At 32.8% G+C, this 72,089-nt stretch overlaps 1 protein-coding gene across 1 annotated transcript; it reads right to left on the bottom strand.

Moving 5' to 3' along the window:
- Positions 1-42,912: 42,912 nt before the first annotated feature.
- On the bottom strand, positions 42,913-69,254 carry LOC127840781 (uncharacterized). Its single transcript, XM_052369192.1, has 5 exons — positions 69,161-69,254; positions 64,879-64,992; positions 62,289-62,390; positions 44,564-44,653; positions 42,913-43,154 (listed from the first exon to the last, which is right to left on the bottom strand). Exons 1-5 carry the CDS (start codon positions 69,252-69,254, stop codon positions 43,036-43,038), a joined length of 519 nt encoding a protein of 172 aa, XP_052225152.1. The 3' UTR covers positions 42,913-43,035.
- Positions 69,255-72,089: the final 2,835 nt, after the last annotated feature.

Raw genomic sequence — 72,089 nt, 5'->3', positions numbered from 1 at the left:
TGGGGTAAAGCATACTTAAAGTGTAATTTCTTGGTTAGGAAAGGTAAAACTTCCTAAAATTAATTAAGAGTGTAGAAAAAATGTTGTTTGAAATAAATATGAACAATATATGAATTTCATCACACTAAAAGTGACATAAAACGTAATTAAAGTTTCCTGTCACTGAACGATGTGTTGTTGTTTTTTGCCATTTTATCCAGATTAGTGCAAATATTATTGGAGATCAAAGGCACACTCCGCTTTCTATGACACTTTTTCATGCTTTATCTACTAGTACAATCTATTGGAGTGAGTTTATTAAAGTTATTGTCAAAATAAATGTATATCCCATTAAAAATACACTATATATTTTAGATATAGGGTACATCCATAGAAAACGCCCGACCGAGCGAGTCAATGGTAGGTGTATTCAACCAAGTATTAACAATTGACGGACTGGTAAAAAGTTTTAAAATTGTGCAATTAGTTGTGATATATAATTTACTATGTGGAAATAATATTGTGTATCTGGAAAAGTACCCATTAGGCTCCCACTACCTTACGATCAACGTATAAAAGCGTATAATGAGTGAACTGCTTTTTAACGTAAACACTTACCAAGCAATTAGACTTCTAGACATGTAAGCTGCCTAAGCACAAAACGAGATTTTGCAATCTGTTCTCGTGCGTTCATTGAATGATATACAATATCGCAATATCAAAGCTTTATGACGAAAACCATGAACAAAATTGTGTAAAAAAAAATTAACCCATAGTTTGTATGTAACATTATGTAAATAATGAATATCGTTCGCAAGAAAAATATAGTTAGCAATTAATCGATGTGTTTACCATATAAAAAGATAAGCATATGGGTCGTGCTCTGTGATAAGGGGGTTTAATTCATGTGCGTAATGTGTTGTCCTAGAGGAGCCTTTGCATTCCAAATTTTCCCGCCTAAAGTAGTTTTTTTTTGCTAAGAAAAGACATTATTGAAACGAAAAATATCATAAAAGCGGAAAGTGTCATCCCTGATAAGCATGTGCGGACTACACTGGCTAATCTGGGACGACACAGTACGAACATGCATTAAACATTTGTTTCATAGAGCACGGCCCATTTCTAGTAATTAATTGCATAAAATATTAAGTAGAATATCCCTAGTCAACCGCATTGTCTTTTATGTTTAATGAAATAAATATGAACCATTTGATATATCTTTTTTTACTAGTTACGTGTTTTAAGTAAAAGAAAAATGATTCAAAATGAAGACGTTTCTCCTTGTTGTCTATCGTAATTTATTTTGCCTTGATATGTTAAAAAAATACTTTTTTCATATTTCAAATGAGACCAGAAGGGTTTTAATAACGTAAACTGGTTAAAGGTTTTGATGTGACGTCATAACACGAATAAACATGTGTAAACATAGCAAAATACCTTATTGAGAAATATCATCAAACGGGGCACGGATGTCCGAACAATAAAATCAAAAGCAAATTTAAAACTTCTGAAACAAGTTGTGCTCAGCTTGTTTTATTAATTTCAAGTACAGTTGTTGCTATATTTCTTTCAGAAGTTTTTCATTAGCGGTGAGCGTTTAAATGTGCCCAAAAGCAATACATAATGAACGCATTATCCGAAAAAATATTATACATTATTGCTAAATGAAAAAACATATTGTTATTTGTATGCTTAAGCTGTGTAGTGCTGTGTATTATTCTGCATTACCATCATCGATTTAAAAAATACAGTTCAAATAGAATTCCGAGTTGATGAATTTACAATAGACAATTACAAAAGGTATTTCAAAAAAACTGCTATATTTTGATTGTAATCGGTTGCATTTCAGAGAGACTGATAAAGTTTCAGTGTATTTAGTTGCATATGTTTGCGAAAGAAAAAAGCTAACAGATCAAATGAAAATGAAAAAACATCGTAAAATTGTATCATGTTTACTAGCTCATCTACGTGGGATTTGCTACATAAATACGCTTATTTACATAACCTCGAAGAAAACATCACGAAGACAACATCGAATAAAACTATGCAATCTTGATCATCGACCTATTAGACTCCCTTACTATAGAAGGACGAGTCAAATTAATCACATTTGTGACCTTGTTTTATTCTTTATCATTGATGACTTGTCGGATTCATTATAATGTATCGTCTTTCCGTTAGATCAATGTTTACTCGGTTTCCATCCTCTTGTTGACACTGCAAAGACAAGTGCGTCATGGTCTGAAGCAGACGACATAACTTGCATTCGTCAACTGCTGAGTCATATAATATTTACCAAAATACGTTAAATTAAACATAAGAATGTGAATATAATATTTTATAATATAGAATAAAGAGACTTCTATCCGGCTTTCAGCTCATTCTTAGATCAGTATAGTAAGCCGTATAGCATAAGCATGACAAGTAAATAAACATCTAGAAGTAAAATCAAATTCGTAAACAATCTCACATACAATAGAATAACAACGGCTGAACGCATGCCTTGGACGATAGTCTACAGAACATTGATATAAGAGTCAATAAAATTACTAAAATAAATATCTACTATTTGCGTCGAGGGAATACAAAAGTGACAATTAGTTGTATAGTAAAACGAACGCCATATATAGCAATCATTAGTATACTTGATAACGATCATAATGGGCAATTAGCGCTTTGTGGTTCATAAAATACATTGGTCAATTGCGCGTCCAAGTATTGATTATAGACAAGCATTGGTTTTTTAATTACATTAATAAGGTACTCCTGGGAAAATTCAAAGAATAATTCTCAGTTTGACGCAACTTGTGAAGCAAGTGAATCGATCACGTATCCCGCTGCGAAACGGCCTCCGATATAATACCATGTGCCTTCTATCGTCGAGCTACAAATTAAGAACATTTTTAGCTTACTTGTGTATGAAATCCTGGTTTCTACTTCAAATTTAAAATTTGTGTATACAAATAAAAGGGAATGATAATAAGAAAAGGTGAAAATACTGTAATTATTTACTGCCTGTTTATTTCGGTCTTATCAAAATTTATATGTGAAATAAACGCAAAGCACAATCATGTTAGACACTATCAAAATTTAAATACAAGTATAGTAAGAACAGTGCAATAGATAAAACGTTCATGTTTAACAAACAGGAAGACAAGTGAAGAAAACCTCTAACATAAAAAGTTTTTAAAACAAGTTAATATTTAAAAACCGTATAAATACTCAAAATGAACGAATAATGCGCAAAATATTTGTTAAAATAAAGTTAACACAAACAAAATCAGTTTTCCTCATATGAAAAGCCAAAGTGTCAACGCTAGATGTGATCTCGTAACACAGATTTAACGATATACGAAATGTTCGGTTTTCGTTCTTGTTTTACAATGTATTCCATGTAAATTTCCCGCAACGATATCCGAACATTTACGAGCGAACGCGAAATTGGTTTCGGAAAGCTCTTAAGAACTACGTCGTGCTTGCGAATCTCCCCGAAGATAATCTCACGTTCACTAGTAAATATTCGGATATCGTCTTGGGAAACTCACATGCCTTTTCGAGTGAGGAGGGGGTAGTTAGCCTGCTCCTTTTGTGAAAACCACAACAAGTACAAACCATGTTTCTCTTGCAATGCTTCGACCGAACAAAACATGTTTTACTAGAATATACACCGCTAAAAACGACATTACCAAATAATTACCTGATATTTTCCACTAAATCATAGACACGCATAAAACATACATTACAAATATCACAAAGGCATATGATTTCTTGCTGTTCTTGATGCTGTTGTGTTTCGTTGCGTAATTATGATTCGCATGATTTTGTACACAGAAATTATGATGTTCACTCATTTGTATTATTGGTGGACGCTTGTATTGAAACTAATGTACACAAAGCAATATATTAATCGCACAAAGGTCTTCAGTAAATATCAAATAATTCGGGCGTAAGCATGTGATTTAACCATTTTCTCGTTATTGCATTTCCTTCTTATTTACTGTTATTCTTATCATTGTATCGATAAATCACTGTAAGTATTACATCGGAAACGATAATATCCTTAGATTTAGAGGTGTACATGCGTATGATGCTTTATTATTTATAAAATTGGTTTAATGACATGGAAAGGAGTTTTTCATTCCTAATAGACACTTTGATATAATTTTGTTAACTAAGATTTGTGGTTATGGTTTCTTTTTTTATTTATATTTAGCCTTTAAAAGAAAAAAGGTTCACCTCTTTAGGATGCAATAACAAAAATTAGTTTGATGCTTCCCTTAATAAAAGCACTATCCTGATTGTATGTGTCTTTCACATACGTGAAATATACTAGTATATGTGTTGATGTTTACTATATTAACACATAAACCAACATCCCAATTGACATGAATCAACTGATTTATTAAAAACATTCTGAATATTGATCACATAAAGGTCTTAACCCTACATCTTACAATCAGGACATATCAATTGATTCATGAAGAAACATTTGCCACCATTTCGTTGAGGTCATATATTGTAGTTGCAATTACACTTGTTGTTGCGGAAAGCAATCAGCTTTCGTGACACATCTGAACTGAAGTTGACCCAAGGCTTGCAGAAATAAATGTGGTGTACAGTTTTATTTGACCATGTCAAGTTTTATATTATGTCTTGATGCGCACACGCAAATCGAAGGAAATGTTGTATGCGAATGCGTTTTTCTAAACACCTGGCCCGATTTCAATTTGGACATTGAACCTGGTTTTGAATTACTCTAAGAGCTTAGGCAACAAAAATGAAACATTTTTAGGAAAACAATCAACCATTTTGACGTTGAATTTAATTTATTTAGATTTACAATTGCATAAAATAAATACATAATTGAAGAGCATTTTTGTTATGATTTACTAAACGCTTGCCATTATCAATAGTGTTTATGTTTTCTCGTTGTATAAGCTTATAACCTATTGTTGTTTCTGTAGCTCTGTATCGTAATACTACAAATATATAAGCTATAAATAATCTAGAAATCCCGTTTTATGCCAATCACTTTCGTCATGGTTATTCAAGTCCGTTGATGTTAACAAACGCCATGGTAGGCGAAACACATAATGAAAACCTACACATGTTCGTATTTTTAATTCATTTAACTAAGTGCGAAACTGCCAGGTATTATCATCTGTAAATACGTCAATTACTGGACGTAAATGTGCAAAAGAAGGATCGATATTTGACCAAGTTTACCAATCAAATACACAATAAGTAATGCTATTCATGCATAATTGAATACACCGTTCTAAATTCACACAACGACTTTGATTAGTAAATATGATTGTTCAAGCAGTATTGTGTTTACATTATTTCTGCATGCTTTTGTTTACTTAAACATGTTTGAATTTGTATTTTTAATAGGCCTCACATGATAGTCTTCGCACAGTAAAATATATAGTAAAATAAATCAACCCATTTCGGTACATGATGTAATTAGAAAATTAAGCGTTAGCATAAATGGTAACCATTCATACACAAATAAATAACTAATATGGAGAAATTTTAAAATGACTACAATGTCGATACATTTACGTTTATAAGCTATCCAAGCATTGTCGGTGCTGAATTATATATTATATAAATGTATGATGGTGGCGGATTTTTTTACACGAAATGAGCTGGCGTGTCAAATAATGTTCACATTAAACAAGAATTACGCATTATTCTGTAAATAACATTAATGTTTGAATAGTGTATTCAAATAATACGAATTAGATCTTACGCTATAGACGAAGTAATAGAAAGGTAGCATGTATGGCTATTTCGATTGAATCTGCTTCAATACAACATTTCGAAAACCTATGATTGCCGCATCCGATCAGTTCTTCATTAATTCGTGTCCCCGCCGTTAACGGTATTATACCTCAAGTCTGATACTGTGCATTGAAGCACGTTGATATTGCTCATATAATTGGAAAATGTTTTCCAATCTTAACATGCGATTTGGTCACAAAACACTGTGATTTTGCTGAAACTAAATTTGGTTTATTTTCATAACTATGATTTAAAACAAGGTAAAAGACGTTACCTTCCATATACGTATAAATAGGACCAGTGTGTGCTGTCTATATGATGGTGAGGATTACAACTGGCAAAAATACCGCTCCGAAATCCATGAGTGTATAGGGGGGGCACTATATCAATAGGTTTTCTAAACGCCGCACATAACGGCCAATGATGTAATAGTGGCCATTACTGTAGACCTGTATCCAATAGTTTACAGAGGGGGTAATCACGTGATAGTCAAGATGGCGACGTTCATACTGAGACAGTTATTTTTCGACGTTTTATATCCTTTATTACTTCTATGTATTTTTAAAATGACGCTCACTTTCCAGCCATATCAGTACAATGGTGTTTAGCGTTTATTTCGTATTTAAATTCGCTTTATATCTCGACTTTACTCCCCGCAAATTTTCTTAGGTCATCCCGCTAAGAAATTTCGCACCTAGTTAAGTCGAGATATAGAGCGAATATTACTTTAAAATAAAAGCCAGTAGCTTTCTTCCTAATATTGCTGGAAAGTGAGCGAAATAAAAAAAAATACAAGTAATAAAGAGTATAAAACGACGAAAAATACCTGCTTCGGCACGGACGTCGCCATCTTGTTTGTCACGTGATTACCCCCTCTGAGTTTATAAGGAATATGTTTTACATAGACTCAAGAATTTTGTCTAAATAATAAGGCTTTGCGGTGAGCCCAGCATTTGTCAATGGACCTTTATAATTTTTCGAAGACCAATTTTCTAAATCAAGATAACTATGTTCCATATTATATGGAATGAAAATTAAAGTTTAGAGTTTTATTTTAGTACAATACTTCCTATCCAAGCTTGAAACTAAAGAGTTCCCACTGCCAATAAAGCAAGTGTATTCGTCTTGAAAATATATGTGTGTTTTTCAACTATGTAAGGCGATACTAATATTTTATTCATAATGTTATTTTGTCAGATTTTCGGAATTGCTGATTTGCACAACGTAATAACGTTTACAAAATTCATAACTCATTTCACGACTTTCTGACAGAAGACAAGATTCCTTCGTGATATGTCCTGTCCAATATATGATGAAGTTTATATGCTGCCTTTGCATCTTAGCGTGATAGACACAACTAATAAATTATTCCTTCAGACTGTCATCTTTTGTATTTAAAGAATTGGTGTACTTTTATTTGCGTTACCGTAAATTACTTGTTAAAGTAAAGAAACAATGCATATACAATATAATCAGTTTTCAAGCACAACACGTATGCCCTTAACACATACAAGGAAATATATGCAAAACTCAATCACGTAGCTTTTTATATAATATTAATGTATACACAAAGGATTACTTTAAAATAAAATTGACTATGTAACATACAATTTACTACCGCAACCGAGATGGAACCGTTTTAGTATTAGACTAATTGTCTTGTTTCACAAATAATTAAATATATATATCAACACAGAAATGAATACAACTACGATTATTCCAACGACTTCATATTGTCTAGCCAAATATGACGATGCTTATATATTTGAAGTAATTTATAAAAAGTTATAAGACATAAACAATGTAAAAATATATGCCATAGCCACTATTTATATTGTATCTTTTAAGTATGTCTGTTCCTCTAATAAAAACATGTTGTGTGTGTGTACGACAGGAAAGTCGGTAACATGACAATGTTCATTTTCTTCAATTAAAGTTGGTGTTTTTTTTTGCTATACCCAAGGGGTTTGTTTATATCATGTTTCTTTAAATAGTGTGTTCATGAAGAACACTTTGTCATCTTTAAATCCTTTCTGACGATTGCTAGCATGAGGTGTTTATACGGTTATAATACTGAACATACGATAACAATGGCATTGTGTTTTAGTGCGTTTGCTCTTATTTCTTTGGGCAATACAATGTTTTCGATCATTATGAATGTAAATTACTATTTTCGTTGGACTAATATAGCAACACGTGATTTTAAAGAGTGATATTAACAGCTTAGTTAACATTGTTACGTTATATCGAGGTAGAATTTGTTTTATAACACATATTAGGAATAATGAAACTACATAAATATTATTTGGAGTGAAGTTGTTGTTAACATTATCTTATCTGTCAGTGAGCTGTTAAGAATCGTAATTAAAAAACAACATAATTTTACAATCGTTGCATCATGTGACCCATTTTCTAGTTATTTAGAATCCATGTTTCCTAGTAATCAAATTAGTATGATGAACATGAGAATTGTATGATCTATATAAAAGACGGATGTATGTTCCACCTTAAGTTCAACAACAGTTATTGTATCATACTTGATTGCCGATCCTACTCCTACAATAGGTATTATGCTACCGCGATGAAATACTGTTCGATACTGAATAGGAATGCTTAATATGGTTTAAATCACATCCGCTTCAAGCATGTCTTATGTTAAAAAGTTAAACGTGCACATAAATTTACATGTTTCAGTACAATAAATCATCGTTAAATGATTGTATAGAACGAAATGAAATAATGTCATCTCATTATCATGTGTAGTTAAATTTACAAGATAGTTTAATTTTAGCTTGAACAACTTAATATTCTTTATCTTATATATGTATTAAAAGCTAGATGCGTTGTATTAAAATCAGGATTTGAAGACAAATGTCCAGAAAACTTAATTATTCGTTTTTATGTAAATATAAATTTAAACAATATGCTCGTTAATTTACCCATTTTGAAAATGTTTTCTTCTCGAGCGACAATCATCCGTCCTAGAGGTGTAACATATTTTAATATAAGCATGAGTATCAAAGAGACACAAGGGCACCTGTTGTTTGTTTTGTAAATAAACATTATAAACTGTTCGCGTTTATTAACATATAGCTGTTTATATATCTGATTAAACTGATCAATTTGTGTGCAAAGCGACAGGAAACAACACTAAATGAATTTGGTTGTTTTTAAATTGACTTCCACGACAACTTCTAATTTATACATATGTTTTTCAAAGCAACATGGTGGTTTCATTAATGCGGCATGTTGTTGCCAATCCGTTTTCATAATCGGTCACAAATGATATTCATAACTCATGGAATTGAATGCTCAAAACACTGACACAAATGAGTTTGAAATGACATGTAATCCTGCTCCTATTATTAGACTTGATTATAAATCAACAAAAAATTCATTATAGGGCATTGGTTAAAGAGATTTATTGATTAAGAACAATGCAAAGTATAATAAATATCATATTGGGAACATTTTGATGTACAAAATACTAGACGGGGAAATCACGTGATAGTCAATATGGCGACGCCCATGCCACGGCAGGTATCTTTCACTGTTTAAAACCCTCAATTACTTGTATATATATTTTAAATTTCTAACCATATTAGCAAGACAGTTACTCGCGGTTATTTCGTATTAATGATCACTCTATATTTTACCCACTGCGAAATTTCTTAGCGGGATAACCTTATTAAAGCCCTACTTTAGGAAAATTTGCTGGGAAGTAAAGTCGAGATATTTTTCGATCCAAAATGTCTTTGCGGATCGCAAAATTACAGCTCCCGCTAAAGGATTTAAATCGGTATCAGGGCCAGCGGAACTTAATAATAACCCCATACATATCTACGGACCAAACGCGCGTCTAAAGCGATCGTAATAAAGTGTACCTGAAACATGAAATATGAATATCAAAACCGTGATGTGTAATGTTGCACTCATCCTTTTGGTGTAATGTCGTCGTCAGTATCGGAAATATAATAGATTTATTTGAGGATAGGTACGCATCATCAATATCTGCTGGTTTTGTAAAAAGCTGCCGATAACATTGATTTTCTTTTTTTAGTTCTACTAGTCATTACATCTAGAACCAATACTAGTTGTTTGAATATTTACATTGAATTCATTAAATAAAGTATCTTGACGGAAATGGAGAGCAAATCACAAGCATAGACAATACACAAAAGTATTTTTTTATCACATTGAGCTGGTAATGAATGCAATTCTATAACTAGTAGCTAAATAAAGAACATATTTATTAAGATTTAGTTGTTTATATGATACTTTATAAAGATTATTGTTTTTCACAAACAGAGAATCATTATAGACGCATAATTGTTTTCGCTCGTTTTGAACGCAGAACAATATTCGATTGGGATATTCCCAGTGCCGTATATGATAGCTATTATAATATTATGCTGTCATTTGATTTCACCACGATAGACGTAAATAATATATTTGCATATCAAGGTGTCAGTTTTTTTGTCTGTTTTTTTCTGTAACTGATTGGAACCGTTAGATATACATCACTGCAAGCGATATATTAATAAAAAGAAAGAATGCTTGAAAAATATTATATGTTTTAGAAATAATTGAGTATTTCCTTTTGGCAGATTCAAAAAATTTAATTAATCTGAACATTGAACTTAAATACAATGTGTGTTTTTTATGGGTTATTATTTTTAATGCAATATGAACATAATTAATTAAAAAGTGACATAATAACTAACAAGTGTAATGCCAAAAACATTGTCAAGTTTGAGAAAAAGAATGAACATGAAAATGTTCAGGAATTTTACAGGGAATCTCAGAGCAACCTAACCCTAACCCTAACCCGGATAAATAATCGCAATGCATTTTGTACATTACCTCATAAACGTGTTTCATATTTTATTGTCTACATGTATTCCGACAACATGTTCATAACGAGTATATGTTTACATTAAAAACGCATGTTGCAAATTTCATCGTAGAAGGCTTGTAAATATACACAAAGTTTAATTTAACAGTATCCGCTTGCTCTTAAATCTTGTATTATTTGAACGAATGCCCTAAATATTGAAAACATTATGCACAAAGTTTGGTATAAAGCTTTTCTAAGCTTTTTTAGTGATGCTTTCAAATAAGAAAACGCGATGTATTTGTATGGACTGCAGCAAATCATTGTTCATTTTCTCCATATTAAAGTGGGTGTATTCTATAACGGATGGCAATGTTAATATGTCACTTTCTATACATCCCTTAATTTTGATAAATAAATCACCTGGGAATACTTTCAGACGATTGATATCCTGAGATATTAACACAGTTAAAAATAGCATGATGTTTTATTGCCTTTCATATGTTTATTTCGATGGAAAATAAAATCGTTTTCACGATTATGAATATAGATAGCATTTCGTGTGTGGAATATATCAGAAAACCTATTTACACAATGATATGAACGTTTGTCAAGAATAGACATCTACTGGAATACAAGAGCAATTAAACCGCAGAAAGCATCATCAGAAAAGAAAATCTTTAACATGCTTCAAATCAGAGTTACAACAATTTGAGGCACGCTGTAATGAAATAAATACAATAATCAATTTTATTACATATTTACAATTTACTGTCCAAGCTTTTAATACCTAAAATTATTAAGCACAAAGTGCAGGTCTTCGTCGTGTATCTAAACAAGAAGTCTTAATTATTTTTGTAAAATGCTATTCTACTCAGCTACGTTCAATATTCTTGAACTTGCAGTATTCTCAGAAGGCTTTAACTTGGAAATACCAACAACGTCGTTGTACTCAAAGCTACTTAATGACAATCGTTGTTTTCAGAACCGAATCCAACATTTTATTGAACAAGTACATATTTGATAAATATGGTGTAATTTCGGCTTCTTCATCATTAACAAGTCATTTGATTCTAATAGTGGTTTAGTAAATTCAGCCAGAACGAGAAACAAAATATTATCACAACAGATTATTTTTCCTACGGCCCACAACCAACGTTATGATTCTTTTCGAAAGAAATGGCGATGTAGATACCAACTTTGAACTTAGTTTACTGTACCAAGTACATGTGCACAACATTGAATGCATGTATGCAAGACTTTGCCACTTGTAGTATGAATCGAACCAAAGATCTATCGATAAACGTTATATATCTAGTATCGCAGAATATGATTGTATTCACCAGGGCTCTGTATTCAGACTTATGGTACCGTGTCAACTCACCACCAATTATCTTCAAATTGCATTCGTTAGAATAAATCACGTAGGAATATCTGTGTGTCGAAATAATGACTGAATATACTGCACAGAGGCGACATAATCATACTTGTGTAAATCAAGAAAGATAAATCTAATTGGAGTTGCGGGAATGCTTAAGGCATTTCTTAACACTTGTATAACAAATAGAGCACGTTTACACATCGTAGGCATTGTAAACCAGTGCAATACATGACTTGATTTAAAGTTATAGAGTGGTCAAATTTGGTATCAACGGAATTTGTTTCTGCCAAAATCAAAACTTAACAAGGGATGACAATAATGATTGCATTTAACGTTCGTCAATAGTCCAAAACGTCCATAAGAGGAAATCTTACCTTATGTTATACATCTAAAGCTTGTGTCAAATATTGTACAAATTCAGCGTATAAATAGGGAATTACTATCATTGACCTTATCTGTTGATAGTCGTTATTCAGTCCAAATAAGGTTTGTCAAAAAAAATCATGATTACTATCCCAATCATTTGCAATGTGATTTGCGTCCCGGTGTAAAGTCGGGTAGTTTGGAATGGTTTGATACGAAGGAATCTGCGCAGACCGAACTTATATAAATATATGATATCTTTACACCATACGGTTGCAGATTTTGTTTCAACCAGATTTCATTAGGTTTTTTAGCAATGCAGTAAAGGCCTTCATGAACCATGTATTGCAATGTACATTATCAAGATGGATTGACACAATCTCAAGAAACACATTTGTATATTCCTATTTTGCATATATCTTACTTTAACAGTCAGGATCGCGGTAAAATGGTTAACGGGACACACCTTGCGCATTATAGTAGAGCATTACATAAAAAAGCAGTGAGAGGGAAAGAAAGGAGATAGAGAGAGAGAGAGAAAGAGAGAGAGAGAGAGAGAGAGAGAGAGAGAGAGAAGAGAGAGACAGACAGACAGACAGACAGATACAGAGAGACAGACAGAGAGAGAGCGAGAGAGAGAGAGAGAGGGGGGGGGGAGAGAGAGAGAGAGAGAGAGAGAGAGAGAGAGAGAAGAGAGAGACAGAGACAGAGAGAGAGAGAGAGAGAGAGAGAGAGAGAGAGAGAGAGAGAGAGAGAGATAGAGAGAGAGAGAGAGAGAGAGAGAGAGAGAGAGAGAGAGAGAGAGAGAGAGAGAGAGAGAGATAGAGAGAGAGAGAGAGAGAGAGAGAGAGAGAGAGAGAGAGCGAGAGAGAGAGAGAGTAGAGAGAGAGAGAGAGAGAGAGAGAGAGAGAGAGAGAGAGAGAGATTTGGGAAAAATGCACACGAAGGCCACAGCAAAAGATTCATGATTTGCGATTTCTTGCCCATTACTTAGTACACACACTTTTATGACGTTCGTTAAGACATACAAACGTTTGGACGTACCATCGGACTAACCGCTTCATTCATTATTCGACCACTTTGTGAGAGCATAATTTTAATTTTAATATAGTCATAAACAGCAATATGCAAACAGATTAGCTGTTTAACATAAAAGTTATTAAAAGAAAAAAAGTAAATAACTGACAATGTACACTTCGGAAAAATGTGAAGGCCATTGCATAGTTATACGTACTTATACTAACTTATCAGAGTTATCAGTCACCAATCATGCAGCGAAATGTTCTCTACAATTATACATTATGCTTCAGATCGTCGCTACAAGTACATTACTAGTTGACTTGTTTATGCAATGTTTGGTCGTACACACATAAGTCGAGCTAGATTTGCTTATTTGGTATATATATACAAACATGACTCATAACAACATCATCGACGTATTTGATTATTTGTTTTTTATTGATGTATTACATTATTAACATTTCATTGTAGATGTATATGTAATGTATAAATAAATCATGATGTTCCATTTCAAAACTGACAAATACAAATATAACGGAATGATAATTAAAACAAACAAAAATTATGATATGATGTATTGCTCGTTCTTTTTTGCAATACTTTCACGCAACTGTATGTGATGAACATGTAGGTATTATACACTTAAATGAAACGAAAACATGCTTTTGCGTGATCTAAATGAACATTTAATAAATATTAAGTTCAATTCAATATAAAAACAAACATTTCTTAACAAACAAGAAGACATTAAAATCACAAACGTCCAAGATTACAGTTTTTGTTATAAAAGTTTTACTACATTTCACTATTTTCAGTATCCAATTAAAACATTATACAAGCGTAGAAAATGTTCGCTTATGCCATATTGGTTTATGCTATGAATTGACACTTTTTCGTTTCGCGAACAAATCATGTTAAAAGTATGCCAACTTAGTAGGTTGCATAAATCATTTAATTGTTTAGTACGTACCGCTGCTTAATGTCTTTACAGTCTATGATCGAAATCACATATGTATTTTGTGATGCAAATTAATGACATTTAACTAGAACGTTCTCAAATTGAATAACATATCTATATATTAATTTACGTCATACTAGTAAGTGCTACTTCTTGTAAATAGCATCAACTAAATGCATTGATTTAAATTTATTTTGTGTATATAATATAAATTTTACTTTGACATTTCCATTTAAGTTAGTTTCAATGTATTTACTATGCTTAGTACGCAGTTGTATCCTTTAATATATTAAATAACGACTATAATATGTGTGTGTAGATACTGGTTAAGTTTATATATCGATTTGCAATAAATTAAGCTTCTAGCAAAGGAAGTATATGCTACATGGGACTGTTGTACTACATTTTCCTATAGATATGGAATTAAATTAACATAAATACATACACTATATATATATCTCACTTAGTCATATAGAAGTACCAAATTAAATCTCTTCAAAAGAGTATCATCCGATCAATGATACATTTACTATTAAAGACCATATTCTTTGATGTGGTAATTGTAATTAAAAGTTTATACACAAATGTCAAGAATATCATATAATTATCTTGAAAACTGCCGAATGACTGACGTTTGATGTTTTATTGGCAAATGTTTTCTTCTGCAACTGATATCGTATATCAAATGCTGCAATTAAACTTTTAATATGTGGTGGTTTGATCGAAACTAGATGGCTTTAAAATTCAATAAACATTTGCAACAGCAGCTTAACTAAGCATGTCATAAACCGCTTGGAAAAATATCCGAAATTCTGAAAAAAACACAACTACGTGTACAAATCACAAAATGCAGACACGTCTTGATGATTATCCTGCTGTCCATTTGGTATTCATAATTAAACCCGTCATTTAAAGGCAACTATTTTGAATAAATGTAAGCTATGCTTTATAATGCAGACATATCATACTATAGACTGTCTTATTTGTGCGGAAAGTTCTATGCTTATTGAAGATAATCAACAATTATACATGTAGAACCAAACAGTTTCATAAACACTTTCAATAGAATAAAAGCGGTTATAAATAGTTAATGTAATGATTATAGGTATCTGGAAGAAACTCACGAAAGCGCTTAGTTGCGTTTATAGTAGCATCCCTCTTTCATCTTAATATTGAAGCACCTAGAACGGGATTATTTTCTCAATCTTGGACCAACACAGATATATGAATGAGGAATAATAAATACAAGAAATGAATGGACATTAAATATTACAATTAGTAAAATGTTTAAGTCTTAAATTTAGGTTCATTGTGAAAAATGCATTATCTTGTTTGAATTACCGTGTTTAATCATTGAGGTACTCAATGTTATTAGTAAATGCAAAGTATATCGGGGTTTTAATTAAATTAGTAAACGTGCTAGAATGAAAACAATATTCCCTTGTCATGCGTAAATTGTCATAGATTGCGATGTTGTTATTCCGTCGAGAACGTGATATGAATACCACTTTAAAACTTTCCTTGAAAAAGCTGAAACATTCGTGTTATAAATGAAAAGTATCTTTACAAACCCTTTTCCCTTAAGGAAAGATGCGATGATAGCATTTATTTCCAGATATAAAATGTTTACCAAACCATTGCGGTAAACGTTAAACGGTATAGGCAAGTGCCAGTAAAACAAATCAAGGGTTAAATAAGTCATCTGACACGACAAACTGAATTTGTGTAAATCAGATTAAGTATCACAACTTAACGACAACGCTAGGTTCTTGTTGGAGAAGGGGGATATGCCGTCGAGCATCTTTAAGACAATTGCATGTGTTATATATTGGATCCTTTTTACCATTAAAATCAGTCGATGGCTCAGTTTGTTGACGTTCCTGATCGCGTTTCACCTTTTGACCTAGATTTGTGGGGTAATGTTGAAGCGGAAAAAGTAAATGCGAATCAAATGCATAAGTTTCATATTTTAAGGGAATGAAAATAAGGATAAAATGTTTATTTAATCAAAGTATATATCCATTTATCTATCTTTCTTTCTATCTATTTATTTATCTATATATCTATCTATTTATCAATGTATCTATCGATAGATCGTTCGATCGATCGATCGATATAGATATAGATATATAAATATATTAATTACAACGTAATTTTATTGGTCTTAATATTAATAAAACAACAACGCGCTTATGTGGGTCGAACGAAATATTTTTTATGCTTATACGTTCAAGATGTTTTGTGTGACACCTTTTTCAAACCGCATTCAAACATTATATATGTTTATCAAAATTACAGTATTTAAATTTAACGTATAATCTCTTTTCAATGTCATAAGAAAATACACCCCATGCTCAATTTAGTTCAGCTTTGAGGTTTAATGAAGCGTTAGCCATCTTTTCTTCGTCGGTCACCGTAATTAATTTTTCTTCTGCGATGATGGAAACAATTTACATTTACTAAAAGTTCATTTTCATCCCCGTAGTTATTTGGGTAATTGTGTTAATGACATTGGAAAGACAATATATATATTGTCGAAAGTGTTATAATGCTTTGCCTGTGGATTAAAATTTACAAACTTTTCTCTATTGTTAGATATCGCGATGAAAACAATTATGTATTTAATATAAAGGGAACCCCTACTTTAGTATTTTACCTGACTTTCAGTGTTTATTGTGTATTGTATGTCTTTATTTCTGATATCAAGCAAAAACAAATCAACATACTGAAGCATCTAGTTCGATATGTGTGCTGTAAAGTTTCTTGAGTGGAGCTTTTATTCGCGGATTTTATTACTTGTTCAATGAAAAATGACGTCTCCTTTATTATGCAATTTGTACTTATAAGTTCTGTGTCTCCCGCCTCACATACACTGCACTCCATTATATCGCATCCTAACATGCGTTTATTTTGTTTGTTTTTTAATCGAGTGCAACTCACGAGTGAGTAGAGAAATATATATATTATATATAAAATTTAATAACTTCAAAATGTGCTGTTTAACTAGTATTGCTAATTCAACAAGGATACACATGCTTACTATGATTTTTTTGGAAACAAAACTTACCTAATAATTAAGTAAGATTTACCTTTAAACATAAACCGCATAGAACAACTATCACCTAGAAATACGATTTTCCGTTATACTTTAGAATTTTGTGATTTTTTATTTCGTTTTGAAATTTTTAAGTGGCTTTTACGTAATAAGAAATTACAATGTATAAAGAAATATGAAGTTTCTCGCCCTCTTGTATTGAATACATCGTTAATATAGCGATATACTGATCACAGAAAGGTCTACAACCAATATCAATTGATTCAGGAAGCATGTTTGCCACCATTTCCTAGTTATTTTCCATAAAGGTCTTCATCCTTCATCTGTGAGGTCATAAATTGCTGTAGCAATTACACGTATCATTGTGGTAGGCAATCATTTGTCGTTATTTATATGAACTGAAGTTGACCTCAGTCATGGAGATAGAAAGGTGGAATTGATAGTTTCATGTACAAGTTAGTCATAGTATGCTCTAGATGCGCACTAGCATATCAAAGGACATTTGTAATGAACACGAAATGCTCAAAAATGACAGGCCCGATTTCAATTTTGACATTGAACTTTGTTTTGAAGTAGTCTGAGAGTTTCCATAACAAGCACGGTAATATTAGGAAAATGCAATGTGACTACATGGCTCATAGTTATTATCATTGTATTTCATTTTATTTAAGGATTTAAATAAAATTAAATAAATAAATAATTGAATAGAAATGTTTGTAATAGTACAATTTTAAAAATTGCTTGTTTATATTTTGTGTTAGTATCATCTTATTCGTCATATTTGATATGTTTAAACATTCTAGAAATCAGCATCCACTTATACACGTGCGTCACAGCAATTCACGTCTGTTCATGTTAACAATCTTAATCGACGACCACAATGAAGACATACACAAGTTCTAGTTGTCATGTCTCTTAATCGACGACCACAATGAAGACATACACAGGTTCTAGTTGTCATGTCTTTAACTAACCAATGCTGTGTAAGGGTAAATTGCAATTAATTTTCAACTGTAATTGATCGATTCGTGAAAGTAACGTTGCAAAAGAAGGTAGATAAATATGCGACCAATTTTATAATTCAGATTTTTATACTGGCAATGCCATTCAATGTCAATTGAATACATGGTTCTAACCCATACAGCGACTTTAAAGGGGCGTTTTCACAGATTTTCGCGTTTATTAAAGTTTGTCATTAAATGCTTTCTATTGATAAATGTAACCATTGGATCTAAACAGCTCCAGTAACACATCAAGAATACAATAAAAAAATAAAAAAGCAACCCTTAACAGAGCTGGAACCACTGACCCCTGGAGTACTGCAATCAAAAGCCTACCACTTAGACCACTCGACCATCCGTTCTAATACAATGATGGGAGTATTTTTTATAAGCAATCGCCGTAGCTTCACAAAATATAACGACAAGAACAAAACTCTCCAAATTATTCAATCGTTTCGCGTTGCAACGCTTTATAATCTTCAGGTCACTAAATCGTCAACAGATGCATATAATGGCTAATTTAGAGCATGGTAAATGCTCAGTATTGATGTTTCCTCACAAATATCATAACTATAACGAAAATTTGCAAATCTGAAACATTTTTTTTTTCAATTTTGTCAATTTACCGAAACGTGAACAGGCCCTTTTAATGTGTAATGCGATTTTCCGATCAGCATATTTGTAATATTATTTATGCACACTGTAACATATATGTACATTCTTTTTTTATTGTGTGTTATATGATAGGGCACACATGATATATCGCACAATTTACGGTCTGATCATCTCCTTCCGGAATCGAACAATTATAATACTGATGTACAATTAATGTTGAATGGCGATAAATCTCGTTAAAAAGCGAGTATTATACTTGCACTATTATTATACTTCAATATCTAGCCCCATAGGTTTTATTAATCACCCTTAAGGACTTGCGTTTACAGGCAATATTTGATCGAAGGTCTATAAAAACATATTTATAGATCTTTTGAATATCAAACCATCACCACAATGACGCACCTTAACTTAGAAACATTAGAATTATTGAGAAGTATTTATAAACAACTAAAACACTAAGACAAACTATTTCAGAATACCTATAATATCGATACAATATCGTTTATAAGCTTACCTAAAATTATGTGTCGGTTCTCCGTTAAAAATCATACAAACTTAATTATTGTTGCCGAAGTTAAATACTTATAACGAGCAGTAATGTCAAAAAATGATACATACAAGTAAACATGTTTTATATAATATTTAATATAATATGAATCAGCTCTTACAATATGACCAAAGCGCTTGGTATGTGTTTGATGAACACGTGCATTTCAAAGCAATTATAATCAATCCGGGTAAACGTAGCATGTGTCGATGTCTTTATATGATCATTAGATTTCAAAACACTCGGTGACATATTTCCGTACCATGCTTGATACCAAAAAGTGTAACATTGTGCAAAACGTTATCCATCGCAAATTAAGCAATTTTATCAGTCTTGAATAAATATGTGTGGCCTTCGAGATTTGTGTTTTGCGCATAGTAACACGTTTTAACAAAACTCATACTTCAGTTCAGAACATTCTGACAGTAGACAATATTCCGTCGTGATATTTCCAATTCAATATATGAGCGATTTCGTATACTGCCATTGAATCTTAACCTGATAGACATAGCTAATATATTTTCCTTTTATGCTGTCAGATTGTGTCTTTAGAGGATTTATGATTACCTTACACTATTTTTTTAAAGAAAAGAAACAATAACAATGAATATCATCACTTTTAGTAACATCGCAAAGAGTTTGCTATTATAACAGATGTGGAATTAAAAACTATCAAGCACAGAACATGAATTAGCATGTAAATATAACTGATGGATAACTTTAAAAGAAAATAAATAGATAAAATACAATTAACTACCGCTATGAAATTTCAACCATTCTTGTTTATTTCAGAAACATTTGGGTTGTTTAACAAACAATTGAAAATACATATAAACATAGCTATTAAAACAACAAAGATTGCTTCAGTGGCAACATATTGTCTAGCCAAATATGACATAATAAAAATGATTGTCTCACTTATAAGATATAACTCATTTTTAGAAATATGTCATTAATAAATGTATTTTTATTTTTTCGTTTAAATGTGATCTTTACATAAATCAAAACGTATTGAGTGTGTATGAAAGTAAAGCCGGTAATTACACAATCTGAATTTGCTTTAAATAAACCAGTAATCTCCTTGCTGTAATTTATGCCATGTATATGTTACTTTCGATATGCGTTTTCATGATGATGAGGCGACTGTTACCCTAAGATGTTAACACGGTTATATCATAGAACATACAATAACATCAGCACGAAGATTTTGGTGTTTGTGCTTATTTTTTCTAGCAAAACAATCCTATCGGTTATTATAAATAAAAAATGCAGTTTTAGTTGAGCTATAATGAAGCATTGATTTAAAGAGTGAATATAACAGCTTAGTTTTGTCAGTTATGTCGATATGTAATTTGTTTTATCACAAAGCATAGGAATAAAGCGACAGTAGAATTATTACTGGGAGTTAGTTTTGTGTGTTACCATAAGCTAGTCTTTAAGTAATCTTTTTAAGAATCGTATATAAATATAAACTTGAACATATTTTACAAACAAATGCATCGAGTAGTATTTATGACTCATAATCTTAAAATCATGAAAGCAACACTATTTACATTTTGATGATAAATAAATAAGCTAGCATGTCAAAGTGTATTTCACCAACGAAATCTTAAGTGAAACACAAGAAGTGACAATATAATCATCCTTTCTATTTTAATAATAACAAATACGGCTGTAGGATAAAAACGCACTGCAATATCAACTGTACTTGTACACTTCCTGGGTGTGTCAATTGCAAAACAAGAATTAAAATGTCATACATTTTATAAAATGCCCATATGACAGAAAATGACACTCAATATAATAAAATGTTGTAAAATTTACTTATACGACACATTCGCATGTATACCTATGAGTTCATTAACCACATGTTTGTCAAATTAATACGACGTTTTGTTGCGATTGTTATCACTATTGTATGAGGTTTGTTTTGTTAATATGTTTCAATTTACAGTCATCACTTATTTGATTCTTTATAAATCAGAGTTTGAATTGAATGCTAAGAGCACTAATGAAAATGAGTTTCGAATGGGGATTAATCGCAATGACGTGAAATAAAATTAGAACTAATAAAAAAAATCCCCAAAGGGTCATTAATAGCCATTTTGGGACTTGTGTTATAGGAGAATTTTGATTAAGAACGATAGAAAGTCTAATAAATCAACATATATTTGAAATACCATGCCGTGTATAATCGTTACCATACATCATCCTGTTGTTAATGATTGTCCAATAAATATAACATTAAGATAAAAAACATGTGCAAGTATTTATTATGCCGATATATTTACATTAATGAGGTATTTTGACAATATATATATCGGGTCTTTATAAAAATAAATCATGAAAAGCTGATTTACCATTTCTAACATATTCACAGTGCTGGTGGTTGATATGTTAACGTTGTACACGCTAGTACTTGTTTTAGGATCGTCGTTATTTTTCTCGAACATATACGAGTATTAAATAATACTTGATACCTATGAACACCTTCTGTACAAATCAGTCATTAATATATATACGCATACGGCATATAACTACACATATACTTCTTAAAGATATAATTATTCGGAAGGCATAAGTGTCATTTAACAAACAAACAAAAAAAATTATTCGTTAATCGGTCAATAAATTATGTCGAAAAACAGTTGTAGTTTTGAATTGTGTTGATGCAATGAATTTTTAGAAAAACAGTAAGCATACTAGTCACAATACAAAATACGGAATTGTTCATGTAAAGAAGAATTTACGTGCTGGCCTAAAATGGTTAACAATAACATGTGGACTTTCTTTTTAAAGTTTCGTTAAATGTGCAGTGTGACAATTATGCGGAAAATGACTATAAAGCCGTCCTGAGCTCCGACCAACCATTAACCAGTCATAATGACCTTGGAAACAACCGCAGCAGTCTATATTGAAAATGTAGCTGATCAACATATATGCTTCGTTTGAATGTTTAAACAATTTGCTGTTCAAATTACCCGCCATTAAACTCCGACGAGATTTCAAGATTAATATATCTGTATTACCTGCAGTATATTGACTGTCATCGTTTTTTATCTGCTGCTACGTAAACAGGTAAAATATTCAAAACAATTCGATACGAGAATTAATAACATATTTCCAATATTACCTGTAAAAGTTATAATAATAATAGGATAATCATTACAGTATTAAATCTCTGTAATAAAAGTATTTAAATAATCGTTAAGGGCGAACAATATAAACCATGTATAGAGACATCGAGAGCAAATAATAAGTCTTGACGAGCACAAAAGAGTGTACATTTCTAACATTTTTTATTGCAATTCGATAACTATTGGCTAATTAAGAACATACTTATAAAGATAGTAAATATATTTGCTTATATATGTGAGCTTTATCGAGATAATCGTTTTTCACAAAGACGGCAGTATTGTTAGAACATTCATATTTAATTTCCCTAGTGTTGTAGACGGAACTATATCCCATCGCGATATTTCTAGTGATATATATGATAGCTATTATATGCTGTCATTTGATATCACCATGATTGACGTAACTCATATATTTGCACATCAAGCTATCAGTTTTCTTCTGAAATTGATTGGTGCCGTTTGATTCCCATCTCTACATTAGATACATAAACAATGCTTGTCTCAAGACATGTATGCAAATAAAAACAATCAAAACATGAAATGTTTATATCCTGTTTAGACTTAAACGAGGCATTATTTTAAATATAATATTAATATATACCATTAAAGAAAATAAGCCGATGGACAGCAAAATGATATCGGATATATGGTCCTGTTTCAAAAATATATTAAAATGCAAATGTATAGAATATTACAGAGGACGTCGGAGCAGAGAACGACAATAGATACAAATTTTGCAATTCATTTTTAAACATGTACAAACGTATTTCGAATTCCTTTTTCTACTGATTTTCAGATAACAGGTTCATTATGACATTTAGTAAAACCTAAAACAAACCTTGCAAACATTGCAAACTTCACTACAAGAGAACATTTTAAACCAAATTAAATGTTTCACATTTTGCTTGCTTCAAGTACAGGTATTATTTGCATATCCCTTAAATAGAGTAAAACATTTAATAAAATATCGTGAGCATTAAGATTTCCAATTAAATGTAAATGTGATTGTTTTTTCAAATATATATCGCTATACGTGTGTACGATACAACTCTTTCAACAAAGTATGTTTAATTTGCCCTATATCACATTAGTTTGCATACGTGTCATTACTAATGGCGATGTTTATATTTCATTTTTTGTACATCCCTTATATGTGAATGAATGAATCAATTGGCAATCCTTTCAGACGATTGATATCCTGAGATGTTAACATAGTTGTAGAAAACAAAAAGTACAATGTTGTATTTTGTTTTTGTTTATGATGTTGGGGTCTGCAATCGGCCATACCGTTATGAATATACCTTACACTAGTTGTAATATATTATATTATTACTAATAGACTGTTGTATCATCACTGATCCATCTTTGTATTATAAATTATGTAAAATTATGTACTATATATTTTTCCGCCAAACGACTTTACGTTATTGTATGACATTGACGTCACTTCCTTTGTATTTGTTTATATTAATGTACTACTGATGAAGGCTATGGCCGAAACATGTTTAGTACCTAAGACATTTTAATAAACAGTGACGTGTTTGTACGATTTATTTAATTTTATTACAATAGTTGTCTAGCATAAATCGGCCAATTTATTTTGCATTTTAGAAATAACTGCATAGCTTATTTTTTTCACGTTTGTCGAGACGGGGTATGCTCTATATTGGTACTAAATAAAGCAACACTTAAAGCACAGGAACAACATCAGAAGCAAAACTATAGAAACAACATTAGAAGCGAAACCATAGAAACAACATCAGAAGCGAAAATCTTGCCATCATCTCCTAGTCGTTAGTGAAGTTTAATTCAACAATTATTAAAACAATATTGGACCATACATATACGCAACTAACCAAGCGCTTTAAAGGAACGGTTACTACTCCGTGGTTTACTTTTTACCAGCGATTCATAGTTACAACAGTTTTAGGAACGCTGAAATGAAATAAACTCCAGAATCCTTATCCCTAATTTTCCTACATTTCAAGACCAAGCATTACGTAGCTCAAATTAAAGATCATTTTCTTGTATTTGAGGACGAAGCCGTACTACTTAACAAGGTTAAATCTTCTTGAAACTGCTGAAAACTCAGAAAGCCCAAACGTGATAAATCCGACTACAATGTGTTATCGAAAGCTACTTAATGCAAATTACTGTTTGTTTGCAACCGAGTTCAACATTTTATAATACCAGTCAGTAATTGATAAATATTTAAATGATGTAATTTCAGCTTATAAGTCACTAAGTAACTGCTTATAGGAATCGAATAATCGTTCAGTTAATTCAGCCAACATGACTACAAAAAAGCAAAAACAAATGTGTGTTACTACCACTGTGCTGTTTTCCATAGGCCCATAATATATATTTTCGGATTGCATTTAAACATGTATGGTGTTGTAAATACCAAATATGGAACTACTTAATAATGTGAATATAATGCTTACTGCAAACGTTTCGTGTTTGTTTACATTGCGTATTGTATTTGTGTAAGTATTTGTCAGTTTTATTGATCGCATATCAGTTTAAGATAATGACCTCAATTACTATGACGCTTTATTCAGTCTTTAGAAAACGTGCCAGTTCACCACCACGTTTATTCTAAATTTAATCGCTGAAAATGAAATAACTCTATGTCGAGTTAATGAATACTGATACTGAACAAAGGCGACAAAGTCATTTTCGAATGTTGTTAATTTATTCATGAAGGCCTACAATTCCTTTGTTTATTGTATCGCTTATAGTACATTGACGACATGCTATAACCTTCAAAAATGGACTAAAATAACTTGATATCAATCAAAAAGATAAATATATTCGGAGAACCAGAAATGGTTTTAACATTTATAAACACTTATATGCCAATTGAAGCACGTATAACAAAGAAGTTTCGATAACATTTGTATTTCTTTGCTCGTAATAGTCCGAAAGCATAAGAGGGTGTTTTACCTCACGCAATACATTTAAGACTTATAGAAAAAATCGATTCAACGGTGAAGCAAAATGAATTATAATTCTAATAATGCAATTTATCTGTTAATGCGTTGTATGGCTAACCCTTTTAAATACGACAGTTTGAGGAAACAATGATTGGCATTCCAATCAGTTGGTCGGTTATTTGTGTTCTGATGTAAACATAATAGTTTTATCAGCCTGATTTGGTGCACTGATGCATGTTGGATTGGCTTATATAACTTTGCCTTTATGTATGTTAATGCATAAAACATTCTATATGGATAGGGAATTATTTTTCTTGAATCTTTTAACACCTCATTTACCGGTACTTACACTGACGTAACTACAGTTAATTATGTGCATTAAAATGATTAGAGATAACGTTATCGTCTCCGAACGGCATTCGTTTGGGAAATATGCATGTCACGTGTGGTCCTATATTTACCAATAAAGGAACACACGAATCAGTATTAAAACAAATGATATATTTCTTTTGCGCACATCATAACAACTCATTTGAAAGCCTGTAGATGTCAGCCGCACGTGTGTAATGATGACGACCGAAAGCCGCGTAGGGCATTATAAATTGAAGGACAAAGTATCTAAACGGCTATTATTTCACCTCGTGAGCGTTTGGCAATGAAAATGTATTCTGATCGCTATTTTAAATCTCTAAGTACCTTTTTCACTTACGTGACTTTCTTATGATCACAAAATAGTGTGCTGAGTTTGCGATCAAACAATAAACATGTATATAATATATTTATAATCAGCGCTTTGATTTACCTGCAATCTCAAAAAGGTTTGTGAAAAGATGTGAGGCCAGCCAACACGGCATTGTAGATTTCTAAGTCACTGGGTAGTTTTGAAATCGTTTGATACAATATAATATGTTCACAACTACCATATAGATATATGATATATTTACATTTATGATATATTTACACAATACTCGTGCGGATTTCGTGTTTCTTTAAATGAGGATTTATCGAGGTTTCATAAAGATTTTTTTTCCACGAAATAAATTGTAGTTTTTATAATTGTGATGTAAATATTTTATATAAGTGTACTGTTATTGTCGTCAGTTCTGTTCGGTCAAACATCGAGATGTGCCTCTCCACCAAGTATATTTTCCAAGAACAATAACTTTTTTTTAAGCATTAGTTACAAACCATCTTTTTGTAGTCTTTTAATAGTCGAATTATGTTACTCAGAGTCAGTCTATTAATATTTGATGAGGGCTAGGAAAGCTCATATGACACATTATTTTGACTCTATATAAACACATTTTATGTATATGAAACGACGGTCGGTACCAAAATTGTTTGTTTGCAAAATATAATGATAGATCGACGATGGCAAGGTTTATATGCTATGTCTGATATGTGTCTTAGTGGAAATAAATTTAACCTCATGGAACCCTTTCAAAGGATTGCTAACATAAGATGTGTACACAGTAATGTTTGAAAACATAGACCAAATTAAGCTCAACAATGAGTTTTATTTTGATGTTTCATTTAGACGTGTCTTCATGAATAATGACACTTTAGATACATTGACAACTCAATAAAGTAATTCCAGAAGGAGAGAGAGCAACGTAGACGTTTAAAAACCGACGTTCAATGTCTCAATTTACGTTACTTGACGCAAGGCTGGTGGTTATTAAGGTTCTTAAGCCGGGAAATCAACGATGCACTTAAAGACGGGCTGAGACCTCACTATATTAACCAGTTAATATTCTACCGCTTACAAATATTAGCCTTATGTATATTAAAAGCGAAATAAAATTATAACATAATGTCACTCTGCCAAAATAAACTACACAAGGAATATATGGTAATAATTCTACCGAAATCGGTCGCAGCTTCTTAGAAGAAAACAATTGACGTTATGCTTGTTATTTAATTGAAGAATGTTACGTTTATTTAACTCGAACTCGAATTACCAAATAAGCATCATTCACGCTCATGAAACCAAAAGGTACATGAATTCAATTTAATGGCATAATTATAGAACAGGACTTCGGGATCATATTTAGCGTTGATAAACGGTACATGTATTTCGGTAAACGTCATTGAACAGTACACAAGCCATGTATAATTTACGCATGAACGGGAGAAAAATACAACAGTGTACCAACTTCTTGATAAATGAATACATATCATTATTTTCTGATACATCCGAATTTTTAATATGCATCTGCGTATGATTTTATTGCATTAACATCATTGATTTATAAAAAGGACAGTTAAGGTAGACTGCGAGAACACGAATGTGAAATCACATTAGGCATTTCCTACTAATTGTTATTGTCTCAATGTTTAAAAATGCACATGTTAGGTCAATGAAGAAACAGGTCAAATGAAAACAATCGATTATATTGTATTGTGTTAAATAGTTAATTATCATGGGACTTTCCACATAATGGACAAAAGCCTTGCTTAAATAACGTCGAAATAAATATACTTATTTTTGATCACCGACCTTGATGGCTGTGTGATTGTAAATTAACTAATTGAAGCAATCGAATGTGTGATCTGTGTCTTGGTATACCATTGATGGCTTGTTTCCTTACCTTGTATCTGCTTTATATTATATTAACGATAACTTCGTTGCCATCCTTTTGCAAGTTATATAGCAGACTACATAACTTTCATTTGTGTACTGTTGCGTCCGATGTATATTAACCCAAAATACATTGAAAAGACCATCGCAGTTTTTGCTAACATTATTATATTTTATAAGGCTGTCATTTGAGTAACATAATCATTACAGGTAGTTAACATCGAGAAATAAAAATAAACACATTAACAACGTCATATACAATATATTATAATTGGGTAGACATAACATTGGCGTAATTTATACAAACCAGAGCTCACTCATATCGTGCGGCTATCATACGGGATCATGATCTAGTCAAATTATTACACCGCCAATAAACTCTATTAAATTATTGAAATCAATATCAATCATTTACGTTACAAGTACAGAATTATTTGACCATGAATATACCGTTGTGTACTCAGACGATCAATCAACTTGTTCTGCAATAGTTATTACATTTTAAAAAACGCGCGCGTTGTTGTTCATGTTTAACTACAAGGTAAGATAATATGTTTAATGTATATGATATGTTCCCTAGACGTCTGCGTTTATATTGTGTAAGATTAAGAGTTTCTGCACACACGTGGAGGATCCAAACTGGCAGATATGCACATAACAACATCCCACGAAATGAACGTTATTGTTGATGTTGTAACGACTTAGATTTTGAAGATGAATTTCATTTGATATGTATATGCCGCTGATACAATTATCTAAGAAAAATATATATCAGCCGTACATTTTATGTTAAACATCTGTATTTAAATTCAACAAATTAGTAGTCTCATGTGATGGATTAGTAATTTCTAATATATGTACATGTATAAACGAAGCTATAGTTATAGGAAATGTCATCCTTTAAATTACCATTTAATAGATTTCATCACCCCCTAGATAGAAAGCCCGTGTTCTTACCATAGATTGTGTTTCTTTTTATTTTTAATTGACTATGTATGTTATATAATGCTTTTTTATTATTCGTATTCACGTGACATAAAATAAAGTGTATATTTGTTAAAATTCGGCCATTTCGAAGGACTTATGCCATAAGACAAATTGCAATCGTGTAATAAAGTTAACTGGTATTGATTAAACATGGACATGGATTGCGAAATTAACTTAATTTACGACTTGGAAAACTTGAAAACTAATTCATAGTTATATATGACTTATACTAGTTAATCAAGGTAATGTAACTCCTATTATTCTGTGAAACGCACTCCAATATTATAAAATGGGCTTGTTATCTTCGTTTAAACATGAATAACGTTTCTAGCTGACTTGTTTATAAAATACTGGTTGTAGAAACACACAGTCGAATGTTATTTGATAAACAGGCAATATTTTATTGAACGCAAACATGATTCTGCATGACCTAATTCGTAAAAATCAAGCAAATTTAATGCAATAAACAAAGCATTCGTATTTACAATTCAGAAGACTTACTCCAAACAGACTCTAATGTAAAAAACAGTTAGACTTCATTTAAAAATGTTGAAGGGACCTTTTCGTAGATTTTGGCAGATATTGAAGCTTTTCATTAAATGCTGTATATTGATAAATGTAAACATTGGATATAAAACGATCAAATAAAAACATAAAGAAAGAAAAAACAGAAACCCTCAACTGGGATTGAACCACTGACTCCTGGAGTTAAAGTCTAACGCTTAGATCACTCGGTGATCCGTGCTCATACAATGAGAGATGTAATGTTTACTTAATATAAGCGATCCGTGTAGTGTCATACACTAAAACGACAACAACAGAACTCTCCAAATTATTCAATCGTTTCGCGTAACAACGCTTTATAATTTTCAAGACGAAAGATGCATATACTGGATATTTTAGAGCATGGTTAATGTTGTGTATTACTGTTTCCTGACAAAAGCTATAACTACACGAAAATTTGCGAATCGGAGCCAGTTTTCTTTAATTTTGTCAATTTACCAAAACGTTAAAAGGTCCCTTCATGTATTCAATCCAAAACTAAACAATATAAATTGAGTTGATATGTTCGGGTATTGGAAATCCTATCTTTCTTTTACCAATTGTATTTTGTGCTACAAATTGACACAATTTTTTTCGCGAAAAAATTCTGTTAAAAGTATACTAACGCAGTAGGGTGACTAAATCATAATTATTAAGTACGCAAATCTGATTTATTTTCTAAACAGTATAGGATCGAAATTACATCCGTCCAATAAAGTGTCTTGTATGATGAAAACAAATGACATTTAAGTAGTATGTTCTCACACCGAACAGTAGATCTCATAACAGGCTACGCCATACTAGTAAGTGATTCTTATTGTAAAAAGGCATGAACTTTCTGTATTGATTCGAATTGAATTTTAATATATTATAGACATGGCCATCAACGTAACTTTCAATTTAATATGATTATAGGTGCTACCTAATTTACGGGCAAAAGCTTTTTAAGTTTTTTTGATAACCATGTATTATTATTAAATATATGGACATGATTGTGTTCAAAATATGATAATTGTTGCAATAATTTAGTAATGCATCCAAAAAAAATCAATCTTAAAACGAGTTACATGTTCCAAGCTTGAAGATCTAGCATCTTATATATTTTTTTGTTTTCTAGCCACAGGAATTTATAGCTGGTTCGATGTCTGTGGTATAGTGGATGGGGTGTCTGCTAACTGGCTTAGTCACTGGGAGGTCTCTGTATTGATCCTTTAAGTGGGAGCATTCTTTAGATAACCCTAAAGACATACTATGGCGTACCATTTGGGTTGAAAGTCAAGAAGACCTACACGTTAAAAAGAGAAATGTACGTCGAAGTACAATAAGTACGTCGACATGAATATAAAATACACTTCCAAGTATATATTTGTACGACTAAGTACAATTTGAACTTTGAGATACATGTTTGTACTTCTACGTACACATTTTCTGAACAGCCAATCAAAACACTAGTCTCTTGAGCCGCTTTTCCTTCAGATTTATTCATAATAAATGTTTAAAACTTTAGTTGAGGACAAAATGAATAAAAATATCAGAATGTCAAAATAACGTCACATAGAAGTTTCAAGTATTTAATGCATTGAAATAGATTATATACAAATTTGAAGAAGATTCAATTGTTACCTTTTTAAAATTAAAATTGTTCAGCATATTGTGCGTCTGAAATGATCATGCGGGGCGGAGTATCACGACCGTCCAGCGCATTACTGTGTTGGAAATTCCCAACGGTAACCAGTTACCAAGCATTAATGGGATAAATAATGTATTATAAACTCCCGTTGGTGGTATTATGTGATAACCATAACTTGCATAAGTCAGAGGTTAATTCCGCCACGCCAGGTCAATAAATAAGCACAATATCTATGAGTTAGCGGTCGATAGTCGCATAATTTGGTATTAATTATAATAATAATAATGTTTCATAAATACGCACAATATCTATGAGTAAGCGGTCGATTGTGGCATAATTCGGTATAAATAATAATAATAATGTTCAATGTCAAAAATCTCTAAAAGCAACAGACGTAAGGTGTCTTCTGATTGGCTAACACTCAAGGGTCGGTGAAAATTGTACGTCGAAGTACATTTCTCGATCTACTTAGTAGGTCTTGCAGACTTTCGACGTCATGGTACGTCATATAGACACTAAGTACTGGTCCTACTCAGGAAACAGTTTGTTTCATCAAATGTCTCAATTCAACTTGACAGCTTGCTAAAGCAGTTGCATTTAGCATACAGTACACTGATTTAACATAATCAAAATCATGTGATGTGTCAAATCAATTTTGATTGACAAATTTGACAGGATTTTTGTTTAATCCAATAAGTTTTAGACTGTCAAATAACACACACTACGTATTGAAAGCCATACCTGGAGCTTTCGTCTGTATATCACTGACTTCATCAGAAGAATGATTTCTACTGTTGGGAAACTTTAACACCACTAATTGTCTTCTTATTTATTATCAATGTATAATTATGTGTAACAGCATAACAACATACTTGATTCGCAATTAAAATATTTAATAAATACAGGTATCTTGCAGGTTTCTAATTTTCTTTCGCAAACTATTGTTGAATAGTTTAAATTTTGTCGCCACTAAAAAACTAGCCATTTTGTAGCAATTCTAAAATCACAGTCTAAACTGCATACACTTAGCTCTATAGTTACAATATGAATGCAAATATTAGAATGGCAATGCATCATGTTATATAATCCATTTTTTTTTATTTAAACATTCAAATAACACATAACACAGTACATATATAAAAAGGTATGTGGTATTGTGTGGAGATACAAAACACTTCACATCATTTATTTGCACATAAAATAATAGTTACAAAATAAGTAAAACTAAAACACAATCATCAACCTACATTTCAAGAATATTTACGTATATGAAATTACTTAGTGGTGTTATTGTATTACCTTTTACAAAATTAACATTGCTGGTTTTGTACTAGCCATAAAACATTTATCATGGATTAACAAGTAACAACCAATTTATTAATTACACAATAGAACGGAAATCATATTAATTACATTATGCATTTACTAAACAAGCTATTTGCTACTGTTTAGAATTACACTATCTTACTAAAAATGATCACAGGTACTTAGTGCTTTTACATACTTGTGGTAAGTTTTGTATTACTAGTTTGACAATTATCGGCAGACACTTGTCGATATACAGACACAATTTGCATGGGAACTTCCATTTTTTTTCAGCATAATTGCCTTCAAATTGTTAATTTAACAACCCTTTGAAATTGTTTGCACATCTGATCTTATTATACAATAGCTGATTTTTGTTTATAGATAGACATATATAGACTTTTCAAAGTTCTATAAAAGTTCACACATGTTCCATCCAAGTAAACAAGCAGAACCAATAAAGATCACCACAGATAATAACTGTGTGTATAGCTTGGAAATTTGATAAATCAGGAATCCCTCCTTTGTTGATTTCTGTAAACCAAAACTGTCAGTTTTGCTGGATAGAATGGCTTGTATGATGCTCAGCTCTTGCCTTCGGCTTCGCAGAACAGCTTCTAAAAACGGAAAACCAACAAATATCGTAAAATTTGATCAATAATGCAGACAATTTATAAATGTCTTGTTTTTTGTTGATTTCGAATCTGGAAGATTTTTTACGTAAGATTGTAGTACGAAAATCCAACGGTATCGGATTTTGTGGTTTTAGGCCTAAACTAATTATAGTGATATGTAACCTTTCGGGATATCGGTAAAGTGCGAGCAGACGAGGTGTAAATACGTTAAAAATTAAAGCTAAAAGACTAAAAAGTTAGATCGGAATATCTTTAAATTTTGTGAATAAATGTGTTTCTGGTGGATAACAACGACAACTTACCAGAATATTGCTCATAATCACTCGTAAAACGTCTTTCTGAGACATTGTGTACACACCGGTCTTACTCACAATAACGAAGTGACGTCACCATCTATGTATAGAATGCTTTCTGAGAGCGAATGAAAATGCGTCACATATTCTGACAAATAAACAGTAGGGTGTCGTTATTGAAATACCGCGAGAATACTGGAAGAATAGAGATGCCAACTATAATGTTTAAAACAAATAATTTTTTAACAAGCGTTTGTGATTTGTCAGGATAATAATAACAATAAGATATCGAAAAGATCAAAGCAAATAAATTCGACAGAAATCTAAGATTCGGCAATATATTTAAGACGGGTTATGTTCACTTTAATTGTTTTTGGTAAAGACTGTAACTATATGTAGTGAACCAGTCTTCGGCTCATACTCACTGAAGAAGAGCATTCAGGGGAGATAATTGAGTAATGACTTAATTCTGGAACGGTTGCGAAGAAAAACAAATAATGCGAGAATATTTAGTGCGATTCGCTACACAATTATGATGTCATTGATATAACTTTTCCTGAGGTATGTATTTACATGTGATTTAGCATATGTCAAAGTGTTTTTGATTTGTTCAAGGCCATAAATAGCATCGCGAAAATATATGTCGCGTGGCAAATTTTTTGAGACGTATCCATATGTAGTATTCTTATGTAATTTTATGTCTAAATTCCCATATGTATGAACGGTCAACGCCCGCTTCGCGGGCTTTTGCCCGTATTAAATAATCTTAGTACACAGTACACAAATGTAGCCTTTATTATAATATATTATACAACGAGTATGATATGGGTGTGTAGGTTTTTGGAATGTTTAATTTCGATTGTAAGAAATATAAACTTCTTTCATAAGTAGGCTATGATAAAGCAGATGTATGGGCTACATTTGCCATTAGATTTGGAACAAAACCAGTTAAACTGCGGATTTTTTTTCTCTTAGTCTTAGAGTATTACAAAAAATATCACCGATAAATTTATGATTCAATTATTATCCGATCAATAATATCGTGTACTCTTAAAATCATATTTTTCAATATAGCAATTGTAGGTGCAAATGTGTAAATAATGTAGACAGCATCCTATTTATCTTGAAAACTGTTGATTAACTGACGTTTGAGGTTTTTCCTGACACGTAATTTCTCCTTCAACTGATAATATAAATCAAACAATGGAATTTAATTTGCAAATGTTTTAAGTGATATGAACTAAACCGAATTGCTGTTCAAGTTAATATACCTTTTCACAAAGTGGGTTTATAAACTATACATATAATAAACATCTACAAATTAGAATTCTGGTTGTTCATATCATACAAATGAGAGTCTTCCTTTCCTGAGAAAATATGCTTTTTGAACATGTAAAAGCAATGTACATGTAGAGCAATACACTCATTTATACACTCTTTCATTATAATGAAGCACGGAAATAAAATCGGTACCACACTTGTGTTAACAAATGTAAATGATTATGGGCATCGGAAAGAAACTCCCGAAATCGTTAAGCGGTGTGTTTGTTATATCACTCCTTTGATATCTTAATATTGTAGCAGCTTAAATGGGTTATCACGAGCCTAATGTCAAAATGTTATTTTCTGGAGCTTAAATAAACAGAGAAATATAAATGGAAAATGTTAATACTAAAGAAAACAAGAATTAAAATATGTCTTACTAAAATTTAGATTCATGGCGATAATTACCTAATCTTGCGTAAATTGCCTTATTAAATCATATAGGTACTCAATAGAAATGGAAATGAAAAGTTTTTTGCAGTGTTAATTGCCAAACGTTCTCGAATGGAAATACGAACCTCTAGGCCTTCGTCAATTGTCATATGTTGCGATGTTTTGATTCCGTCGAGAACGTGATATACATACAACTTAAACACTTTCCTTAAAAAATCATAAACATTCGTGTTTCACATGGAGAATTTCTAATATACTTTTTTTCAACAAGGTTAGGCATACTACGAAAGACAAATTCAATTTGTATAATTCAGAGTAACTATTAAAACGATAACGCTTTTTGTCGGCGGACGGAGCGGGTAATCCGTCTACATCCTTGTGACAAGTGCATGTATTATTGATTAAACTCCATCTTTTTAAACAGTCGGCAACGGTCCCGCACTTTTATTTAAGACCTTACTGATAGCGTTTCACCGTTTACTCTAAATTTCTTGAGGGAATTATGAAGCAGAAAAATGAATATGAGCAGAAATTCAACATGTTCTTCCTTAAGGTAATTTAAATAAAAAGGAAAAGTTTATTATATAAACATGACCCTGCATACTGGTATATCATCGAAAACCACTCGTAGTTAAGTAACGGAACAGATACATTCATGGACATGTTTGCTTAATACGAGTGAGTTTAAGTATTATTTTCATTTATTTTAATTATTGTTATTTTGCTGGCTGATACAAAGTGGATGCTATACAATAGGCGATCGGCAACTTTGTGATATCGTGTGGACAAACTATCTCAAATTTATTTAGTATGACAATTTCTTCTTAAAATAATTTATTTAAAATATGATGTTCTATATAGTAAAGTATAAATATGTTTCGAAAACGGTTACACTTTAACACGAGGAAGTAAACGCTTAACGTGTTTATTCGGATTAGCTTTTACTTTCATTGTTAAGTTAAATATTTTTTTCAACATTTAAATTCTATTTTATGAATGTTCAGACCATTTTACAGATTAACTTTCCATATAAATAACGTTTAAAAAAACTTCATATATTACAACACTGAATTATGCCCTGACATTCTTGACGGTAGTGTTTGCTATATAGTTTTAACATAATATTGTGTGATTTTCTTTTGTAGTAGATTTACTGTGGACTCTCAAAAAAACTGTGTTGATGCACGACGAGTGAGAACCATTAGCATTTTATCGAATGGCTTACATAAATGATATATGTAATGCTCAAATAAAAACAAACAGTCAAAGATCGTGAATACTCTTGAAATTATTGGTCCTACAATCCACTCTCATAAAAACTATGTAATACTTTGTAATAACTGGAGTGATTTTCGAAGTTTGCTTCATTTGCAAGTCATTCTAACTTTTTTCAGGATACATGAATCCATGACATAGTAGATATGGTATCAGCTTACCATACATGAATCCATCACGTAGTAGATATGGTATCAGCTTACCAAGCACATGAATCCATGGCATAGTAGATATGGTATCAGCTTACCAAGCCCCGAATCCATGACGTAGTAGATATGGTATCAGCTTACCAAGCACATGAATCCATGACATAGTAGATATGGTATCAGCTTACCAAGCACGAGGTCATAGGTTTGATCTGCGGTCTCTGGATCTTCTGTAAGACGCAAGTACGAGGTCTACTCAAGAAAGAGACCCGCGAACATCTCAATAATATAAGCATTTGCCTTTCGATACAAACGAGCTAAAATAAAAAGGTTTGAACTAGTCACTTTGTGCTTACGAAATTCCAATAATACATAGATAATATAAGCAGTAACATATCCTATCTAATCTATAACATATAAAAATTTCATGGCCTAATATATTTCGGTCCAATGCGTCTTGGTAAATTGCCTGTTCCAATAATACATCGTACGTCTTGGTTGTATCGCAAGTATTTTTTGTATATGTATATGGGAATGTTTTTGTGAGTGATTGTATATGTCATTATTTATTTATATAGATGTAAATATATATAAGTATATGTAAATAACTTGAAAACATGCTTTCATCTAAGACATTATGCTTTATAAGTATTTAAATGTCATTATGCGTAAGAATCGGGTGTTTTTTGTCTCATTCTCAATATCATACTATATGTTCTGCATTGGATGCGATAAGATGAATCACTACATATACAATAATACGTTCAAAACATTTATGTTGTAAAAGTCACTTCTTTAACACATATATGTAAAAAACCTGTTGTAAAATCATGTATTTTGATGTAAACAAACTGATTTGTTTGCTTGTAATCACGATCATTTGTTTTACCTTGCTATCCCTTTGTTTGTTTTTTTGTTCGTGTTTCTTTGTTTTTTTTGTACTTAATTTGCTGAATTGCTTTCATCTTAAAATGCAGAAATTTAGAGTTAAAAATGATGTTGATGTATGCTGTATACCAATTAAACGTTTGTATGTATGTATGGACATCTTATGTCCTATAAGAGAAACCTACTGGACATGTTTTAAAATAGAAACTTACTGGACAAATCCACACAATAATATTTACACACCCTCCCTTTCTTTAAATGATTAAATTATGCACTCTGAATGTAAAAGGGCTAATCAATAAAGACAAACGCATTAAAATCTTCAAATGGTTAAACGAAAAAAAAAAAATATATGCCTACTACAAGAAAGTCACTTGACACATACTTTAACACAAACCTTAAAAGATGAATGGGACGGGGACATCTACCTCAGTGGACAATATACTAATAAACAAGGCATTGCCTTTCTGATAAAAAGTAACATAGGGATCACAGTTGATAATTTTAACGAAATAATAATTGGCAGACTAGCAAGTATAGATATCAAAATACATGAAACACAACTAACATTAATCAACGTTTACGGTCCTAACATAGATGATTCCACATTTTACGAAACATTACAATCTTTTATAATTAATAACCAAGATAAAAATATTATAATCGGTGGTGATTTCAATACTGTCCTGAACCCATTAATAGATAAAAAGAATGGAAACCTTTATACTCACCCTAAAAATAGAAATATTTTAAATAACATAATTGAAAACTACAATATGATAGATATCTGGCGTACAGTATACCCAAACGAAAGCAAATTCACCTGGCACTCAAACACAAAACCAACAATATTTTGTAGACTAGACTATTTTTTAATATCTGAATCTCTTTGCAACATTATTGACACATGTAACATAAAACCAGGATTTATGACTGATCACTCTCTAGTTGAACTTAAACTGCATAATATACAACCTGAAAGAGGCCCAGGATACTTTAAAATTAACAACAGCATCTTATTGGATACACAATATCAAACACAAATAAAACAGGAAATATTAAATACAGTTCAAAATAATAAAGATGCAAACCCAAACACCTTATGGGAAGTAATTAAAGGAAATATACGTAACACAACAATTAGATACACATCATTTAAACAAAAAGAAACACACAAACTTGAAACTGAAACCATCAAAACCATTGAAACACTTGAAAAACAATTGCATCAAACAAACACAAATGATACCACCGACATTGAAAATGAAATAACATTAAAAAAACAAATATTAGATGGAATCTATCATACACGTCTCAATGGAATAATACTAAGAGCGCGTGCACAGCATGTTGAACACAATGAAAAAAATACAAAATACTTCGCAAACATTGAAAAACGTAGAAGTGAACAAAAAACTGTACACAAATTAGTAGTCAATGGCAAAGATATAACAAACATGACTCAAATACTAGAAGAACAACGTTTATTTTTCGAAACCCTCTATAAACGAAAAAATGTTGAAAATAACACCCTTTTTAAAAATACACATCACGCTTTAAACGAAGAGGAAAAACAACTGTGCGACGGATTGCTTAATGAATATGAATGTGGATTAGCCCTAAAAGATATGCAAAATAACAAAAGCCCAGGATCTGATGGCATCACAATCGAATTTTATAAAATATTCTGGAATGATATAAAAACACATCTAATTAATTCACTAAACTATTCATTTAACAACGAAAACTTAACTACGCTACAAAAACAAGGTATTATATCACTTATTCCAAAACCTGGAAAAAACATAGAATCCTTACAAAACTGGCGTCCGATTAGTTTACTAAACAATGATTATAAAATTGCAACTAAAAGTATAGCAAACAGAATAAACAAAATATTACCAGCAATCATTTCAAGATCTCAATCTGGTTTCATAAAAGGACGTTACATTGGTTAAAACGTTCGTCTTATCTAAGAATGCATAAACTATTTCAACAATTCAAATAATCCTGGTCTAATTTTCTTTGCAGACTTCGAAAAGGCATTCGATTCGCTTGATCATTCATTTATGTTCTCTTGCTTAGAAATTATGAACTTTGGTGAAAGTCTCATTCAATGGGTCAAACTATTTTATACCGATATTAACAGTTTAATCATTAACAATGGCTTCTTTTCAAACAGTTTTAACATCGAACGAGGGGTTCGACAAGGATGTCCACTCTCATCATCGCTATTTATTATCTGCATCGAGTATCTATCACATCACATCCAATCAAATAAACACATAAAAGGCATATCACTAGAACCTGACGAAGAAATCAAACAGTCCCTATTTGCTGACGATGCAACTTATTTTTTAAACGACACTTACGATTCTTTCCATAACCTAATAGAATCGCTAACCCTTTACGGAATGACATCGGGTCTGAAACTAAACAAAAGTAAATGTACTGTGCTACGAGTAGGTAAATTAAAACAAAATAAGGTCCAATATAAAAAAGAAATAAATTTAATTGGACATCCGATGAAGCCACAACGTTAGGAATTACTTTCACAAATAATGAAAAAGATACAGTTCTTAAAAACATACTACCTAAATTACAGAATTTTAAAAACTGCTTAAAATCATGGCATCACCGTAAACTTACACTTATCGGAAAAAACACAGTATTGAAAACGTTTGCACTTCCTAAATTAATTTATGTATTAACAGTCCTCCCAAATCCACCAAATGATATTATTAACGATATAAAATCAGCAATATTTAATATCATATGGGACGGTAAGCCTGATAAAATAAAACGAACTCAGTTAATTCAATCTGTAGAAAATGGAGGTATCCAATTAACGAACATTGACTCATTCTTGAATGCAATCAAATGCTGCTGGGTTAAAAGATACCTAGATAATGCCAGATCATTCAGATTATTCTATCAGAAAATTCTAAAAAAATATGGTGACTCCTTACTCTTTGAATGTAACATCAGCAATACTATCTTACATGAAATTGCAAACGAAAACATATTTCTGTCTGATGTTCTATCAGCATGGAGTGATGTCACTCATAACCTAGAAACCCAAACAAGCAGCAAAACTATTCTATGGAACAATAAAGACATAACTTCAAACAATAAGACGTTTTTCTATAAAGATTGGTTTGAACGAAGCATTAAATATGTCGACCAATTATATGACTACAGAATTAAGGATTTCTACTCTTTTAATGATATATGCTACATATACGGAATACCTTCAAATAATTTTTTGAAGTACTACACATTAATCAAAAGCATACCCATACATATTAAATCTGAAATCAATACAAATAATACACCATGTACTCAAACAACATTCGTAGAAAATATACTTGGAAGAAAAAACAAAACAAATAAAATATTTTACACACTACAAATTAAAAACCCTACAGAAAACTCAAAAACCCAAAATAAATGGCAAGTCCTTTTCGGACTAATTAGTAAACCTCTTTGCGCGATTACTTCTCGCCCCGCGTTATCACATAACTAAGAACCATGTTCGATTCATCAAAACTTTGATGAGTGCATACAATTTCATTTGTTATAATACTTTCAGTTTAACATTTTCCTTAATTGTAGTCAGTTTGATTATTCCTTAAACTGGAAATGATTTTAATACTTTTCTCTACACTCACGAGTTATAAGCCCCCTGTGAAAGCAGTTCGATCATCTGTGCACTCAAATATCAGCAATATTTCACGAATAGTGAATGTGGAGTGCTGTGCTGCCATATCGTGAAGCACTATAACAAATAATTTCGATAACGTTCAGAAAATGATATTATTTCGCTTTGAATTCGAATCAATGTTGGGATCAACTCTTGTCCATGCATATTAACAAGAATACAATCGGACCAATACTATGATTCACTTGATAGATTAATTTATTTAAGATTTTTCATTTATTTAGTTGCGAATACATTCAATTGCTATTTGTATTTAACAAATAATGGTAAGATAAGTTTCTCATCTGTAGGGCTTTGCGATGGTTCCCATAGCTTATTAGCGAGGCCTAGCAACATCCACATTGAACAGCGCATGTTTATACAAAACATCATTTGTTTTTATACAAAACAAGAAAGTTTCGCGATTTTGCCCAGTCCCTGCGATCTTTCCCCTGTGATTATTTGTGGATCAGTTATTAATTTAAACGATTAGTTTTGCGTTATTGGCAATAAATGTTGTTATAAATGGAATAGGCACAAATGCATTACTTATTTACACTAATTTACACAAAAAATCACCACTATGCAAGATATTCTTAAAACAAAAATATATACATTGATCCGTAAAATAACTTCTCCCATAAGCGAAAAAAATGCATTACATACTAGTCGCCGCCCTTTAGGGCAACGCCAATCACATCCTGATATGTGTTGTTTTTTATTTCAAGTTACGAGAAATTAGACGTTAAAGTATACATGTATATATAACCAGTCCAAACTCTGTGCCACTTGCGGTGCTAATTCAACCAAGGAAAAATGTTTTCAGTGAGTTTTCACCGTTAAAGACAAAACACCCAATAATCAATTGATATTTCCCTTTTAATCATAGAAACGAATAAAAAAAGACCAACAAGTCATACATTTGCTTGATGAACTTGTGTTCTTGATGATTTTTTGTCTCGTTTAAATTTGTTTTCATTTTGTACGAAGAATTGGCATCTTTCAAGCAATTTTCTGCTAAGAGGGTGCTGTTTCTCTGTGAGAATGGCGCTTTCTTTTGTCTGCAAAAGGACTCCAGGAGCGGGTGACATAAGCTATCACGTGGCTCAGATCCCAGCGCCTGATAGGATGACCTGTTAGGCAAAATTAGTAAACCTCTTTGCGCGATTACTTCTCGCCCCGCGTTATCACATAACTAAGAACCATGTTCGATTCATCAAAACTTTGATGAGTGCATACAATTTCATTTGTTATAATACTTTCAGTTTAACATTTTCCTTAATTGTAGTCAGTTTGATTATTCCTTAAACTGGGAATGATTTTAATACTTTCCTCTACACTCACGAGTTATAAGCCCCCTGTGAAAGCAGTTCGATCATCTGTGCACTCAAATATCAGCAATATTTCACGAATAGTGAATGTGGAGTGCTGTGCTGCCATATCGTGAAGCACTATAACAAATAATTTCGATAACGTTCAGAAAATGATATTATTTCGCTTTGAATTCGAATCAATGTTGGGATCAACTCTTGTCCATGCATATTAACAAGAATACAATCGGACCAATACTATGATTCACTTGATAGATTAATTTATTTAAGATTTTTCATTTATTTAGTTGCGAATACATTCAATTGCTATTTGTATTTAACAAATAATGGTAAGATAAGTTTCTCATCTGTAGGGCTTTGCGATGGTTCCCATAGCTTATTAGCGAGGCCTAGCAACATCCACATTGAACAGCGCAATACCTCGCCTGCTTTGGATCCGAAAAGAGTACTTCAAGCATGTGAGGCAAGAAGCAGGCCGAGCTGTCATGCCATCGATGTAATGTTGGGTCTGCCAAGGAAATAGTTGTGACGAAAATATATGTTAGTAAGTTCGAATTTTCTTAATCATAGATAATAACGTTTCAAACTCTCCGATATTAAGGGCAGTTTTTTTGCAATAGTTGGTACACTCGCTTCTCCTTGACCCGGGATCCAACCTCGATCTCAGATTATGTTGGTTTATGGTCAACATACTTGATAGGTGGATTTTTATTGCAGCTATATTAAAACATTTTACCCTATGTTCGTCAGTCTCATAAGTTATTTCGGTAGGAGTGCAGGGTCCTTTCATAATGCAATTGTTTATATATATATATGTCCTAAAACAATGCACAATTCACTTAAAAAAGAAGTTGTTAGAAAAGAGGAAAAGTAATATTTAGATTCTTTTGAGCATATACATATTACTGCACCTTAGAGCAAGTTCACATATTCACTATTTTTTAAATTGAGGAAAGCTGTTTATCCTTAAACATATGTTAGTTTTGTGTGATCGATAAACCCGACATGTGTGTTTCTGTCGGTACGCCGGTCTGACAAGGGTACAAGACAAGGATAACATTTAATACACTTTAATAAAGCAATAAATGGCTTCAAACTGAATTACAAAATATATGCAACCTTCGTCAGTCTGAAGAGTTGTTCAGATTGGAGTGCTGGGGCACAATTTTAGTCTTCACATATTGCAGCTATTTCGTTAATTGTCATTCAATATTATGCACAATACATTTTAAACAAAAGTGTTTAGAAAAGAAGAAACGCACATATACTGTTCACTTTATCCGACGCTAATGGCTGAACCTTGTAGAAAGTACACATTTTAATTTAATAAAACACGAACATTTAAAGATAATATAATAGATCTAATATACATAGTATATATTAGATAGACATGAGCTTAATAAACATTCATAAAATGTATAGAGTGGTAATATTGTTTGTATAAAATATTTGTATATTACAATAACAACATTTTTTTAAATAATATATTACACTAATAACTTTTAAAAAGAGAAGGAGGGTTATTCCACAACGATTAAAGTCTACTTAGCATTAATCCAAACTAAGGACTTAAAGAGGGGGTTACACTGCGAGTATATTAAATTAAAGTAAACGATAAGAGTGTTTAGCTATAGATAATAGTGGCTAAATATTATATTTTGTGAAAGTGTACTTTTTTGTATCATCGGTTGGGTGCCTATTGTTTACATTTGAATTGGGATCTACCGTTGATATACATCCACACCGACTATTCAAAGGTTGCAATACTGAATTCTAGAATAGAATTCAGAAGCTATAAATTGATGAAGCGCTTGTTAACTTCAATGCATACTATTTGAATATATATTTGGTTTAGTTTGTTTGAATCCGTTCCTTTTAAAACATGTATACACGTATAATGCGATGCACCATACGCACCGAACTCAGAGCAATCCGATTGTGGTTGTTCCGGAGTGGGTACAGGGGTCGATATGATTACTGCTGCTGTGGTCGATGGAGCAGGTGAAACTGAAAAAGTTCTCATTTATTCACAAATTGTTTCTGATTAATGAGTCATTCGTTGATTGGCAACAATGACTACCTCTTGAATAAACACCGTCTGAAAGAGACATATGACTGACGAATAAACATAGTTTGTTATGTTGTTGAACCTTCCAAAACAATAGTATACTGTATCAACTTACACTGCTGAGAAGTATTTATCATTTTTTGAAACTGCGACATTTATATAAAAAAATTAAAACGCGTAAAATCTATCAACCTTGAATGTTTATATTGTTTAAATTAAATTTCATTTTCTGGCAACACGTGGATTACTTATATGATATAAAACTGCACTCATACAACATCACACACAAATAAAAATCAAAGCGCCGTAGGCGCTGAAGGCCTGGGGCTAGATTTAGGGTGCTTGGAAAGAAGTGTAGGGACTAAACTGAAGTAAATGTAAACGGATCCACGCTATTTGCTGCCAGATACAGTGTACATGTATGCTGATGTTATGAAGTTGAAGGTTTAATATGTTACTCGTGCTTAATATGTCTATCTAGTTTTAAACACTTCGACCTTTAAGCTAAGGTCATTCAATGGTCAAGGTCATCATAAAATAGGTAAGTGGGAAGGTCTTGTCCAAAGGGGAGTTATGAACAAAAATTAAGTTAATCCAATCATGAACCACAAAGTTATGGTGAATGTTAAGTTATTGGGTGATTTGACTTTTGAGTTCAAGGGCCAAGGTCATCAAGAAATATGTCCGTGGGAAGGTGTTGATCAAAGAAGAGTTGTGTACAAATATCAAGTGAAAAAATTATTCTGTAGTATGGAAGTTATGGCAAAAGTATAATTTTTCGGACAGACAGTTCAGAAACCATATGCCTGCCTTCGGGGCATAAAAACAATGTATGTATGAACAAGTTTAAATTAAATATTAGATTTATGGTTGTATTTTACAGACAAACATTTTCAAGAGATGAAGAGGAAGATTCATAAGTAAGGCTAGGTTTCTTAAACTGAAGTGTTAATCGGATGTCAAGCTTCTCATTTATACTCTGGACAAGCAGTATCAAGTGTTGACAAGAGCACTGCCAACGGGTGCAGGACGCTGGAATACAAATGCTTGACACAGACTAAGTTTCAAATCCAAAAAGAGGAATAGTTTCCTCATGTCAATAGAAGTAGGTCATCACATAATCATTCTACACGAGTGTTGAATTTCAAGTTGAAAGCTTTTAATGATTGAGAAATTGAAGTCGGAAAAGGGGAATAACTCTTACAAAATGGTGAATAGTTGTCTTCTGTTGTCAGTAGATGGAGGTGTTGATATTCTACAAGTGCATAGACTTCGAAGTTGAAAGCTTCGATAGTTTTTGAGAAATTGTAAGTCGGTAATAACTAGGTAAATATGAAGGATAAAGTTATGTGCTTTTGTCAGAAGTTGCATGTCATCATATTATATAAGTGTGCAGACTGCCTAGTTGAAAGGTTGGACAATGTTTGAGAAAATTAAGTTTTTTGTTGAGAATTGGCCAATATTTCTATGTACTAAGTCAAAACAAGGGCAGATAATTCCATAAATATAGGTCACATAGTAACCAGCCTTGAACGTATGGACTTAACAGGCGAAATTGAGCAAGTTTTGTACGTTTGGATAGGATATCTTTGAAAGTCTTTGCGGAAATTGACATTTACAGACAACTAAACAAACGCGGACGCCGACTACCTAGCTATGACAATAGCTCTTGTTTTGTTCTAAAAATCGAGCTAAAAAGGGAGATATTAATTATGTGTGATTGGTAGACTATTTTCAGTCAATATAATGACAATGATGGCATTTTGAAAGGAAAGTGCTAATGGTAATGAAATGTTTGAAAATGGTTTCAATCTGAAGGCAGGGCAAAGTTACCAATACCATCGTAATAAATGAACAAGTACTTAGTGCTGAGATCAATTTAATGAACACAATGTATCAATAACCTGTAGAACATGGAAGGTAATTGTTTTTAACATCAAAGCTTAATATAACTTGACACAATGAACTATTAACTAATAATCTAGCTCTACAAAATGATTTTAAAATGTTTTGAACAAAAATGGTATCATGCAATTCTCGTCCTTTTGTGTGAGTATTAACATATGTACTGTAAATGTACAAGGGCTAAATAACAGACAAATGCACTAAAAGTTTCAAATGGTTAGACAAAATAAAGTAATATATGTCTTTTTATACAGGAAAGTCACCTAAAACATACCTTAGCAAAAACATTGAAAAGTGGTTGGGACGGAGATATTTATCTTAGCGGACAACATACAAATAAACAAGGCATCGCTTGTCTGAGTAAAAGTCATACAGGAATAACAGTGGATTACTTGAACGAAATAATGATTGGCAGGCAAGCAAGTATAGATATAAAAATACACGAAACACAATTAACATTAATGAACGTTTAAGGTCCGAACATAGATGAATCCAAATGTTATAATAGAAAACCAAGATAAGAAAATTATAGTCGGAGAAGATTTCAATATTGTTCTAAACCCATTATTAGAGATAAAAGAAATGGAAATCTTTATACTCACTCCAAAAAAAGGAACATTTTGAATAACATAATTAAAAACTACAATTTGATAAACAAATGGCATACAGTTAATCATAATGAAAAAAAATTCACCTGGCACTCAAACACAAAACCAGCAATATTTTGGAGATAAGATTTTTTTTAAATATGCGAGTCTATTTGCAACATTATCGACACATGCAACATAAAACCAGGATTTATGACTGATAACTCGATGAACTTTAACTGCATGAAATACAACCTGAAAGAGGCCCAAGGTACTTTAAAAGTAAATAATAGCTACTGAAAAGATAAACAATATCAAACACAAATATAACAGGTATTAAGCAATACAGTTTAAGATAACAAAGATGCAAATCCAAACACCTTATGGGAAATAATTAAAGGCAAGATACTTAACACAACAATAAGATGCACGTCATTTAAAACAAGAGGGCCGTTAGGCCCTAAGGCGCTCACCTGAGAGCAAAAGGAACTAGACTATTCTGGACAAATGCAAGCTGATTCATGAAGATTAGACCAAAAAAGTGACTTTCAACATGTTTTTTTTATATTTGACCTAGTGACCTAGTTTTTAAGCTCATATGACCCAGTTTCAATCTTCGCTAAGATTTCATTGGAACAAAATAATGTTTTGACCAAGTTTCATGTAGATTGGCCAATAAATGAGACTTATATAGCGTCAACAAGTTTTCACTAAAGCCATATAAGGACAACTGCCCCCCCCCCCCGGGCGCCAATATTTTTCAACGCGTCATAACCATTTTCAAACTCAGCTGAGCTATTGTTAGAACAAATGTTCTGATCAAGTTTCATAAAGATTGGATAATTATTGTGACTTCTACTGTTAACATTACTTAATAACCATATAAGGAAAAATGCCACGCCCCCTTGCGGCCATGTTTTTAAACGGACCTTAACTATTTTTGATCTGAGCCCAAATATCATTAGTACAAATATTCTGACCAAGTTTCATAGGCATTGGACCACAAATGTGACTTCTAGCTTTATAACAAGGTTTTACTATAGCCATGTAAGGAAAACTGGCCCGCCCCCTGGTAGCCATGTTTTTTAACAAACCAGAACCATTTTCAAACTCATCCGAGATATGGTCTGAAGAAATGTTCTGACTAAGTTTCATGAAGATCTGACAATAAATGTGACTTCTAGAGTGTTAAACAGGTTTAACTATACACTAAAGCTATATAAGGAAAACTGCCACGACCACTGGCGGCCATGTTTTTCGTTCAACTGCAACCATTTTCGAACTCGTTTAAGATTTTATTGGGAAACATGTTCTGACGGACTAAAAATGTGACTTCTAGAGTGTTAACAAGGTTTAACTGTAGCCATTTAAGTAAAAACTGCCACGACACCTGAAAGCCATGTTTTTCAACCAACGGGAACCATATTCCGACTCGTCCAAGATATCATTAGAACAAATGTTCTGACTAAGTTTCATAAAGATTGGACAATAAATTTGACTTTGACAGTGTGAACAAGTTTTACTATAGCCATAATAGGACAACTGCCCCGCCCCTTGGCGGCCATGTTTTTCTTCCAACCGGAACCATTTTTGAACTTGTCAAAGATTTTATTGGGACACATGTTCCGACCAAGTTTCATGATGATTGGACAAAAAAATGTAACATCTAGAGTCTTAACAAGGTTTTACAATAGCCATATTAGGAAAACTGCCACGCCCCCTGGCACCCAGGTTTTTGAACAACAAGAAGCAATTTCGAACTCGTCCAAGATATTAATGGGACACATGTTCTGACCAAGTTTCATGAAGATTGGACAATAAATGTGACCTCTAAAGTGTTAACAAGGTAAATGTTGACGCTGCACGACAGACGACGCACAAAAGGCGATCACAAAAGCTCACCATGAGCACGTTGTGCTCAGGTAAGCTAAAAAAAACACACAAACTTGAAAATGAAGCCATAAAAGTCATCGAAGCACTTGAAAAACAGATGCATAAAAGAAACACAAATAATACCACCTCCATTGAAGAAGGAAATTCTTACGAAAAACAAGATGTGTTTGTGAAACACAATGTCCCCCTATATGACGTTTGACCTTGAAGGATAACCTTGACCCTTCACCACTCAAAATGTGCAGCTCCATGAGATACACATGCATTTCAAATATAAAATTGCTAGCTTCAATATTGCAGAAGTGACATTACATGAGCAATTTTGACCCATATATTTGACCTTGAAGGATGACCTTGACCTTTCACCACTCAAAATGTGCAGCTCCATGAGATACACATGCATGCCAAATATCAAGTTGCTATTTATTCAATATTGCAAAAGCATTCATAAAATAAGCGATTTGAGCCATATATATTTGACCTCTGACCTCGAAGGATGACCTTGACCTTGACCTTTCACCACTCAAAATGTGCAACTTCATGAGATACACATGCATGCTAAATATCAAGTTGTTATCTTCAATATTGCAAAAGTATTCATAAAATAAGCGATTTGGGCCACATATATTTGACCTCTGACCTTGAAGGATGACCTTGACCTTGACCTTCCACCACTCAAAATGTGCAGCTTCATGAGATACACTTGCATGCCAAATATCAAGTTGCTATCTTCAATTTTGCAAAAGTATTCATAAAATGAGCGATTTTGGCCACATATTTTTGACCTCTGACCTTCAAGGATGACCTTGACCTTGACCTTTTACCACTCAAAATGTGCAGCTTCATGAGATACACATGCATGCCAAATATGAAATTGCTATATTCAATATAGCAAAATTTATTGCAAAATGTTAAAGTTGGCGCAAACCAACCAACAGACCAACCAACAGACCAACCAACCAATAGACAGGGCAAAAACAATATGTCCCCCTCTACTATAGTGGGGGACATAAAAAATATAATAGAAGGAATATATCACACACACTTCAACGGCATAATACTTCGAGCACGGCACAGCATGTTGAACACAATGAAAACAATACAAAATACTGTGCAAACATTTTAAAACGTAGAAGCAAACACAAAACTATACACAGATTAGTAGTTAATGGCCAAGACATAACAAATAAAAGTCAAATAATAGAAGAAGCCTATTTTTCGAAACACTAAAAACGAAAGAATGTCGAAAATAACAACCTCTGTAAAATAACACATCATGCTTTAAAGGAAGAGGAATAACAAGTATGTGAAGGATTACAAACTGAATATGAATATTGTGCAAATAATAGAACAAGCCTATTTTTTTCAAACACTCTATAAACGAAAGAATGTCGAAAATAACACCCTCTGTAAAAAAAACACATCATGCTTTAAATGAAGAGGAAAAAGAAGTATGTGACGGATTACTAACTGAATATGAATGTGGACTAGCTCTTAAAGAAATGCACAATAACAAGTGTTCGGGATCTGATAGCATCACTAACAAGTGTTATAAAATATTTTGGAACGATATTTAAACACATTTAACTAATTCACTAAATTATTCATTCATTTAACAATGGAGGTCTTACCACGCGGAAAGCAAAGTGTTAATGATAATGAAAATTTTAAAAAATGATATCGAGATCAATTTAAATGAAGGCAGGGCATAGTTACCAATACCATTGTAATAAATGAACAAGTACGTAGATCAATTTAATGAACAGAATGTATTAACAACCTGTAGGACATGGAAGGTTATTGTTTTTAACGTCAAAGCGTAATATAATTTTGCATAATTTAGTATTAACAATTAATCTTGCTCTACAAAATGATTTTAAAATGTTAGAAACAAGAAAAGTGGCAAGTATTTCTCCTCCTTTTGTATGAATATTAACATATGCACTCTAAATGTAAAAGCGCTAAATAACAAAGACAAACACACTTATATTTTCAAATAGTTAGACGAAAAAAAGTCTTTTACAGGAAAATCACATCACACGTACCTCGCACAAACATTGAAAAGTGCATGGGACGGAGATATTTATCTTAGCGGACAACATACAAATAAACAAGGCATTACTTTACTGATCAAAAGTAATACACGAATAACAGTGGATAACTTGAAAGAAATAATGATTGGCAGACAAGCAAGTATAGATATAACAAGCAAATTCGTTGAATTGATATCCCCCGCTAATATGCTGCTGGACACAAAAGTGTTATATTTGACATTCAAAAAAGCATTTTTTCAAGATAAAAAGGGCCATAACTCCATTATTAACAGCAAATGTACAATGCCATTTGGCGTGCATTATTATCTTATCAATATATATACTCATTCCAAGTTTCAATAAAATCCGCCAAAGCACTTCCAAGATATGGCTGCCGACACGCAAACAAATGCATTTTTTCAAGATACAAAGGGCCATAACTCCGTTATTAACAGATGGTGTACAATGCCATTTGGCGTGCATCATCCTCTTATCCATATATATACTCATACCAAGTTTCAATGAAAACCGCCAAAGCACTTCCAAGATATTGCTCCGGACACAAAAGTACCTATAGTAAAAAGCATTTTTTCAAGATACAAAGGGCCATAACTCTGTTTTTAACATATGATGTACGATTTCATTTGGCGTGCATCATCCTGTTATGCATATATATACACATACCAAGTTTCAATGAAATCCGCCAAAGCACTTCTAAGATATGGCTCCGGACACAAAAGTGCCTATAGTAAAAAGCATTTTTTCAAGATACAAAGGGTCATAACTCTGTTTTTAACATATGGTGTACGATGCCATTTGGCGTGCATCATCCTGTTATGCATATATATACACATACCAAGTTTCAATGAAATCCGCCAAAGCACTTCCAAGATATGGCTCCGGACACAAAAGTGCCTATAGTAAAAAGCATTTTTACAAGATACAAAGGGCCATAACTCTGTTTTTAACAAATGGTGTACAATGCCATTTGGCATGCATCATCCTCTAATGCATATATATACTCATACGAAGTTTCAATGAAATCCGCCAAAGCACTTCCAAGATATGGCTCCGGACACAAAAGTGCCGGACGGACGGACAGCTGGACGGACGGACAACGCCAAAACAATATCCCTCCGCCTCTGGCGGGGGAAAATAATACACGAAACACAATTAACATTAATAAACGTTTACGGCCTGGATATAGATGAATCCAAATTTTATGAAACATTACATTCCAATAAAATAAATAGCAAAGATAAAAACATTTTAGTTGGAGGTGATTTCAATATTGTTCTTAACGCATAATTGGAGATAAAAATAATGGAAATCTTTATACTCACTCCAAAAATAGGAACATTTTGAATAACATAATTGAAAACTACAATTTGATTGCATAATACTTCGTGCACGGGCAAAGCATGTTGAACACAATGAAAACAATACAACATACTTTGCAAACAATGAAAAACTTACAAACGAACAAAAAACTAGACAGAAACTAGTAGTTGATGGCAAAGACATTACAAATAGAAGTCAAATACTAGAAGAACGCATATTTTTTAAAGGATCTATAAACAAAAATGTTGAAAAAAACACCCTCTTAAGAAATACACATCATGCTTTAATTGAAGAGGAACACACAATAATTTGATGTGCCTGCACTTCCGGCTTGTTAAGTGAACAATCAATCGTGTCACATGTTATCTCACATGATGACTCGAATAAACAGCCTCAGATAATGAACAGGAGCAAAATTTAAGTGTACAATTTCGAGTATTGAAAGTCTCATTCTTTAATCAACCATAATCGAATCTAGAAATAAAAGTGCACTTTTGCCTTTCATAGATAAACTTTCAAAAGGACTTTCCGGCACTACAACAATGGATCATGTCAATATTCTTGCTGATCACATGAATAAACTAACCATTTACAAAAATGGACAACTGTATGTCAGGTATTAAATATAACATGCTACCAAACAAATTTATTGACTGTGGATTGCAATCAACATCCTCAAATATGCACCAAGTCATTGATTATGTTACAGTATTCTTAAGGATTAAATAAGAGAAACCAGTAGCATACATGATGAATTAGAAGAATTTAAGTTAGGAGTTCCAGATTTAATCAATGGAAAGATATGTACTAAATGAATTATTTTCTGTTTGCAAGAAATGAATCAAGCTTGTTTGTTACTTTAAAACTTCTAATTTTATAATTGAAAGATCCTTTGCATTTATACAAGGTCGAGTCTTTTCCTGTACCTATTAATGCTACATCTCATGATCTGTAGATGAAACTCAAATATTAAATCTCCCTGCTTTCTTATTGATAACTAATGAGCGGCTAGACCCAATTAAACTGAATGTGTAGGGTTCAGCCTCAAGTATTGTAAAAATAATTTTGCCTAATTACTTCTTCATGTTGTATATTGGCAATATTTGCAAATGACAAAATCAAGCAATTATATGCGTAATTTCATGTATGTTAAAAATGCCAATATACCTTCAGCAAACACAACTATAATTAAAACACTATGAATACATGTATACATATCCAGGTGACATCAAATTAACAAAACCAAATTATTTTTTTGCCCACTAAAAGTTTTTAAGACTTGTTACTTGAAAAAGAACAAGGGCTGTTTGTAAAACATGCATGCCCCCATATGGGCTGTCAGTTGTAGTGGCAGCCATTGTGTGAATACGTTTTTTGTCACTGTTGTGGTGGTGGAGGTGGTGATGGTTTCATGATACCAGGCGTAAGCCTTCTTGAGTTATCATCCGGAAACCATTTTCCTATTTCCAGTCAACCCTTTTACTGTCAAATTTCACTTTGACCTTTGACCTAGTGACCTGAAAATCAATAAGAGTCATCTGCCAGTCATGATCAATGCCCCTGTGAAGTTTCATGATCCCAGGCGTAAGCGTTCTTGAGTTATCATCCGGAAACCATTTTTCTATTTCCAGTCAACCATTTTACTGTTTCAGGTCACTGTGACCTTGACCTTTGACCTATTGACCTGAAAATCAGTAGGGGTCATCTGCTGGTCATGACCAATGTCCCTATTAAGTTGCATGATCCTAGGCGTAAGCATTCTGGAGTTATCATCCGGAAACCATTTTCCTATTTCCAGTCACTATGACTTTCACCTGTGACCATTGACCTTAAAATAAATAGGGGTAATCTGCCAGTCATTATCAACGTACCTATGAAGTTATATGATCCTAGGCCTAAGCGTTCGTGAGTTATCATCAGACAATTATGTGGTGGACGGACCGACAGACCAACACAACAACATGTGCAAAGCAATATCCCCCTTCTTCGAAGGGGGGCATAACTAGAAGAAGTAGGAACTTGTTGTAAAAAGTATGAAAAAGTAGGAGATTTATAAAATAAAAAAACACTAGGAAAGACAAGGAAAACTAGGAATGCTGAATAATGTAATGTATATGTATAACAGTTTACTGAAGTTTCACTGAATGTACTTCCGATCCTTTTAATTGCAGCCTTAAGTTTGTTTTTTGCTCTGCAAAGAAAGATTCTGGATCCAAGTCTTCTTCAAGTTCTTGTGGAAGGGCAGCCATTAATTATTGTGAAGGAATTACCCTCACAGAGTCATCATCGAGGAGATGTTCTGTAACGTCATCTTGTACAGAAGCACCAATTACTGTAACCGCCACATGTACAGTTGGTTGTTCGACTTTCTGGAAAAATAAGGAAAAACTTCATATGGCAATACAAACATAACCTTTCAAGGATGAGGCAGCATCAGACATTAACAAAACAATAGAAGTTGTTTGTTTGTTTTAACGTCGCACCGACACGTTTAATGGCTATATGGCGCCTTTTCCCGCTTGTCATGGTGGAGAAAGACCCAAGGTTCCCCCTCGAGCATTTTTAATCATGAGCGGGCACCTGGTTGGAACCATCGACCTTCTGTAAGCCAGCTGGATGGCTTTGTCAATTGAAAAATTCAACTCCCAGAGCGAGGATGGAACCTACATCTGTGAGAGGCAAGTGATCTAAAGTCAGCCACACAGTGACGAACGCTTCTTAAATTGAATTAAATTAAATCGTGATAATCTTGCGAAGAATCAGATTGATTTTCATTAAGAATACTAATTAATTTTTATGTCTAGACAGAGCAACTCGGGGATTTCTAAACATTTTGGGGAAGGTACTGGATGGATCCTTTCATATGGGAAGGAATGTGTTGTGAAATCTAGAATTTGGGGAAAACCTAAATAGAACATACTTTTACTCAGGAACAAGATACCTTTAGTAGGCCTTCAACATTGGCTTTTACGGCAATTTGTCTGTCACTGGCATTAAACATATCAATGATCGAGTCTCTTACCTGGATTAGGGGAATTTCAGTAATTTAAATTGGGGGAAAAATATGTTTGAATTTGGGGAAAGCCTCCTTTTACGTGGCACTTACAAAATTCCTTGAATAAACTTGATAAAAGACCATTATAATGGTGCTACAGACCAAGTTTGATGAACACCCATCGAGAAAGGACGTTATAAAGATGCTACTGAAGTTCATGAGAGGAAGATTTTTAAAGCTTTTTCTATTTTTAGCTCTAGCGGTCCCTAATAGGGGCCAAAGACTTTCATTTGAAAAGAGACAAACAAGACAGGCTTATGTGATTTATATGTTTAAGTCATATTCAGCATATATTTAAGGCCTTTCTCCATAGATGTTAGTCTTAAATAATGAAGACAAACCATGTTTATCAAAGTTATAGTCAATAACAACAGGTGACTCTTAGCATTGACTTGCCATAGACTAGAAAAGTGTCCATAGGACACGGGTGCCCCCCTTCACAGCTTATTATTTACATGATAAGCAAAAATCTTACAAGTCTTAAGTCTCTCAAATTAAAAGCAACATAAATTAACCTAGGGCCATACATGTTACATGGTGCGAATCATCACATGATGAGCAACAAGCCTATTAAGTTTCGGGACTGTAGGAACAAACTCCTTTATGCATAATTCTACTAATTCAGGGGTTACAACTCTGATTTACCAATTGAAACAAAACTAAAAAAAAACTCAGATGCACAACTTCACATAGTGAGCCATCATGCTAAGAAGTTTCAAGACAGTGACTGTAGGTCTTTTCTTTCTTGAAGTCTCAAGACTGTAGGTCTTATACTTTTATAGATATGCGCAAACTTTTTTAAGTATAATTTTACTAAGTCGAGAGCCATAACTCTGCTTTAAGAAATTGAAATCAAATGGAAAACCACAGGTGCACAAATTTACATGTTAAGCAATAATCTTATGAAGTTTCAAGGGTGAAGGTCTTATACTTGTCTAGATATGCATGACACAAACTTTTTTCAGACGCACGAAAGGACAGCAAACAGATGGAACAGTTTTGTTGTTGTTTTTTTTTTTGGGGGGGGGGGCACAAAAATAGGCAACTTGTCATGGTGTTCTGCCCACCGTTAGTGCATTTTAGCTAAATTATTTGAAAAATCCTTAAAGTATGCAGTCAAAATGTTTACTTACAGAAACTGAATTTGTGTAGGTAGAATTGAAGCTGGTTTTTTAGTTGTGTACTATGTTTGGTAAGTGTGTATTTTCAAATCAGTGATTTTGACGTGATCCCCAGTTCTGACATCTTTGTTAGTGTTTCTCCACAAAGCCATTTTTACTCTGTCCACCGTTTCATCCTGTATGTAAATTGATCTTATCTTTGTCGGAGTTTTCGACTTTCCTACCAGGATCTCGCGCTCTTCTTCATCCTGTATAACATGATTACATACATATTGAGTTATAGGCAAAATTACAACAGCTGTCAGTAATGGTGTGCATGACTTGAAGGAAATATAACATGCTGACCAATATTCCTGTTAAGTTGCATGTCTTAACCTCAAGCATTTTGGAGGTTCACGCGACGCAGAATTTTGGGACAGACAGACCCACAGACAGGTTTCATTAAGAATGGACAATAAATGTAGCCTCTAGAGTGTAAACAAGGTAAATGTTGACGCTGCATGATGCACTACGGACAAATGGCGATCACAATAGCTCACCATGAGTATGTTGTGCTCAGATGAGCTAAAAATGGAGTGAAAAAGGGTTAAGATTAGTCATTACGAGCTGTTTTTATGGAGAGTTAATTGTATAAGGCCTAACGAAAAATTATGTTTATTTCCGGTTACCCGATCGACCGTCAGAATTTACCCCTGACTGCATTTTTTTTATTAAAAAAATCGCGAGTGGACAACAACGATATTGTTTGACACTATTTGGTCCCTATGTAGATCTCAAAAGGCCTGAAGTTTAAACCACGCCGCTATCTTTGAAAATGGTTGTCTGCTCAAGCGTAGTGGCTTGACAAGAAGGCAGAGCTGCCATTATCTTCCACCATTTTGGAATTCAGGGTAGGGGAAAAAATTCAATTCTAATACAACCTGACTTGTTTTAAAATGTTAATACATTTTAAACATTTTTTCAAATTATTGTAATTTAATTTTCGGTAGTTTTTTTTATTATTTAATTATAAAAACCAATCGTTCCCTCGATGCGAAGTTTGACAGCTCTGCATTCATTTAAATGTAAATGTTTCCGTGTTTTATTAAATGCAATCGTAACCTCCAGTGTGAAACAGTACTTGATTATCACAAGAAGGTTAGTATCTGTAATATCTTGATTTGTTTTGTGCGGTAACCTCCAGTGTGAAACAGTACTTGATTATCACAAAAAGGTCAGTATCTGTAATATCTTGATTTGTTTTGTGCGTAACTTTCATTAAAATTATTGAAACATGTTGGTACAATACGAGTACGAACATCTAATAATTCCGAACGTTTTCGAACCAATTATAAAAAAAATCCCAACCTACTGATCCTCATTGTTTTGAGCGTGTAACCGGAAACATACATGTTTTTTGTGTTAGGTATAAAGTAAATGAGCTAGTCACAAATGCATAAAATCACCATACAAAATATGGCAGATGACTTTTTTGTAACCAAGTTTGACCAGGTTTTACATGTTGGTGCAAATTTATACAGTAAGCTACTATGTAATTTTTTGAGCGCCATCGCAATAATTAGACATGTTTTGCAAGTTGCAACCAATTCCAAAGGTATTATAAGTACACTGTATTATGTGAATTTGGAATAAGACATCAAACTGGGAATGGACATTGTTTTGTTGATTTTCTAAAACAAAACTGTTCCTTTCATGAATTGAATTTATGTTTGTAATGATTTATTTAAACTTCAAGCTTAATAAGTAATAGGAAATTGTTTATTAAGCTTTAAGTTCATTTTAATTGTAGTTTTCAACTGTGTGTGGCAGGGACTTAAAACATTGGTTCTACATTAACAATCACATAAATCATTGAAATATCTACTTCGTTTCCATCTTATAACCCTGTCTGCTATAAAGGAGATAGTTGAAACTTGATGAATGAACGTCTTTTCTGCATGTATTTCCATTTTCTTTTAGTTTAATTGATCATTGAAACATACAGTGTTGACAAAAAGTAATTAACCGTTCCTGGACCACCAATGTTGTTGATCATTGCTGAAAAGATAATAAATGTGCAGCATTTTAATTTGAATAACCATTATACATAATTTAGGTGATCACACAAAAAGTATATCATTTTCAGAATAGTAATTTTTGTATTTGGGACATAATATACTTTTTTGTTGTTTGTTTGAGGAAAACATCAATACTCGGTCATAAAATTCAAATATGCTGTCCTTGATTTCCATGCATTTACAACACAACTTTTTCCTTACATGGCACTTTTTCTTTATCAAAATGAAATCAAATATGAGCCTGATTATGTGGTAAAAATCACTGACAGGGTGCACTTTTCCTCCAAATCTACTTTACTCCAATTATGAATAATGAAACTGTTATACTTGAAAAAAAAGCAAAATATATGTACCTTCCTGTTCCGAGCTTTGTGTTCATAGCAAAACAAGGCATTCCTTTCTTGAAAAGTTGAAGACTCTTCTTTACGTGATGGGTTTTGCCGTACGATAACCCGTTCACATGGCTACAGTCATCACACAAGCATAAATCCACTTTATCCCCTTTTACTTCTCACCAACAATATAAAATGTTGTAAGTGACACGGGTTCTAAACGTGATTCTTCACAGTGGTCAAAATTTCAAAGCTGTTTGACATCGTATTTCCAGGAATCGTTTTTTTTTTAAATATCAACATTGCCATGCATTAGTTGACGTTTATCATTAACTCCAGTCACATTAATATGAACAATAATAACACTTTTATTAATATTTCTCTTTCAATATAGCAAATTGCTTTTTCTTTAAACGACCAATCTGTCAGGTACAATGTCGGCCATATTTGTTGTCTTTGTATTTAGCGGATCATACATTTAGTATTTCATAGCGTATTTATAGAATATTCGTAGTTTTCTGCACATTCCCGGATAACGTTCGGATTGAAGGATATGTACGAAAGAAGGCGATATTGCCCGAAGTTCATTAGAGTGCTAATACCTAAAAAAAATGTATCAGAAATTTTTTTTCTTACTGTCTCCGTAGACACTCGTATATTTTCGGCCTAGACCGTCAAGTGAGGAACTTATTCTCGCATGAATATGCAAACAATAAAAAAAACTATGCCGTACCCAATGCTTAGGAATTTTGCTTCAATAATATTTTTTTACTAGTTTTATGACACTGTCATGTTATATAGTGATGTTCTGTATTCACAATGCGGGTAATTGCGAACTTCTTTGCAGGGACCTATTTGTTTATATAGGTCCCTCTTCTTTGATTGCGCATGAATGACCGCCAAGTGGTAAATCGGACTTTTCCAAATTCATTCATTCGTGGTTGTTTTGGCAGCCAGCCAAGTCAGCTTACCTCAAAAATCGGTATGAGTACTATGTCCTAGGGGCTTCGCCCCAGGCCAAAAAACTGCTTGGCAAGTGGTTTTAAAGTGTTCTTTTCACAGATTTTGGCATGTATTGAAGTTTGTCTTTAAATGCTCTGTATTGTTAAATGTAATCATTGGATCTAAATAGCTCCGGTAAAAACACAAAGAATACAATTTAAAAAAGAAAAAAGTAACCATCAGCTGGGCTCAAACCACTGGCCCCTGGAGCAAAAGTCTATCGCTTATACCACTCGGCCATCCACGCTCACGTTATGAGTGATGAATTTTATCCTATATATAAGTAATGTTCCAAGTATCACAAAATATAACGACAACAACAAAACTCTCAAAATTATTCAATCGTTTCGCGTTGTAACGTTTTATAGTTTTCAGGTTTTTAAATTGTCAAAAGATGCATATAATGGATATTTTTTAGCATGATAAATATTCAGTATAACTGTTTCCTCACAAATATCATAACTAAAACGAAAATTTGCGAATCTGAAACAATTTTTTTTAACTTTGTCATTTTTCGAAACGTGAAAAGGTCCTTTTAATTCTTTGCTTATTGGTTATCGTTGAACAAATTATTGTTCATTCTTAAATATCTAAAAACATGAAATGGCAACATCATAATATCTGTGAACATGCCCTTAATGTGTGTATATTTATATCTATCTATGATACAAATTATTTCTCATAATGATGAGTCTCATAACATTTACCACGGAAACTCTCGAGAGAGAGTCATCAATATTTAATTGAACAATATCAACATCATAGTCAGGTATACAATGTATACACTTTGACCCCGCACATAATTGCTACCAAAGGTATTTTGACTGATTCTGAGAGGGCAGAATGTACTTTATATTATATAAAATGTTTAACGAAATCAGACTCTGGAAAGTTTTTTTCAAAATGGTCGCAAAGATGGCCGCCTAAAACTATTTCTTATCATACCAATGTAAATACCCACTCAAATTTGATTATTTTGGTGTCTATGCCAAGGTTTGGGGGGTCAAAGAACACTTTTAGTTAATTAGACATAGTTTAAGTTTATTATGTCATACAGAAATCCATCATGGCGTCCAAAAATAGCCACCTCCACAATAAGAAGGACCACAAGTCAGTAGCGTTTGACTCAAAGGTGATGATTGGTATGTCAAACGCCATAGTTTTGGAGACAAGGAACACTTTGATTGAATTGTTGACATCATTTAGCAGTTGAATAATCATGAAAGCCAATTTATGACATCCAGCTGTCTACTATCACCTGATACACACATAACATTTGTCTCAGAGCGTTAAACTGTCGTCCTCCTCGTTTACAAACTTCTTGTGAATTGTTAAAATATATCAGTTTTCAGTTTGGCAAGGGCAACAAACAGAAGTGCAGGGGCGTCCATGGCGTCTGCAGCTGCATCGAGAGGATGTTTATCCTACAGAACATTTTCAATGGATGACTTTCAATTGCTCTTCAGGAATAGCATTGCTTGGGTCATTATTTGAATTAATTTGTCTTTTGCCCGTTTCCATCCCCATCCTCATACAGCGGGTTTCATTGAATTTGCCATTCACATCCATACCATGCTTTGATAGCATACACATTCGCCATGACATACGTTTGCATGTGAAGTTGGGCTTAGTCGCTCAGAAGTGACGAATGTTTCGGTAGTGGTCGCTTCCTTTGTGAATATAATATGGCGTCGCGATTCTAAAAAATGATCAGACCACCAAACAGACCCACCATCAAACATTTGCCAATATTTGATATTTCCTCTTGAGACTTGTTTGAAGGACGACTGAACTGGAGCATTACTTCATGATAGGAATAAAAACCTTCATTTTTGTCAGTGGAGTGCGAACTATTTGGCAAATTTATCAAATTTGAATTGGGGTATTTATATTTTGTTGCTGGAAAAAAATCTGTTCTTGAATGGAACTGTTAAAGGTTATTTTGAGTGGAATAAACATGATCGCTAATAGTTTCCATATTACTAGTTATCCGCATGGTTATATTTGGTACATTAAAATCGTTTGATTATGGCTTAAAACAATAACACGTAAAGATTGCGTTAGATGAACATATTCAACAATTACATAAATGTTAAAAATGTTATATAGAATGAATAGAAAAGGGTAGTTCCGTACTTGCATGTATCCGACACGCAAAAGACCCTAAGCTGATTTTCTAGAAATCTGCAGCATTTTGCTGAATAACTTTAAAGACGAACGAGCATTAAAATATGAGTAAATAAATTACCTTGTAAGCAAGGGGTACAATAGGATTCATGTTCATCTTTATAACATCGGGCTTGAAAGTTGTCAACATTACAGTGACAGTCACTATCGTGCAAGCATTTAACTGCAATCAGAATTGAAATATATATACGAGAATGTAATGCATGCATGAATCTAAATGAGAATATTATGCTTCAAATTACATTTGTGTGTAGCTTCGTGATAATTCCATAATACAGTGTACTATTTGTTACATAAATACTGATGATTCGTTGAGTTTATTGATGTTCTTTCCATCAAAGGTGACATATACATTTTTAGTTATGGTTCAAATGAATATGTCCAGTTCTTGCATGTAACTTACAGTAGCGCCCATTTAGAATCTTGTCTTGCTTTGCACATTTCACATTTTGACTTTGATCTTACGTGGTAATGTCAGTTCATGCACTAAAATGTAACAGTTCAACGCGGAAAAACAAGTACTACGCATTTCACTTATCGCTGGAATCAATAAGCTACTTGAACTAAATCAACTTGACCATTTGTGGTGAAGCGGATATTTGTAAATTAAGGTGTAAGATGGTATTGTCATTTCATGACTAACAATACCAAATACATTTTCTTGTTATTTTATGCTAATATAAGATGTATATAGTAAACTAAATGTGAGTACAAGGTAATAACAGTTCGTGTCTCATTATATTACGAAAATGTTTCTAACATGTGTATGAAAATATTGTTATTAGATTGATATCTCTTGCATATATTATTTAATTGAATTGGATTTTGTGTTGCCTTTTATTGTTTAACAGGTCATATTGTACATTAACGATAAGATTGCTCACATATTGTAACAAATATACAAACCAAACATGTGAATAAAATTTGCAAACTACCAGAGTGATATTATCAAACCTTATTTCACTCGAGCCAGAGCGAAATGATGAGGTTCTTATTAAATTGTATTCTCAATTCTGTTCAATCCATAGCATCAAATACATATAATAATTCATTTGTAACCAAAAACAAAATAGCACGAAAGTGTCTGTACAATCGCAGGGAAATATTAAAGCCTTATCAACCTGTTCACTATTTCGGTCACATGAAGGCATTCTTACGTCCAAAGAAGACCAATCTTAGTATGCGAGACCTTTGGTTGCGATATCTTAGGTTAATACGTGTGTATATCAGTTCTTTTGTTCGTCCGTCTAGTGTTGTCTAGTGTTGTCTGTCAGTCAAACACACGAATATGAATAACACAGCAATAACCATTGAAATAGTCAATGGATAGCATGCAGACTTTAAAATGGTCGATTTTGTCTAAGTGAACAAAATATAAAATGAAAATGACGTGTTCATTTTATAAGTTCTCACGGTTTGCGCACTGATGTTTCGAATTTTTTAGTTATTTAACCTTTGAAAAAATAAAAATGCTACCAGTTCATCGATTTTTTATCATGTCATCCACGAATATGTAAGCTATAATTCCCATTCAGTCAGGCTAAACGCGACCGAGGAATCATCTAAAATGGAATATGTAATGAACTGCGTGTAATATCGCCTTATTTCGTACCTTTCCGTTATTCTGTCCGGTCTCCGAGCATGTGCGTTTAACTACAGTAACATGATGACAATTAAATATCATAGGGTTACAATATTCCCATTAAATAAATTAAATGCCTCTGTGGCGTAGAGGTAAAGAATACCTTCATACATACGCTTACAAAATACGCTTTTAGTGCGCAAAGCGTGAGATATCATCAAATAAATATGCCATTGTAAATTTACATTGTGTGCATTTAGACAGTATAATTACCGTTTTGATATAATCTAAATAAGATTTCTTTTAAATATTATGGCCGACATAAAGCTGATTTGGAATATCGGTTTCGGTATATATACATGTACTTGACATTAGGATAGTTGAAGCTGATTACTGAGGGACATATATAACGATTAAATTGTTATCATTTTGTTACAGTCTGAGTTAAGCTGCACTTTAAGAAAGTCGTTTACAAAACGGTTATGTTTAGTAAAGTAGTGGATGATTTATTATTTTCTAAAAAAAAATTGCATTACCAGCTGAAACTTTCTGTTTAAAATGTAAAAGAGTGCGGCTTTAAAACTCATCATGTAATTAAAACAATTACTCAAACAGGACGACGTGACATCTTTTTTGTGTTGGAAGAATTGATCATATACAAATTCTTAAAAGCATGCGATCATATATTATGCATGTACACGTAAAGTAAGAAATCAAATCAATTAAGAAGATTTTTATTTTGTTGTTGTTATTTGGGTTCAACCATTATTTACGCCTGAAAACCTTATTATTATTTTTTACGGAAACCTCCGTATTATATTCCGTATCTAATTCATTATATAAGTTGTAACATTAAATTCATGTTATGATTGTTTAAATGATTTTACTAAAACATAGTGTTTGTCGAACGAAATAAATAACTATGACTATCTTCAAAATAGTACCCAGAAAATGTTAGTTGATTTCTTTGAGTGCACTTACCCGGCTCGTCAAAGACACTTACCTCATATTCAATACAAACCGCTGCATATTGCTGAAACGAGCATCAAATTATGAGTGAATCAAATACCTGGATGGCATGTGCCACAAATGTGTCGATTTGTTGAATTTGTGCATTTTGCCTGAAAGTTGTCAGTACAGTGACAATCACTGTCGTGTCTGCAAACAGGCAAAAGAAGGAAACCTGCAAATAATAAAGGTAAATCTGAGTTAGAAAATATACAACACTCATTGCAAGATGCTTAACGAAAATGCATGTTGCTTAATGACATTTTTATTTTGTTAAATGAAACATTCTTATCGCATTATGTTTTATCGGGGACTTAAGTTTGCATTAGAAAAACCTCGGAACAAAGCCGGAGTGAAATTATTAAACCTCTTTTTATACGAGCTTAAGTGATGTTATCAGGTTCTAATGCACTGACATGCTCATTTTATTCACCGCAGCTTTTATAAATGTAAATCACATGTAGCTAACAACCGTAAATATTAATAGTTTCCGTGCAATCGCAGCAAAATATGTAACTCTTTGTTATGCTGGCATTTTTTAATACGTGTGTCTGTCAGTACTTATGTTCGTCTGTTGGTGCCTCATAGTCACAAACACAGCTCTGCGTATTAAAATTGCCCGCTCAAATGTTGGAAAGATAATAAATTAAAAAAACATTCGAACCACGATTATGAGCCTTCCAAATATAAACCACAAGTTGCATTGAAATTAGATTTTAATTAACATCATATTCTTGTGCATTCAGCATTAACAAATGCTTCATTAATTGTTAAGGTTCTCATGTTATATTATTCTTGCTATACTCTAGCAGAGAATACCACTTTCATTATTCCTACATATTCAAGTATTTATTGCAAAGACTTAAAATAATGAATCAATTATAATTTTTAACTGCTAATATGGGCTAGCGAGTCTTCACACGATATTCGCCTCTATTTAGGTAATTTCTCCTTAACCCATTTATTCCGAGCAACTAGAAAAAATGCCTTGGCAAACAGCGTAGACCCAGATGAGACGCCGCATGATGCGGCGTCTCATCACGGTCTGCGCTATTTGCTTAAAGGAATTTTGGAAAGAAATGTTCTAAATATAGAATTAAATATACTAGACATCCCTAATTTTGGAAATGAATTGAACCAATTTAGAAGGGTCGGATATTCCACCAGGTATAAATAGCGGAATATTACGTGTAGTTGTGAACATACTATTCGTACGCAGGTCTACCGCTATGAGCGGCTAATGCAGAGCATGGGGAGTTTAAAAGAGCTTTATGAAGCCTAAAACTTATAACTTGGCCCACTGTCTTGCACTTAGCATTAAAAAGGACCGTCAACCGCGATTGACGTAAAAAGAATGTTCCAAAATACCGTATTTTTTACAATTATTAGTTTATATTGATTAAACTATCACGACTGGTATATTACATTACTTGACAAAAGTTGTTAAGTGTTCATATTTTCAGTATATTCGGTTACAAAATGTTACTGGGTATGTGTACCAGGTAACTATCAGTTAACTATAAATAACGCAAGTAGATTGATCATCATCGTAAAGTGGTAAATCCAGGAATGCAAATTGTGCATGCGTAGTGAATTGTATAATATATATATTATATTATATATATAAAGTGATCAATCTACTTGCGTTATTTATAGTGTGTATACCGTTATGTCACCTATGTTCGCAATGTACTTTCAATTTCACATCGCGTTATTTTATTACCGAATATACTGAAAATATGAACTTTTTTCAAGTAATATAATATACCAGTCGTGATATTTTTTATCAATATAAATTAATAATTGTTAAAAAAAACGGTATTTTAGAACTTTTCTTTTTACGTCATTCGCGGTTTATTGTCCCTTTAAGTCTAACAATAAATTATAGCATCATAATTCAAATATCATTGCATCAAATTATAATATTTTTAAAACCAGTCAATGGTAGAATGCACATCTGAAAAAATAATTATAAATTGCAAATGCACGATGCAATGGTTCACAATCAATTAAAGAAAAAGAAAAACACAGTCTATAGAGACACGTTGGAATTTAGCATGCTTTATTAAAAAAAAATAAAACCGGTTTTATGCAGTGTAAAACTTATTACTTTGCCCAGCGTCATGCCCTTAGCATCAGAATAAATTATACGTATACCATCACAATTGAAATAAAATTGCAGTCAATTTAAAAATAAAATGAAGTCTATACTAAGCATGTATATTTCTCTCAAATCGAACACACGTTATCGTTGAACATAAAATCATTTATTAAAATAAATGAGTATATGTTAAGAATTCAATTAAAATATCAGGTCACCGAAAACAATTCTATAAACACATATTCAAAACTGCGATTGGTTCAATTACATTATTTTAAAACACTAATTTTGTATTTAATCGATTAAATTAAATACTTTATTATAAATGGAATTGCAAATTCGATTTAACTTTGATTTTAAAAACCTTTTTGCCAAGTGTGCGTTAGATAATGCAAATCTTACTTTCGAAACAACCTTATCATGTTTTTATTCGAAAATATGTTGTAAATTATATTGTAAAACGTAGGTATACGTACATCAAATATTGCCTTTATTTTCACATCCTCATACTTGCCGCTTTAGGCATTAAAGGGTTTGAGTTTATGCTTGTACACATTTCCTTTACAAGATTGAAAATCCGAAGCCTTCAAAATAGGCATTTACAGTATTTGCTTGTAATATACATATGAACATATATAAATATGCATGCATACATAACTTTCAGCAATTCACATATTATTCGCAAATGATGCAAGACAAGAAACGTTATAGCCTACCTCTGCACAATATCAATTGCAAAAGCGCTATACATGCGATTCCCAAGAGAAGATGGCTGTTTTCCACAGGAATCACCGTACTTTTTGTCTCAAACGTTAAGTTTAATCCTTCACGGCAAGTCTTAAAATGTACAAGAACTGAGCAAAGTTATTATAATTACTATCTGTAAAGGTCATTTAAGCCCGTGAGTGCATCGATAGCGTTCCCAATGTTGTGCAGACGCGTTTGTCATGTCGTCTCTCTATTGTAATATTTTATTGTAGGATAGTAAAATGTTTGTCTGATGTTAACACAACTGAAACAACTGTGAAAGAATAAAACTGTAGTAGTGGCGATTATTTAGACGTATAGCATGTCAGAGTTATATCCTATTTGTTTGTAACGCTGGGTTCCCAATGCCGATCAGATCAACTCGATCAAGCCCGACCAAGCGGTCGGGTACTGGTCTTGTTCGGTCGGCATGAGTGGTCGGGGGCGGTCGGGGGCGGTCGTCATTGGTCGGGCTTCCTACCCGATATTTGTTGACATTAAAAAAATATCGAGTAGCGGTCGATTAGGAAATGAATCGAAAAGCGCGCGGGAAGTGGTCGTGTATTAATCGAGTAGAAGATCGAGTTGATCGTGAAGCATCGTGTGGTGATCGGATTGACATCTTTTGCACGATCTGTACCCGATCCGCTCGACCTCTACCCGAGTTATTTTAGATCGCAACACGATCCAATCGACCTCTATTCGATTTGATGTACATATTTACTAGACTGCTACCCGACGACAACTCGACCGTACACGATCACTTCCCGATTGCTTTTCGACCATACAAGAGCTAATGTCACTAAACAAAACTCGCGTGCAAAACGTCGTGCTTATCTCTCATAACCTTCATAGAATCGGACGAGTAAATATCCAAAGATGCCAATAAAGGGCAAACGGGCGACTGATACCGTTAAAACTAGTAACACTTGAGGTAAAAATCCCCATTATGATTAAAGTGATTAGTGAACAACAATGTTAGAAGTTTTAATTCTCGAAGTTTCAATACACGACCGTTCGCGACTTTGTACAATTATAGTACGACCATCACGATCTGGTCGTGTGAAGATCTGGTGGCGATCGAACTGAGGTCCACTTTGTCGAGCTGAGATCTTATAGGGCTCGCGTGTAGGTCGAGATGATCGGGCGGAAATCGGAAAGATGGTTGAGTGGACGTCAAGAATGAGTCGTTTGGTGATCGTGTGTTATCGACAAGAGGTCGAGAAGAAGTCGTGAAATACCCTTTTTAGTCGAGCTTCGTCGGGTTTGGTCGGGATATTTCGGTGAGCGGGATGATCGAGTTGATCGGATCGGCAGTGGGAACCCACCTTAAAGTACATTTGTTAAGGGTTTGTTTGTTAAGTGTACGGCAAATTGAAATTTAAATTGTTTGTTGTGATGAATCTTATTAATGTTTATAGAAAACGATGATTGTTTTCTTGAGTATTATGATGTTCAAAAAATCATTGAATGATTATTGTGATAAAAAGTTTACCCGCCACCTTTCTGGCAGGACGTTTTCCGTCAAGTAGCGTGGTAAAAGACGAGTGAAGTCTCCTATTGACCCGACAAAAGAAACAGACCCACATCCAATTAGAAAGCTTGCATAAAAAAATAACGGTAACCTAACCTTAGTTACTTTTAAAAGTCAGTTTGACAGGAAATTAAAACTTAATTCCCCCTTTTCCGATAAAGTTATTTTTTTATAGTGCAATAGATTTTCAGTTTGTATGATACATTTTACTTTAGCAGTTATTATTTACTGATTTGTGTACACATATTTGTTATGTTGCGTTTATATAACGGTTTATATGAACTGTCAAGATCGACTCCGCAAATATGAGATAGAGACCTATATTTAACTTTATCCCATTTTCAACGCGGCATTGACGGTATAACACCTTATGGAAAATACAAGCCTGTATTCAACACTGTGGGATATACCTGTCACGTGCCCTGTCACGTGCACGCACTACTTTTCACGTTACCACTGAATGATTTTTCATAATTAATAAAGCCGAGAAAACTTAGCTTCAAAAGTATACGACCTTAAACCTTTAAATCTAGTCATATGACATAATTTTTGCCATCCGTATAATGAATCAGCTGATTGATGGCATCATAAAATGACACTTATTGCGTCATTTTCCAAAAAAATGACGATTTATTATAAACGTGACTTATTTCACATGTACATGTACTGTATATCGACATACGGTATTTGAATAGTCAATTAATCACATTTTCCTTATTTCGTGTAATGTGCATTGTTTATAATCCATGCATATACTTTTGACATTTAAGAATGTACAACAAGCCATACAAATATCGCACAATTCATAAACAATCTACAATATTTGCTATCCAATTTAATTCACGTTAAGCATAGAGCTGTGTAAAGTATAAGATAGTAAAAATAGCACCACACTGGAATTCGAAACGTTCCATTTTGTACACGGGTATTTTATCTGTTGTGCAATGGAATGTTTGCCATTCTTTGTGTATTGACATTAACGCGTAACTCCTTTTCTCCACCCGTAACCAATATTGTTATGAACGTTCCATCTACGGCAAAGTTTAATACGTAAATTAACGTATGTTTTCTATAGTTTCAATGGTTCAATACCTTCTCATCGTGGGCGTTTATTCCGATTTAAAATGTGCATCCTAAAATACTTAATGTTCTGAATTGCATGTCTATATTAAGTTACAGTACCTGGTCTGTTGCAACACGCACGCTTTGCATGCGTGGAACTTGATAGACGACAGCAACTTGTTCGAACTCTTATAAAACACGTTTTTTAATTGCGTACGAAGGGAATTTAAGCAGCAAATATTAACAAATGGTTTTTAAAAAGGTAAATACATTTTCCGAAATAAATTGCAATCGCGTAGATTTTTAAAAGGTTTTTGTTTTCATAACTTTCTCGCCATAAGGATTCAACTGCTCACCATCGCGTTTAACTTTTCGTAAGTTACTTGTGTTAATAGTTAAAAGGTGTGATTATAATGCCACCCATTGTCTTAAATGTACTGTATTAACTACCGCTTTGTAATTAGTAAATGGTAAAACTTTAATTATGTGTTAAACAATATGCGGCAAACGTTTACTTCATTGACCGACGTCAATTAAAAAATAATAGTCGCCAGTTAACACCGTCCTCATTAGCATGGATTTCTTGACCCCAATTGTAAGGCGAAAATTTACAGTTTGGCGACTAAAAAATAACCCAGTGTGGTCATACCACGTGATCCGTGACGTCATTTTGGCTAGCACGCCACTAGAAAATTGTAAACATTGCCTCCGCTAAGAAACTTCAAATCCACGTTAGTATCTTATTATTTACTCTATTTTGACGAAATAAAGTGTATGCTATGGGTAAAGTTGAGCACTATTCCTGGTTTTATAAATAATTGACACCAGATAAGTAGTTTAGTCTATCATTCGAGGCAAATTCCTAGTTTTTACGTTGCAATGCAAGTAAGCACGACAAGCACGTTTTAAATCTTCCAAAATATATATTTTATATTCCTTTTTGCAGTGCACTAATATATGCGGTCGTGAATGATTCCATACAAAATGTGTTTTGTCCGAAAATATCTTAAAACACGATCTAATGAACACCAACAATTTGGCTAACACGACAAGCAACGAAATTAAAGGCAAGCACGACAAGTCGATATTCGGCTAAAATGACTATTATTTATAAGTGTAGAATTGGTTACTTCTATGTCGTCAAATAATATATCTCAATTAATTTAAATGTGTGTGTCCCTTGAATAGTTCTCGTGTCTATTTACTGTCTTGTGAGAGTCTGTGCCCTGTCCTGTGTGCGTTCAGCCATGTATAATGCATATAAAGTAACTTTTTTAAGATTTTAAAACAGAACAAATGAACACAATATGCACTTATAAATGACTACTGACTCGAAATTCAGACATTATGTTACCATATCTAAGACTCTTCGTCCATGATGGGTGAAGGGTCATGAATTTAATATTTATTTAACCGAGAACAGTTATTGTTTAAACGTATAAACAATTATGCATTCATATTGAACATATTTGTGCGGTCATAATAATGCCTTTTATAGTGTATAGTCACTTTATGACGATATACTACGCTCCCTTTTCCCAAATTGTTTTCATATACAGAAAACATGTTGACTATATATTTGGAACAATCGCAAAAGTGTCAAATTAAAATATGCCGACCAACCTATCTTTTTTGTGATGTAAATAAAACAGATAAAAAGATTAAATAAACTAAACAAAAAATGAATATTGTTAACACATTCATATTTGAACTACATGTATAATAAGAACTTTATTGTTTTGGTTTCTTACACTATTTATTTTTTCCTTTGTAAGAATCATGAGACCAAAAACCAGCACTTAAACTCGGAAAGCGCAGCAAGCTAATG

The sequence above is a fragment of the Dreissena polymorpha genome, chromosome 8, assembly GCF_020536995.1.
Source record: "Dreissena polymorpha isolate Duluth1 chromosome 8, UMN_Dpol_1.0, whole genome shotgun sequence".
Classification (NCBI taxonomy): Eukaryota; Metazoa; Mollusca; class Bivalvia; order Myida; family Dreissenidae; genus Dreissena; species Dreissena polymorpha.
This window is presented reverse-complemented; position numbering and strand designations above follow the sequence as displayed.

Bases quoted from the DNA above. Each gene is read 5' to 3' on its own strand.
- LOC127840781 (XM_052369192.1), bottom strand. From the start codon at position 69,254: ATGTGGGTCTGTTTCTTTTGTCGGGTCAATAGGAGACTTCACTCGTCT. The intron at 64,993-69,160 runs GTAAACTTTTTA...TATTATTTGCAG, and splicing joins TCCTGCCAGAAAGGTGGCGG to GTTTCCTTCTTTTGCCTGTT. The intron at 43,155-44,563 runs GTGCGTATGGTG...TTTCCTTGGCAG, and splicing joins ATCGGATTGCTCTGAGTTCG to ACCCAACATTACATCGATGG.